Below are 60,948 nucleotides of genomic sequence, written 5' to 3' on the forward strand. Positions count from 1 at the left end.
TCACAAAGTAATGAGTATCCTACTATGTGTTAACAGTTGTCCTGTAATTTGTAGATCCTCTTACCTGCAATCCTATAGAACTCCTCTTTGATGTCACAGAGTCTTCTGTGGCCAGGGAAGGAGATGAAGACATCTGCTAATGCTTTGATAGCCAGACACACACTCCTTATTGCGGCAAATTGTGGCCTTGTTCAGCTGTTCTGCATCCCCCACTGAGTACAGGAAGGCTCCACTAGCAAAAAAGCGCAAGGCCACACAAACCATTTGCTCCACACTCAGTGCATGGCTCCGTGCAGTGCGGTGCTTAATCCTGGGACCCAGTAGTCTGCATAGATACCTGATGCCATCTGCAGAAAACCTGTATCTTTCATATAGATGGTCATCAGGGAAGGCCAGTGGGTCCAACCGGTCCCTGAAGACCCTTTCTCGCCTGAAGGCTCTCCTCAGCACAAGTGCTTCTTCATCCACCACATCTCGCACGAATGGGCATGCCATTGTCAGAGCAGAAAGGAACACACAATTTTGGGCCTTCATATAGGCTAGTGGCCACACCTGGTGCTGGGGGGGTGGGCAAAAGAGGGCGATGCCTTATAACGATGACTTGGTTGTACTGATTGCTGGGAAAATTAAAAAAAACTTAGAAAGATGCCACCGTCCTGTGTGCTCACAATAAGAGCTCATATGTCATGGCTCACTTGACTTTACGAGAATATACCTAATTTTTATTTTGAGCTGTGTCATCTTCTTGGAGCTGGGGGAGGAAAGAAAAATAATGATTAATACATTTGTGTTACAGTTAGCATACAGTGTACATTGAAGGCATATCTCACCTCCCTCTCAAGTTTTTTTATTTCAAGGTCCAGTTTCCTAATTGTCCTCTTTTTTATTTCGAACTCCAGTGCAAGATTTTCCATCTTTTTCTTCTTGTACTGAATGTCTATGTCTGCCAGTTCTATTTGGCACCGGAGGTGGTTGCCATACAACTTTCTGATAGCTTGTGAGCTCTGTGAACACAATACAATTAGCGCAGCTGGAATTTGGCAGGATGTGGTGTCCTTTTATTAATACGCACTATGTTGCCAGGCTGGTTTTCCCACTGTATAGCATCTGGGTCCTGTAAAAGAAATTAGATTTTTTGATTTTGATGACTCCTCACCATTGTAGAGTAAATAGTACTTTCACAGTCTTAACATGATACCTCATGCCTTCTGGAATCCAGAGAGATGGTCTCCTCCTCATCATCGTCTCCATCATGTGCTGTTGCTGCTGCACTGGGGCCTTCACCCTATCAGATTTAATCGGATTCATATTGAAGCTAGTAGACAAGACATGCCAGGCCTACAGTATGCCTTTGATGGAGTACTCACTGGATCTGGTCTGGTGCTTGTGCTGGTGGCTCTAACAGGAACACAGTGCTGCCAGACACTGCAAGGCAATAGGTAAACCAAAGTCAGACAGTCCAAATTGATTCAATATGAATGTGGTTGTATCCCATGTAGAGATGGAAGGACATACCTTGAATGAAGCGGGTGGCATCTTGGGAGGAACCTATGCTCGTCTCTTTCCCCCCAGGGATCCCCTCTAAGACGGGCCTGCCTTTATTTAGCTCCAAGGCCATGTCCTCTGCTGGGGTAAGGTCAGCCTTTGGTGACCCACCACCCGTGCCTTGTCTGTGGGTATTCTTTTTCACTGCTAAAACAGTACAGACAATGTGTGAGCAGGCACCTTCTGGGTACAATATATGCTTGTGCTTTGTTAAATATTAGTCAGGGACCATACCATTCTGCAGAATGTTCTTGTATTTGATTTTGACCTGCTGCCATGTCCGTTTTGGCCCGTTCATGTTTAATCTACACACACACACACACACACACACACACACACACACACACACACCACATTTAATGGAGTCACACTGCAAAAAATTACTTGGTATTTTTGTCTTGTTTTCAGTAAAAATATCAAAATTTATCATAGCTTTATACAGTGTGATGGAGTTACTTTACACAATTTCACTCATATCTGCAGTGCATTTCAATAAAAAAAATTACCGTTTCATAATTACAGTACAACTGCATTTTTGGAGATGTGAATTAAATATTTGAATTGTAATTGTGATGTTTCAGCGGAGCGGTGAGTGTGTAATTGTGCACTACTTACGCATTCAGGCGGTCTGCAATACTTTGCCACGCTTTTTCTCTTTGCTTTATCACTGTGGCGGTGTTGCCTTTCTTCTTAATTATATCTTTTACCTCCTCGTATGCCTCCATGAGGATTTGTGCTTCCGACGGGGAAAAGTACGCGGCTCTAGTTGCCATGGTAAATCAGTTAATCTGTGATCTGTGGCGGGGTCTATTTGAGTGAGCCGTGAGCGCGCACCTATCCAGGATTGGTTTCACCTGGCTTAATGAATCCGTGTCTGCTCATCCTGGCTTGGTCTTTGTGCAACCAATTAAGCCTGGACGCACATGTTTTGGCTTCATTGAGCTCAGCTGAGTCATTTATCCCGGATGTCTTAATTCTACTTTTGTGCAACAGGCCCCTGGTCTTTTACCAAATTGGGCTATTTTTGTGTACCACCCTTACCTTGTCACAACACGACTGATTGGCTCAAATGCATTAAGAAGGAAAGAAATTCCACAAATGAACTTTTAACAAGGTGACTAATTCATGAAGCTGGTTGAGAGAATGCCAATAGTGTGCAAAGCTGTCATCAAGGCAAAGGGTGGCTGCTTTGAAGAATCTCAAATATAAAATATTTGTTTAACTTTTTTGGTTACTACATGATTCAATATATGCTATTTAATAGTTTTCATGTCTTCACTATTATTCTACATAGTAGAAAATTGGAAAAATAAAGAAAAACCCTTGAATGAGTAGGTGTGTCCAAACTTTTGACTGGTACTGAATCGAATCAAAATTATGGAGTTGATTGATTGTATGATAGAGCTTTTGTGCATATACATTTTATTAATTCAACATGTCGATGACGACACTTTATTAATCAATATAATATATATATATATATATATATATATATATATATATATATATGTGCTACAGTAAACAATCGATGGCATTGTCGCAATGTTATTGTCGCTTCTCCTTTAAAGGAGCAATCAGTAGTTTATACATCCGTTTTTATTTATGATATGTACCCATTGAGTCTTGACTGACTCATGAGCTTATTTCAACTGTCCTACCAAATCAGAACTCAAAATATAAGTTTTGTTTACTACAAGTTTTATAAACAAAGTAAACGAACACTATAAATCCTCAAAACATGATTAAAACTGTAATTTTGAAATCATGGCTGTTCGGTCCTTGCATCCATAGCTTTGTTTATGAATTTGAGAGTGGTACATTTCTCCAGCGCCATCACTCGTCTTTTTACAAGAACAGTGGCGATTGATACGTTTTGTAATTGTTTCTACTCCTGATTGCCGCTTTAATCTAAATATGATGACATCATGATCAAGGAAGGGAGCTGGGTGGCGAGGAAGGCAACGCCATTTTCGCACAGCGTTAGTCCTACTAAATTAGTCTCTAGTGATGTTAGACCTAGCTGGGTAGTTAAATGAAATTAAAAGTAGCTCGTGTATTTAGCTAACTTGAAAGAGCATGTAACACAGGCGAATATATGTCCTTTTTGTTTCGCAATCTCTTGATTTACTTTGGTATGTAGTCACCGATGATGCAGCGATAAGCAATCAAATTCGCGGCGTGACAGCTATGTTAAGGTTAGCTAGCTAAACTGCATTGGTTTAGGTATCTCCGGTCAGTAAGGAAGACAAGGGCAAGATATTAAATAGTTCGCTGGGTTAGCTGAGCTAAGTTTATAAACCGTTCATAATTTGGTATTTGAGGTATATAACATTTCAGTTTTGAATCAGATTGAAGTCGGACTAACACTTTACTTTGGGGCAACGGATGTTCAATAGAACGGTAAGATTGACTGGCTGGGATTGTCTGTCAGTGGCAGCTAATGTTGACAACCAGCTAACGTTAGCTAGTTAGATACCGAACAGGCTGGTACCGATATCATTGCATCTAGTTAAAGCAATCTTTTTTTCAATTAACAGAAGTAAATTAATCTGAGAAATTATAACATGTTGCGTACAGCATGTGGCTAGCTAGCTACAGTACACTTGTTATTGATTTATCCTGAGATTAGGTTGTTAGGAGTATTCAGGAAGTTTATGCTAGCTAACTACAGTAATTTATCTGTTATAAACAGAAACCACGCACCAAAACTGCAGCTGGCAAGGTTTGAGCACACTTAACAGGTACAACCGATTACTCCATTTATAGAATACGAATAGTTCATTAGATAACCGAGAAGGGGACCTTAATGAAAACAACAGTTCAGTTGGCCAAGTATCTGTGTCTACAGTAGCTAGATATATGTTCTCCTCAACCTCTGAGCTACTGTTTTTTTCTGTGACTGCTTGCCAAGCGTTGATGGTTGTCATTGAAATTCAGGAGGGCTGTTCTGTAGGAGGACTCTTGTGCCCTCTGAAAGTGTGTCTGTGTTGATCAGGAGTATGTAGACGCTGTGGTGACTAGGGATACTGATCCCAGTGTATTTGGGTTGGCAGCTGGGGGTTTGAATGTCAGGTGGCTGTGAATGTGAATTCTACTAGGCTGCGTGGAACTGAGGAACTTGCCACTATCATGGAGTCTCAGAGCTGGCAGATGTTTTGTGTATTTTATTTCATCATTTTTGGATGAATAGTACAGCTGAAGTAATACTATACACACACACACACACACTCACTGTACCTACCCCACCCCATCAGTACCCACCATTAATTTCTTGCTTCTCAAGCAGCATTGGATTTTGAAGCTGATTATGTCCTGGCCTGAGTGTCAGTGTGAGGAGGACAGGGCCAGTGCAGTCAAATGGCCTTGTTAGATTCTGTCCTCAGTGTGAAGATGCCCCAGGGCAATGTAACCATGCAAATCCCTTAGACTGGAGCCCAAGGGAAGCTGCCATCTAAAAATTGTGGATGCTGCATAGAACAATGACACACACACACACACTGAAGGCCCTGCCTGTTGTTTTAGACACTGTTGTGGTCAGTGTGGGGTGGCTGGTTGGGTGGGAATGTTTCTCTCAGTATCCTTGCTCCCTATGAGTAGTCTTACATAATCTCTTCATTTTAATGCAAGAATGTTCGCCAGTACAAGCACTGTGTATGTACCTCTTTTTCACTGTTTGGTTTTTGCTTTCTCTGCTATAGTGGAGGTGTTATAAAACCTAGCTGTCAAGCAGGGAAATGGTTCCAATTGTTTTTCCATCATTACTATTTCCCATAGTGGATTCTAGAAACACTTAAAATAAGGACTGTTTTTCGTGTAGGCTTACCCTGGCGTAATGTTTTGATAACCATATAAAACTCTCTTGGACAAGGGGACTTTTACCAATATATTCAGATCTATTTACTCTCAGATTTGAAAATATTAATTAGCATCTAAGTAGGTATCATGCAAAACTACAAATCCCAGCAAGCTCCTGCACATCCTGCACATCTTCACACCATTGCTAACAGGTATTGTGTCAATTTAAACTTGCACAAGACAGTTCACATAATTGTTATTTTTTTAAGAAATGTAGCCAATTTATTTATTACTACATTTAGCTAACATGAGTTTAATCCAGAGATTTGGCAGTCTTGTCCAGGTCATGGCATTTGTAGTTCTTTATTATAGCCACATTAGAAGCTAATTAGCATTTAATTTTTGGGGTGTAAATACATGCACATATATTGATAAATGTCACCGGCCCATCAACGCGGCTATTTGTAGAGAATTTTAGAGGCCTCCATCTTGGCGATATTGAGACATTTTTGCATTTTAAGCATATTTTCTGCCATTCTATACATTTTTCAATGGAGTTGATTTTTCTGTTGCCGTTTTAAAGCAAATTTCCTGCAGTTCTATGCATTTTTCTATGCCTCATATGGTGTTATTTTGCTTAAACATATACAGTGCCAATCAGATGTTTTATTAAGTTATTGACAGTTGAAGTCGGAAGTTTACATATGTTGGAGTCATTAAAACTTGTTTTTCAACCACAACAAATTTCTTGTTGACAAACTACAGTTTGGCAAGTTGGTTATGACATCTACTTTGTGCATGACACAAGTCATTTTTCCAAAATGGTTTACAGACAGATTATTTCACTTATAATTCACTGCATCACAATTCCAGTGGGTCAGAAGTTAACATACACTAAGTTGACTGTGCCTTTAAACAGCTTGGAAAATTCCAGAAAAATGTCATTGCTTTAGAAGCTTCTGAGAGGCTAATTGACATAATTTGAGTCATTTGGAGGTGTACCTGTGGATGTATTTCAAGGCCTAACTTCAAACTCTGCCTCTTTGCTTGACATCATGGGAAAATTAAAAGAAATCAGCCAAGACCTCAGAGAAAATTGTAGATCTCCACAAGTCTGGTTCATCCTTGGGAGCAATTCCCAAACGCCTGAAGGTACCACGTTCATCTGTACAAACAATAGTATGCAAGTATAAACACCATTGGACCATACATCCGTCATACCGCTCAGGAAGGAGACTCGTCCTGTGTCCTAGAGATGAACGTACTTTGGTGCAAAAAGTGCAAATCAATCCCAGAACAACAGCAAAGGACCTTTTTGAAGATGCTGGAGTAAACAAACGGGTACAAAAGCATCTACAGTGGGGCAAAAAAGTATTTAGTCAGCCACCAATTGTGCAAGTTCTTCCACTTAAAAAGATGAGAGAGGCCTATAATTTTCATCATACACTTCAACTATGACAGACAAAATTGATTTTTTTTTTCTCCAGAAAATTACATTGTAGGATTTTTAATGAATTTATTTTTAAATGATGGTGGAAAATAAGTATTTGGTCACCTACAAACAAGCAAGATTTCTGGCTCTCACAGACCTGTAACTTCTTCTTTAAGAGGCTCCTCTGTCCTCCACTCGTTACCTGTATTAATGGCACCTGTTTGAACTTGTTATCAGTATAAAAGACACCTGTCCACAACCTCAAACAGTCACACTCCAAACTCCACTATGGCCAAGACCAAAGAGCTGTCAAAGGACACCAAAAACAAAATTGTAGACCTGCACCAGGCTGGGAAGACTGAATCTGCAATAGGTAAGCAGCTTGGTTTGAAGAAATCAACTGTGGGAGCAATTATTAGGAAATGGAAGACATACAAGACCACTGATAATCTCCCTCAATCTGGGGCTCCACGCAAGATCTCACCCAGTGGGGTCAAAATGATCACAAAAACGGTGAGCAAAAATCCCAGAACCACACGGGGGGACCTAGTGAATGACCCGCAGAGAGCTGGGACCAAAGTAACAAAGTCTACCATCAGTAACACACTACGCCGCCAGGGACTCAAATCCTGCAGTGCCAGACGTGTCCCCCTGCTTAAGCCAGTACATGGCCAGGCCCATCTGAAGTTTGCTAGAGAGCATTTGGATGATCCAGAAGAAGATTGGGAGAATGTCATATGGTCAGATGAAACCAAAATATTACTTTTTGGTAACTCAACTTGTCGTGTTTGGAGGACAAAGAATGCTGAGTTGCATCCAAAGAACACCATACCTACTGTGAAGCATGGGGGTGGAAACATCATGCTTTGGGGCTGTTTTTCTGCAAAGGGACCAGGACGACTGATCCGTGTAAAGGAAAGAATGAATGGGGCCATTCATCGTGAGATTTTGAGTGAAAACCTCCTTCCATCAGCAAGGCCATTGAAGATGAAACGTGGCTGGGTCTTTTCAGCATGACAATGATCCCAAACACACCGCCCGGGCAACGAAGGAGTGGCTTCGTAAGAAGCATTTCAAGGTCCTGGAGTGGCCTAGCCAGTCTCCAGATCTCAACCCCATAGAAAATCTTTGGAGGGAGTTGAAAGTTCATGTTGCCCAGCAACAGCCCCAAAACATCACTGCTCTAGAGGAGATCTGCATGGAGGAATGGGCCAAAACACCAGCAACCGTGTGTGAAAACCTTGTGAAGACTTACAGAAAACATTTGACCTCTGTCATTGCCAACATAGGGTATATAACAAAGTATTGAGAGAAACTTTTGTTATTGACCAAATACTTATTTTCCACCATCATTTGCAAATAAATTCATAAAAAATCCTACAGTGTCATTTTCTGGATTTTTTTTTCTTCTCATTTTGTCTGTCATAGTTGAAGTGATGAAAATTACAGGCCTCTCTCATAATTTTCAGTGGGAGAACTTACACAATTGGTGGCTGACTAAATACTTTTTTGCCCCACTGTATATAGAAACCCAGTCTACCCCAAACAGCAGCATGACCAAGTGGACTGGGGACAACCACGAGTTATGAGAGAGAGAAAGAAGACTGGCCCTAGCCCCCCGGCACATATACTATTGCAGCATAGATACTGGGGGGGGCCGGGAGACACTGTGGATGATACCCTCTGACAAGGCCAACCAGGCACGATATAACCATACCCACTTTGCCAAAGCACAGCCCCCATACCACTAGAGTGATCTCAACAGACCACCAACTTGCTACCCTGAGATGAAGAGTTCCTCCACCGCACGAGCCCAAGGGGGCGCCAAACCCGTACAGGAAGATCACGTCAGTCACTCAACCCACTCAAGGGACGCACCCCTCCTATGGATGGGATGGAAGAGCACCAGTAAGCCAGTGACTCAGCCTCCGTAATGGGGTTACAGGCAGTGAATCCCAGTGGAGAGACAGCAATGGCGGTTTGTCGCTCCAGAGCCTTTCCGTTTACCTTCTCACCCCTGGGCCAGATCACTCTCAATCATAGGACCTACTGAAGAGATGGATAGGCAGACCATTCCATAGAAATGGAGCTCTGTAGGAGAAAGCCCTTCCTTTAGCTGTTTGCTTAGAAATGCAAGGGACAATGAGACCTCCGTCTTCTGACCGTACCGTACTTGTAGGTATGTACAGCAGGACCAAATCGGAGAGATGGGTAGGAGCAAGCCCATGTAATGCTTTGTAGGTTAGCAATAAGATCTTAATCATCACTAGCCTTAACAGGATGCCAGTGTAGAGAGGTTAGCACTGGAGTAATATGATCAAGTTTTGGGGTTCTAGTCAAGATTCTAGCAGCCGTGTTTAGCACTAACTGAAGTTTTTTAGTGCCTGATCTGGGTAGCCGGAGAGTAGAGCATTGTAGTAGTCTAATCTAGAAGTGACAAAAGCATGGATTAGCTTTTCTGCATAATTTTTGGACAAAGCTAATTATTTTTGCAATGTTACCAAGATGGAAAAAAGCTGTCCTTGAAATATTCTTGATATGTTCGTCAAAAGAGAAATCAGGGTCCAGAATAACGCCTAGGTCCTTCAGTTTTATTTGAGATGACTGTACAACCATCACGATTAATTGTTAGATCCAACATCAGATCTCTTTGTTTCTTGGGACCTATAACTAGCATCCCTCATAGCAGTGAAAGTTGACATTGTGTTTCCAAATGACATCACCAAGAGGTAGAATATATTGTGAAAACAATAGTGGTCCTAAAACGGAACCTTGAGGAACACCGAAACGTACAACTTACAAACAAACCATCTACAGAGAGGGAGTCTGGAAGGGCATCTAGGAATCTTTGGGTTGTCCGAGAATTTAAAGGCCCATTTTTGATAATCCTTGGTTGGGGTTTAAGCTGTCGTAAATGTTAGCAACACCTCTGCCTTTGCGGGATGCACAGGGCATATAGTTACTAGTGTAAACAGGAGGGGAGGCCTCATTTAACACAGTAAGTTCATCAGGCTTGAGCCATGTTTCAGTCAGGCCCATCACTTCAATATTATGATTAGTTAATTGATTATGACTGCTTTGGAAGTGAGGAATCTAACATTAAGTAGCCCTATTTTGAGATGTGAGATTGCTAAGGCAAACACCGCCATGTTTAGTTTTGCTCAACCTAGATCGAGGCACAGACACAATGGGGATAGCTGTGGTGGTTTGATTAAATTAAATTGTCGCCAGCAGCACATTTAGTCACTACCGCGCTAGATAGGCTGTTTACATGTTATCCAGCTATGCTGTCCCAGACAAGTTTTTGAGATCGGAGACTAAATCCCCATGTCGTTGACTACTTGTGTGGGGTGCGCTGCCATCACTGACGCTTGTTTAATGTGAGCAGGTCAAAGACTCAATCTAAGGGCTAGCGATCTCGTCTTTGAACAGTCCCAGACGTCCCAATATTTTCAAACATGTTGATTTTATCTGCAGAAAATCTACAATGCTATTGTAATGTGAGATGTACAACACGTTTTGAGAATGGTGATCAGCAATAGCAAAAGAGAGCTCACCAGAGAAGAGGCCAGTGAGATGATGCCGTTGTTTCGCATCACACAGTATGTGTAGACTCTCGAGCAGGAGCAATGACTACTACGAGTATGCATTTTAACTTGCCTTCAACCAAAGCCAGTGTCAAATTTTTACATCTCTGGAGTTCATAAGCAACATGTTGGTTAAAATGTTGGCTAGATATTTCAGCTCTGTATGGAAAGTGTGAATGTCTGACTGAACGTTTTGTCTGTTTTGAGCCACAGCTCATAGCTGCGTTAAATCAAATCACAATGTCTTCGAAACAGCATGGTATCGAGAATCATCACGACCAACTGAAGAATCTTGTAATGTGTGACCACTGTTACACACGATGTGCCACATTGCTTAGTGTACTCACCACTACGTTGGCAACACACACTCAAAATCCTAACGTCCCTGAGTTTTGTAAGTCATGTGGTGTCCACCTAGCTTAAAAGGGTCAGAGTGAGGTGTTTTCTCATTTGTGTCTGAAAGTAGCTAGCAAGCTAGCCAACTTTAGCTAGTTAGCTTGGGTGCATGACTGCCATTGTAAGGAACGCTCGTATCAACCCTACCTCTCGTCGAGAGCATCCAGTGTCAATAGTGCAGTGTGTGCTCTGAACTCTCGGAATTTACGAACAGCGTACTCTGACACACTTGAGGCAATTTACGAACGCACCCTTAGTTGCCAATCAAATGTATTTGGTATTGATCAAATGGGCGTGCAGGCAGGAGAGTTCCCATTCAGTTGTGAAAATGTGGGTTGGGACAAGCATGCATTGGCAGGCAAAGCAGCAGAAGGACAAGCAGGCTACTATTCCCCATCGTTAATCAGTGCAATTTTGACGACCAACTATCTGAAAATGTTTGAAAGGGTTTATCTAATTCCCTTGTTAGATTTGAGCTAATCTTGCTCTTGCTAGCATTTGTTGTTGATCTTGTTGTTGATGTGCGTAACTGAGGGGGGAGAGCCTACCTTTTTTCATGGTTGTTTGATCCATAGGACTGTAAAGTTCCCAAATGTAAGAGGACTGTGGTATTTACACTACCGTTCAAAAGTTTGGGGTCACTTCGAAATGTCCTTGTTTTTGAAAGAAAAGCTTATTTTTTTGTCGATTTAAAATAACATCAAATTGATCAGAAATACAGTGTAGACATTGTTAATGTTGTAAATGACTACTGTAGCTAGAAACGGCTGATTTTTAATGGAATATTTACATAGGCGTACAGAGTAGAGGTCCACCGAGTTGGATTTTTGAACACAGATACCGATTTATTGGAGTACCAAAAAAAGCCAATTCCGATTTAATCGGCGGATTAATATTTTTATTTCATTTTTTTTATATGTATTTGTAATAACAATTACAACAATACTGAATGAACCCTTTTGTTTTAGCTTAATATAATACATAAATAAAATCTATTTAGTCTCAAATAAATAATGAAACCTGTTCAATTTGGTTTAAATAATGCAAAAACACAGTGTTGGAGAAGTAAAAGTGCAATATGTGCCATGTAAAATAGCTCAAGTTTAAGTTCCTTGCTCAGAACATGAGAACATATGAAAGCTGGTGGTTCAATATTCCAACTTCTTCAATATTCACAGTTAAGAAGTTTTAGGTTGTAGTTATAGGAATTATGACGCGTCGACTATTTCTCTCTACCATTTGTATTTCATATACCTTTGACTATTGGATGTTCTTATAGTCACTTTAGTATTTCCAGCCTTATCGCGGGACTTGATAGGCTTGAAGTCATTAACAGCGCTGTGCTTCAAGCATTGCTAAGAGCTGCTCGCAAACGCTACCTACCACCGCTGTAAGATTGCTCTATCAAATATCAAACCATAGACTTAATTATAATAAACACACAGAAATACGAGCCTTTGATCATTTAATATGGTTATATCTGGAAACTGTCATTTCGAAAATAAAAAGTTTATTCCGTATTTTGTCGAGTCTAAAAGTCTAAATATTGCAGTTACATTGCACAAACTTCAATGTTATGTCATAATTACAGTGCCTTGCGAAAGTATTCGTCCCCCTTGAACTTTGCGACCTTTTGCCACATTTCAGGCTTCAAACATAAAGATATAAAACTGTATTTTTTGTGAAGAATCAACAACAAGTGGGACACAATCATGAAGTGGAACGACATTTATTGGATATTTCAAAACTTTTTTTAACAAATCAAAAACTGAAAAATTGGGCGTGCAAAATTATTCAGCCCCTTTACTTTAAAAAAATACAGTTTTATATCTTTATGTTTGAAGCCTGAAATGTGGCAAAAGGTCGCAAAGTTCAAGGGGGCCGAATACTTTCGCAAGGCACTGTATGTAAAATTCTGGCAAATTAATTACGGTCTTTGTTAGGAAGAAACACAGTTCGCAACGAGCCAGGCGACCCCAAACTGCTGCATATACCCTGACTCTGCTTGCACTGAGCACAAGAGAAGCGACACAATTTCCCTAGTTAATATTGCCTGCTAACATGCATTTATTTTAACTTAATATGCAGGTTAAAAAAAATACTTATTTGTATTGATTTTAAGAAAGGCATTGATGTTTATGGTTAGGTACATTTGTGCTACAATTGTGCTTTTTTCGGGAATGCGCTTTTGTTAAGTCTTCACCTGTTTGGCAAAGTTGAATTAGGCTGTGATTCGATGATAAATTAACAGGCACCACATTGATTATATGCAACGCAGGACAAGCTAGTTAATCTAGTAATATCATCAACCATGTGTAGTTAACTAGTGATTGTGAAGATTTTTTAAATTTTTATAAGATAAGTTTAATGCTAGCTAGCAACTTACCCTGGCTCATTGCAGCCACACTCGTGTAACAGGTGGTCAGCCTGCCACACAGTTTCTTCATGGATTGCTATGTAATCGGCATCCAAAAAGGCCGATTACCAATTGTTGTGAGAACTTGAAATCGCCCCTAATTAATCGGCCATGCCGATTAGTACAGAGGCCCATTATCAGCAACCATCACTCCTGTGTTCTAATGGCAAGTTGTGTTAGCTAATCCAAGTTTATAATTTTAAAAGGCTAATTGATCGTGGGAAAACCCTTTTGCAATTATGTTAGCACAGCTGAAAACTGTTGTGCTTATTAAAGAAGCAATAAAACTGACCTTATTTAGACTAGTTGTGTATCTGGAGCATCAGCATTTGTGGGTTCGATTAGAGGCGCAAAATGGCCAGAAACAAAGACCTTTCTTCTGAAACTCGTCAGTCTATTCTTGTTCTGAGAAATGAAGGCTATTCCATGCGAGAAATTGCCAAGAAACTGAAGATCTTGTACAATGCTGTGTACTACTCCCTTCACAGAACAGAGCAAACTGGCTCTATCCAGAATAGGAGTGTGAGGCCCCAGTGCACAACTGAGCAAGAGGACAAGTACATTAGAGTTTCTAGATTGAGAAACAGACGCCTCGCAAGTCCTCAACTGGCAGCTTCATTAAATAGTACCTGCAATACACCAGTCTCAACGTCAACAGTGAAAAGACCACTCCGGGATGCTGGCCTTCTAGGCAGAGTTCCTCTGTCCAGTGTCTGTTCTTTTGCCCGTCTTAATTTTTTATCTTTATTGGCCAGTCTGAGATTTTTTTTTTTTTTTTACTCTGCCTAGAAGGCCAGTATCCCGGAGTCGTCTCATCACTGTTGACGTACTATTAAATGTTCCCAAAGTTTAAAGATGATGGATCCTCCAATTCTGGTTTATCGATCCCACCACTCGCCATCTACATAGTTCCCGGCTGCGCCTCACAAAAGGATAGTTTGAATTCCGCCACTTAAGATTCGAATTTTGATGACAACATGCACATAGGCTGTAGTTGTTTTAACGGAAAAGCCTATGTTTTTTTCAGCTCATTTACGAGGCAGTGGCATACAACGCAGCGTAGGCATAGCCTATAGGCCTAGTGTTTATATATTTTTTTATTTATTCATTCGGGTTTCTGATGTGTGAATCAGGCGTAAGGTTGCTGGTTCGAATCCTAGCCGACTAGGTAAAAAAATCTGTCTAGGCCCGTGAGCAAGGTACTTAACCCTAATTGCATTTGGCGCGTATGCATAATGACTAAAATGCACAATGTAAATCAATGTATGTGGTAATAGTCTTTGAGTTGGACCTTTACGTCTATTTATTGAGCGTTCTAAAAGTTTATTCGCCAGGTAGGAGAATGATTTGGGAGGGGCCTGGAATTGCCAGTGACAGCGCATTTCTGAAACATTGTGGTCCAGAATGCTCCACTCCTCCCTCTGTCCAAGGTTATTTACGTCATCAATACCTCAGCTTGGCTCTGTGTTTGAACAGGCAGAAGTCAGAGCAGAAGGTCTTCAAATACATTGCCCACACTCTTCTTTCTTTTTCGACTTACCAAGCATCAAGGTCTGTCTTCAGCACAAAAGCCCTGCCTGTATGTGTGTCATTGGTTGATAAGCACGCTTTGTTCAACAAAACGAGTGATTTCCCCGATGCAGACACACGGAGGAGCATATTGATTGAGATGGGCTAGACTAAAGTGGATGTTGGAAAGGCTGTCTGATGATAAAATGTAATACCCCGCCCAGCCGCGAGGACAGAAGATATATATATATATATATATATATATATATATATATATATATATATATATATATATATATATATATATATATATATATATATATATATATATATATATATATATATATATATATATATATATAAATAATATGTTTTTTTTAATGTACCCCTTTTTCTCCCCAATTTCGTGGTATCCAATTGTTTTTTAGTAGCTACTATCATGTCTCATCGCTACAACTCCCGTACGGGCTCGGGAGAGACGGAGGTTGAAAGCCATGCGTCCTCCGATACACAACCCAACCAAGCCGCACTGCTTCTTAACACAGCGCCATCCAACCCGGAAGCTAGCCGCACCAATGTGTCGGAGGAAACACAGTGCACCTGGCAACCTTGGTTAGCGCGCACTGTGCCCGGACCGCCACAGGAGTCGCTGGTGCGCGATGAGACAAGGATTTCCCTACCGGCCAAACCTCCCTAACCCTGACGACGCTAGGCCAATTGTGCGTCGCCCCACGGACCTCCCAGTCACGGCCGGTTACGACAGAGCCTGGGCGCGAACCCAGAGTCTCTGGTGGCACAGCTGGCTCTGCAGTGCAGTATAACTTCTGTCCAGGGCCTCCCGGGTGGCGCAGTGGTCAAGGAACCACTGCGCCACCCGGGAGGCCCTGGACAGAAGTTATTTTAAGCAAAAGTGTCTTGAGTCTCTAACACAATGGATACAGGTCAAATGTAAACAAATATAGTGTAGGGCTAATGCATTTAGCGACACTGAATTAAAGGGACAGCATATTTATTATGTACTTAGGCCAGGGTATCTGTACTTCTGACAACTAAATCCAGTCCTCTTCTTTGTGTCTGGTACAGGATGCGTGAGAACATGTCCACCATGGTGTGTTTGAAGGAGGAGGAAGACCCTGGGGAGAAGCTGTCACAGGATGAGATCATCTCCAGGACCAAGCAGGTGATCCAGGGCCTGGAGGCTCTGAAGCAGGAGCACAACTCTATCTTGGAGGGCTTGCTGGGCACGCTGCGCTGCCTGAAGCAGGAAAACCAGGGTGTCCTGGTGGAGGAGAAGTCCCTCATGATCCGCAAGTCCCTGGAGATGCTGGAGCTGGGCCTGAGCGAGGCACAGGTCAGTACACTGTTTGTCTGCTACACACCTCTGGACGTGGGGGAGCTGGAGATAGAGCCCTCTGGGATCTGATCGAATTAACCTGCAAATTAGACAGCTAGATGGAGAACCCACAGCCATCTACTACTTCAATGGTCTGAGTGTCAGTAAACTAGTCTGAAACAGAGGATTATCCATTAATTTACCTCCAGTGTTCTCACTGTTCTTCCTCGACCCCTTGCCTCACCACTACACCTGTTCCCCTGTTGTGTTTGTCCCAGGTGATGATGGCGCTGTCGGGCCACCTGAGCTCTGTGGAGTCGGAGAAGCAGAAGCTGCGGGCACAGGTTCGTCGGCTGTGCCAGGAGAACCAGTGGTTGAGGGACGAATTGGCGGGCACCCAGCAGAAGCTGCAGAAGAGTGAGCAGAGCGTGGCTCAGCTGGAGGAGGAGAAGAAACACCTGGAGTTCATGAACCAGCTCAAGAAGTACGACGAGGATCTGTCGCCATCGGTGAGTTAAGCCACACCATACACAACATGCCCACGCGCAAGCAGGCTGATGTAAACACACACACACCCCACTGCTTTTCATCTGCCTGGTTTACTCTAAATGAAAATAACAATCATCTGCCCTCTCTGTTTTCCTCTGTTAGGAGGAGAAGGACTCTGACTCCAGTAAAGAGAATCTGGATGATCTGTTCCCAGACGACCAGGATGACCAACCTCCTGGCAGTGAGTGTCTTCTTCATATCCCCATGTCTCTCCGTTCCACCCCTCCCATTCTCTCTCCTCGTTCCCACTTTCCCTCCCCACTCCCTCAATACATTGACTGGTCCCTCTAACTACTTTCTCATCCTGTTGGTCTGAAAGGCCTGATCGCTTTGAGCTTTACAGTGCTATTAGACTGAGCTGGTTGAATGTTGAAGCAGGCCAAATGGAAATGGACCCAGTTAGCCAGATCACACAGGCATCAGGTTGGGTTCACTCTAGCAACCAGCATTTATAGGAGAGGATCTGAGGCACAGAGACAGACAACCACTCCCCATTTAAGCAGATCATTATGGACAAAATTAAACAAAAGTGATCCTACGTACATTACCATATCGTATAATGATCCCACACAGAACCACATCCAACAAATGAAGTAAGACATATCAGTACATATCTACATTAGTGCACTTTAAATCTTTGCAATTTGGTACATCTCCAGGAATTGCTCCACCGCATAGAGAGCTAATGAGATGCAGATAGGGCTGTGGAGGAGGGAGGGAGATGGGAGCAGGATCTCTAGTCCTTTGTTGTGTTTGTATTGGGGATATTATTACTTTATTTGAATCTGTGTTTCTGAGGGGGGAGAGAGAGGGAAAGAGAGGATCAAAGGGAAGAGTGGGTAGTGCCAGGAAGCTCTCCAGAGAGCGGGGGAGGAACACATCATCAAATGATCCTGAGTATGCTCACATTAATCCAGCTGCCACATGAAGCAGAGCTGACTGAGATAGCCTTCTGTGTCTGTATGACATGATCCTGGGCTGGTACTGTTATAGTGAAGTGGGATAGACTCCTCTACTGTCCAGACTGCTACCTCCTTGATAGGCTCTTAGGTCCCTATCAGTGCAGTGCTGGAGTTGGTACAATGGGCCCTGGCTAAAGGTGGATTGTATGTATTTACATAGTTGCTGTGTGTGCATTGCTTTTTCAAGTGGATATCTTTGGTTTGGCCATGCATGTCGATAGGATTCGTCACTCTAGTGCGAGTCGACTGAACACCTGGGATCAGTTTTTTCCGGCGAGACATTTTTGATACTTCCTGTGTAGGGCCAGGATGATATCAGTATCTAAATATTTTTCCCGTGGCAAAAATGAAAACACGTAGCAGACCAAACTTTTTTGTCCTTTAAAAACCTGCAGTATGTAAAATATTGGGTTCTTTAGCTTGGAAAGTAAATGTGACTCTAGATGACAACATAATGTTTGTTTCCAACATCACGGCTGTTTTCCTAAAGAAGTGAAATCCACTGCGTTTTGTTTCCTTGTGGTGATTCTAACTAGTATCGCCATACTGGTATCTTACCGGACCTTTTCCTGTGTGGTGGAGAGTGTTCTTACTGCAGAGGACAACTCCTTCTTCAGCCCACTGTCCCTCCTTCAGAGGTGATACAGAGCTGTGGGTGTCTAATGAGACTTCCAGTGTCTGTTTCTCCAGTCCAACATTAATAGTGTGTGTTTGAGTGAATAGTCCATGTGAGTAATTGATATGTTAACCCCTCACCCCCCTGCTCTGTGTCTCCAGTCCAGCAGCCCCACGGTAGTGCAGCAGCAGCAGCAGCCCAGCAGGGAGGCTATGAGATCCCGGCCCGCCTCAGGACCCTTCACAACCTGGTGATCCAGTACGCCTCCCAGGGCCGCTACGAGGTGGCCGTGCCCCTCTGCAAACAGGCCCTGGAGGACCTGGAGAAGACCTCCGGACACAACCACCCAGACGTGGCCACCATGCTCAACATCCTGGCCCTGGTCTACAGGTCAGCTTGGAGGAGGGGCTCTGGGGTGGGGATGGTTGGTATTCGGTGTGAATCAATTGTAGTCATTATAATACACTGGTAATTGACCTCATTGTCAGAGAAACAACGTTAACATGCTCCATGGCTTCTCTCTCTCTTTCTCGCTCTCCTCTTTCAGGGACCAGAATAAATACAAAGAGGCAGCCAACCTGCTGAACGACGCCCTGGCCATCAGGGAGAAGACTCTGGGCAGGGACCATCCAGCGGTGAGTGATGTTTCTCATCAATCTCTGTGTCTCAGCAGTATGTCTGTAACCAGCCAGGCAGGCAGGTCCACTAACTGTGTCGACCCCAACAGGCTTGTGTCTCTTGACTCTCCCTGGACATCCAGTTCCCTCAGTGCAGACTCAGAGCAACAGAGGTTAGGCTCCCTATCCCCTTTCAGCCTCCATGTGGGCACCAGACCACTCCAGTTAAAGGTCACTGTGTGCCCCTCTGTGGTCTGGTGGGCTGAGTGATGTGCACATTGTGGAGATTCATCCTACTGATTTGGGATATAATTACAGAGCAGTAATCACCTCCTGTTTCCCCTGTTTGTCTTCCTCTCGTCGGTCGGTCACACCTCTAATTCACCAAATCAATTGCACTCTGCTGCCATGGTTGAGTCTTGCGGTCACTCACTACTACACACGGGCACAGATGATTGAGGCTGTCTCAAGCATGATCTTTTTATATTACTGTGTGTGTGTGTGTCTGTCTCAGGTGGCTGCTACACTCAACAACCTGGCTGTGCTCTATGGGAAACGGGGGAAGTACAAGGAAGCGGAGCCCCTTTGCAAGCGGGCTCTGGAGATCCGGGAGAAGGTGGGTCAGAGGGCATATGTCACCACAAGGCATTGTGGGTATGGAGTGCTAATACTGCAGAATGATCTGGATTCCTGCTCCTCTCCAAGTAAATCATGCTCAAGTTTCAAAGGACTTTTCAGTTCTTTGGAAAGTTTTCTTCTTTGTCAAACATTTAAAAAATGTTTTACTTATCTTCTGTGTATGTTCCCGCCTGTAATCACCCCCTCCTCTCCCAAGCCTCCCTATAGTTTTGTGTTGTTCAGAGGAACTGTGACTTTGGAGAGAGTTGAGTCCTGGAAGGGGTTCATGATATTTGACTGTGCCGAATTGGATTTTTATAAAGGAGAAGCTCAGCAGTCCTAGAGATGCAAAGTGCTGTCTCTCTATTTATCCATTTCCCTTTCTGTTTCGCGTTCTCTCTTTCTCGCCCTGAGCCTTTTCCCCTCATGCTCCCTCTGTGCTAAGATTGACATGTCGACTCCTGTGCTGGAGAGCACAGAGCTTAAGGACAGCTGAGACATTTTTATTTATATTATCCACTTCAACTCTGATAAAGCTCTCTCTCAACGTTAGAGATTTGCCACCCAGCTTTCGCAACAGAGGAAGGAAGACAGCTTTGCTGATGCAGGAGGAATTTTCCTGGCAGTTCTTTCTTTTTATAGCTTTTGCTTTTCCCACTGTATGAGCTGCCCGAGTCCTTGGTTTATCCCTATGGGTGAAGACTAGAAGGAGGAGGTGGACAGAGGGTCTCTCTCTACAGAGTACCCCAGTAACAGGCACTAACCCTGGCTCGAGTTCAAAGGCATCACTCTCCTCAATAAAACTCAATCAATATATCACCCAGACCTTGCTGTCTTGTATTCCCTGTTTAAATCCTATACTTTTAATGATGTTTACAGTAAACTCTTCAAATTTACCTAGAAACTTCACAGGAGAGAGGAGGAGTGAGATTTGTACACATCCAGCAGCACAGGTTGCTTTGAAAACCTCTTACTATTGATCATTCAGACAGAAACCATCAATCAGAGAGACTCTAGTCTACCTCATCAGTAAGCCTCTGTCAGTCACTGCATAGAAGGGAGGGAAGGGCACTCTTTCCCTGCTAATGAGCAGTGTGTCTCACTCCTAACTCCCAGGCTCTCTCTGTGTCTCTCTGAGTCAGACAGAGAGACAGCGTTAGCCCTCTGCTCCATTCTCTGTCCTCACCCAACCCATTTGTGATGCCTCTCCTCCAGCTCTGCTCTGACTTCACCCTCTTATTCTCTTATGATATTTAGCCTAGCCAGTAAACAAAGGACAGAAGTGAGATTGTTCTTCAATCCAAAGTAATGGGGATGGCGTCCAGTGTTTTCCATAAGCACCGGCGGTCGGCTAATCAGCCAGTTACAGACCCATTTTCAGCCAGCTACATTTTCCACTTCTTCATTTGAACTAGGCTACTTTTCATTTAAAAGTTTGAATTCACTAGTCCGTCGAGCCCTCTCCCGCTAAAATGAACTATATGCATCTTCTAGCGATCTATTGATGGGACAGGCGCCTGTCGTTCACAAAGCGAGCAATGACAGGGAAACGCAGCAGAGAGGAAGAGGCGAAGCGAGAGGTTTCAATCGCGCCAAAATATATCCGGAATAAGCCCGGTACGTTTCTATGGGCTTATGGTGGACCTAAGCTTGTCGCCTGCCTTTCCGCCTTTGGGACAATGACTCCCATTGTTAGGGTGGAGACATGAGTATCTTGTCATTATATCCAGATCTCTGGTTGCAGTCAAATTCCTTTACATGGAGGAGGGAGAGGAAGCGTGAAGCTTGTGAATATGCAGGTCCCATGTAATGTACAGTGCGTTCAGAAAGTATTCAGACCCCTTTTCACATTTTGTTACATTAGCCTAAAATTCATTAAATATTGGATTAAATAGTCCCCCCCCCCCCCCCCCATCAATCTAAACACAATACCTCATAATGACAAAGCAAAAACAGGTTTTTAGAATAGTTTTTTACATTTTAATACATTTGAAAACAATCACAGTTACATAAGTATTCAGACCCTTTATTCAGTACTTTGTTGAAGCACATTTGCCAGTTATTACAGCCTTGAGTCTGCTTGGGTATGACGCTACAAGCTTGGCACACCTGTATTTGGGGAGTTTCTTCCATTCTTCTCTGCAGATCCTCAAGCTCTGTTAGGTTGAATGGGGAGCGTCGCTGCTCAGCTATTTTTAGGTCTCTCCAGAGATGTTTAATCAGGTTCAAGTCCGGGCTCTGGCTGGGCCACTCAGGGACATTCAGAGACTTGTCCCGAAGCCACCCCTTTGTTGTCTCGGCTGTGTGCTTAGGGTTGAGTGTCCTGTTGGAAGGTGAACCTTCGTTCCAGTCTGAGGTACTGAGCGCTCTGGAGCAGGTTTTCATCAAGGAATGCTCTGTACTTTGAGCCTTTCTTTTTTTCTCTTTGATCCTGACCAGAGTCCTAGTCCCTGCCTCTGAAAAACATCCCCACAGCATGATCTTGCCACCACCATGCTTCACCGAAGGGAGGGTGCCAGGTTTATGCCAGACGTGACTCTTGGCATTCAGGCCAAATAGTTCAATCTTGGTTTCATCAGACCAGAGCATCTTGTTTCTCATGGTCAGAGTCCTTTAGGTTCCTTTTGGCAAACTCCAAGTGGGTTGACATTTGCCTTTTACTGAAGAGTGGCCTCTGTCTGGCCAATACCGTAAAGGCCTGATTGGTAGAGTGCTACAGAGATGGTTGTCCATCTCCTCAGAGGATCCCTGGCGCTCTAGGAAGAGTCTTGGTGGTTCCAAACTTCTTCCATTTAAGAATGATGGAGGCCACTGTGTTCTTGGGGACCTTCAATGCTGCCGAAATATTTTGGTACCCTTCCCCATATCTGTGCCTCGACACATTCCTGTCTCGAAGCTCTACGGACAATTCTTCTACCTCATGGCTTGGTTTTTGCTCTGATATGCACTGTCAACTGTGGGACCTTTATATAGATAGGTGTGTGCCTTTCCAAATCATGTCCAATCAATTGAATTTACAACAGATGGACTCCAATCAAGTTGTAGAAACATCTCAAGGATGATCAATGGAAACAGGATGTACCTGAGCTTAATTTCAAGTTTCATAGCAAGGTTCTGAATACTTATGTAAATGAGGCATCTGTTTATTTTTTTATACATTTGCAAAAATATCTAAACCTGTTTTTGCATTGTGTGTAGGTTGAGGAGTTTCTTTTTTTAAAATTAAAACAAAAAAATCAATTTTAGAATAAGGCTATAACGTAATAAAATGTGGAAAAACGGAAACCTGGAAAACTATATCATTTAATTTGTTTTCAAAATATTGCGGGCTGTTTACTTCATTTTTCTGTTTTAATAAAATACAGTACCAGTCAAACGTTTAGGCTCCTACTCATTCAATCATTTTTTATTTTTTACTATTGTCTACATTGAAGAATCATAGTGAAGACATCAAACTATGAAATATCACATTGAATCATGTAGTAACCAAAGAAGTGTTAAACAAATCAAAATACATTTTAGATTTTAGATTCTTCAAAGTAGCTTTGCACACTCTTGGCCCTCTCTCAACCAGGTTCATGAGCAATGCTTTTCCAACAGTCTTGATGGAGTTGCACATATGCTGAGCACTTGTTCGCTGCTTTGCCTTCACTCTGCGGTCCAACTCATCCCAAACCATCTCAATTGGATTGAGGTCGGGTGATTGTGGAGGCCAGGTCATCTGCACTCCATTGCCTTTTACTGAAAAGGCCTGGGGCGGCAGGGTAGCCTAGTGGTTAGAGCGTTGGACTAGTAACCGGAAGGTTGTGAGTTCAAACCCCCGAGCTGGCAAGGTACAAAATCTGTCGTTCTGCCCCTGAACAGGCAGTTAACCCACTGTTCCCAGGCCGTCATTGAAAATAAGAATGTGTTCTTAACTGACTTTCCTGGTTAAATAAAGGTAAAATAAAAAAAAATAAATCACTCTCCTCCTTGGTCAAATAGCCCTTACACAGCCTGGAGGTGTGTTTTGGGTCCTTTGTCCTGTTGAAAAACAAATTAATGTCCCACTAAGCGCAAACCAGATGGGATGGCGTATCACTGCAGAATGCTGTGGTAGCCATGATGGTTAAGTGTTTCTTGAATTTTAAATAAATCACTGATGGTGTCACCAGCAAAGCACCATCACACCACCACCTCCATGCTTCACTGTGGGAACCACGCATGCGGAGATCATACGTTCACCTACTCTGCGTCTCACAAAGACACAAAGATCTAATTTGGACTCATCAGACCAAAGGACAGATTTCTAACGTCCATTGCTCGTGTTTCTTGGCCCAAGAAGGTCTCTTCTTATTGGTGTCCTTTAGCAGTGGTTTCTTTGTAGCATCTCGACCATGAAGGCCTGATTTCACACAGTCTCCTCTGAACAGTTGATATCGTCTGAACATTTATTTTGGCTGCATTCTGAGGCTGGTAGCTAATGAACTTATCCTCTGCAGCAGAGGTAATTCTGGGTCTTCCTTTCCTGTGGCGGTCTTCCTAAGAGCCAGTTTCATCATAGTGCCTGATTTATTTTTGCAACTGCACTTGAAGAAACTTTCAAAGTTCTTGAAATTTTCCAGATTGACTGACCTTCATGTCTTAAAATAATGGACTGTTTCTCTTTCCTTATTTGAGCTGTTCTTGCCATAATATGGACTTAGCCCTATTTGGTAAAATACCATCTTCTGTATAACACCCCTACCTTGTCACAACACAAGAAAGAAATTTCACAAATTAACTTAACATTTTTTTTTCATTTAACCTTCAACTAGGCAAGTCAGTTAAGAACAAATTCTTAATTACAATGACGGCCTACCGGGGAGAGGCAGAACAACAGATTTTTACCTTGTCAGCTTCGATCCAGAAACCTTTTGGTTACTGGCCCAACGCTTTAACCACTAGGCTACCTGCCACCCCAAAGGTACACCTGTTAATTGAAATGCATTCCAGGTGACTACCTCATGAGGCTGGTTGAGAGAATTGTGCTGTCATCAATGCAAAGGGTGACTATTTTTATTTGTTTAACATTTTTTTGGTTATTACATGATTCCATATGTGTTATTTCATAGTTTTTATGTCTTCACTATTATTCTACAATGTAGAAAGTTATAAAAAATTAAGAAAAACCCTTGAATGAGTAGGTGTGTCCAAACCTGGTACTGTACATAATATGAAGAACAAACATTGTGGCAATTCATATCTTGCATTAAAACTGTAAATAAGCCTTTAATCTCAAGAGAAGACTGTTAAAGGTTTAATGTTGTCTTACTTAAAAATAGTCCTGGTCATATAGACTTAGATTATATAATATTCCAGTAGTTAAAATGTTAGTCATGTATTTCTACACAATGCCACAACACATTTTTTCCGATATGAGAGGTAAACAATTTTGCTTTGTATTTCAGATGGAAAATGGAATCTGAAATACACTATCCCTTTCTTTCCAAAACACTTGAGCGTTCCGTCTCTGATCAACTTTCTCCTTATCTCTCTCTGAACTATCTTTTTGACCATAACCGGTCAAGTTTCAAGACGGGTCAATCAACCAAGGCTGCTCTCTTCTGTGTCACGGAGACTCTCCGCACTGCCAAGGTTGACACACTCTCCTCTCTTCTCATCCTCCTAGATCTATCTCCTGCATTTGACACCGTGAAACATCAGATCCTCCACTCAACCCTCTCAGGGCTGGACGTCTCAGGCTCTCCACACTGCCAAATCTGACTCTCTCTGTTCTCATCCTCCTAGATCTATCCGCTGTCTTCGACACTGAACCATTAGATCCTCCTCTCCACCCTCTCAGGGCTGGGCGTCTCAGGTACTGCACACTCTTGGATTGCATCCTACCTGGCCCTCCTACAAGGGGATGTGGATCTGTGTCTGCGCCACATACTCTCACTACTGGTGTCCCACAGGGCTCGGTTCTAGCAGTGACTCGCTCCTGCAGGTTCATGATCTACAACATCCGCAGAGTACAACCCTACCTCACACAGGAAGTGGTGCAGGTCCTACTCCAGGCAATTGTCCTCTCCCGTCTGGACTACTGCAACTCGCTGTTGGCTGGGCTCCCCTCTTGTGCCATCAAACCCTTGCAACTTATCCAGAATGCTAAAGCCGGCCTGGTTTTCAAACTTTCCAAGTTCTGTCACCCCGCTCCTCCGCACACGCCACTGTCTTCCAGTTGAAGCTCGCATCCACAACAAGACCATGGTGCTTACCTATGGAACACAAGAGGAACTGCCCCTCCCTACCTTCCTACATCCCAATGCGAGCACTTCGTTCTGCCACCTAAAAAAATATATATATATATAATAATTTCTATGTCTGTGATATGTGGTTGTCCCTTATCTAGTTATCTTAAGATGAATGCACTAACTTTAAAACGCTCTGGATGAGAGCGTCTGCTAAACGACTAAAATGGGGCGGCAGAGTAGCCTAGTGGTTAGTGTTGGACTAGTAACTTAAAGGTTGCAAGTTCAAATCTCCGAGCTGACAAGGTACAAATCTGTCGTTCTGCCCACTGTTCATTGAAAATAAGAATTTGTTCTTAAACTGACTTGCCTAGTTAAATAAAGGTTTAAAAAAAAATGGAAGGAAAAATCAAGGCATTAGAATTTTGGGATGGAATTAAAGCATTTGAATGTACCAGAGGCCACCAAAATAGAGCTCCTTCTGCAAAAAAAGGAATTTACCCAGTGGGGAAAGAAAAAAACGGCCCAGGGATGCCTGGCTGGCTACTTTTTCTATTTGGCTACTCTATGTACTTGTGGAAAACACCGGCCGTCTCTTTTTGTTGTGATAAACTCCTTTCTTGCCCCCTTTGAGAAGCTGACCCATTATTGCTTTATTGCCCACTGTTTTGTTATATTTACATGGCCTCCCCATCTCACCTCCTGTCCAGGTTCTGGGTAAGGACCACCCAGACGTTGCTAAGCAGCTGAACAACCTTGCCCTGCTTTGTCAGAACCAGGGCAAGTATGAGGAGGTGGAGTACTACTACCAGCGGGCCCTGGAGATCTACCAGACCAAACTGGGCCCTGACGACCCCAATGTGGCCAAGACCAAAAACAATCTGGTAAGAGGGTCACATAGGGGTTAAGAGATCACTGGCTTCGAAAAATGACTGCACATTTTCTAATGAGTTATGAGAAGATTTTCTTACTTTTTGAAGATCATATTCTTACATTCTCTCTCTTCCTCTCTAAGGCATCCTGTTACCTGAAGCAGGGGAAGTTCAAGCAGGCTGAAACTCTGTACAAAGAGATCCTTACCCGCGCACATGAGAGGGAGTTTGGCTCTGTAGACGGTAAGACACTCTCTCACAAAGCATATGTTTTGCTATCTTTGTGGGGCCATTAAATTGATTTCCATTCAAAATAATATTTCTCTAAAACCTAACTCCTAAACCTAACCCCCAAACCTAAAATAGCCTTTGTCCTTGTGGGGACCTGGGAAATGTCCCCACGAGTGAGAATTTTCCTTGTTTTACTATATTTGTGGTGATTTCTGGTACCCACGGACACACACACACACACACACAATCTATTGTTTGATGGGCGCCCGAGTGGTTCAGTGGTCTAAGGCACTGCATCTCAGTGCAAGAGGCAACACGAATCCAGGCTGCATCACTCCCGGCCGTGATTGGGAGTCCCGTAGGGCGGTGCACAGAGTTGTCCCAGTTTGGCCAGGGTAGGCCGTTATTGTAAATAAGAATTTGTTCTTAACTGACTCGCCTAGTTAACCTTTCTGGGATTGTTCGGGACGTCAGCGTCCCACCTCGCCAACAGCCAGTGAAATTGCAGTGCGCCAAATTCAAAACAACAGAAATCTCCTAATTAAAATTACTCAACTATACAAGTATTTTACACCATTTTAAAGATATACTTCTCGTTAGTCCAACCACAGTGTCCAATTTCAAAAATATTTTTGGCAAAAGCAGAACATATCATTATGTTAGGTCAGCAACTAGTCACAGAAAGCATTTTCCAACCAAAGAGAGGTGTCAAAAAAAGCTGAAATATAGATAAAATGAATCACTAACCTTTGACGATATTCATCAGATGACACTCCCAGGACTCAAGGTTACACAATACATGTATGTTTTGTTCGATCAAGTTTATATTTATATCCAAAAACCTCAGTTTACATTGGCGCCATGTTCAGAAATGCCTCAAACATCCAGAGAAATCAAATAACAGAAATACTCATAAACTTTGATGAAAGATACATGTTTTACATAGAATTAAAGATAAACTTGTTCTTAATGCAACCGCTGTGTTAGATTTCAAAAAAGCTTTATGGCAAAAGCACAATATTCAATAATCTGAGAACAGGTTCAGCCACAAAAGCAAGCCATACAGTTACCCGCCAAATTGTGGAGTCAACAAAAGTCATAAATAGCATTATAAATCTTCACTTACCTTTGCTGATCTTCGTCGGAATGCACTCCCAGGATTCCCACTTCCACAAATGTTTGTTTTGTTCGATGACGTCCATATTTATGTCCAAATACCTCCGCTTTGTTTGCGCGTTTAGTTCACTATTCCAAAGGCACAATGCGCGAGCGCAAAATCCACACGAAAAGTCAAGAGTTCCATTACAGTTTGTAGAAACATGTCAAACGATGTTTACAATCAATCGTTAGGGTCTTTTTATAATAAATCTTCAATAATATTTCAACCGGACAATAGCGTATTCATTACAGAGGAAAAAGAAGGAATGGCGCGCCCTCGTGACCGCGCAGTAATCAACCTATTGGCATCGGCCTAGTTCACTTGTTGAAACAGCTCTTATTCGACACCCTTCCACAATAGAAGCCTCAAACAACTTTCTAAAGACTGTTGACATCTGCTGGAAGCCTTGGGAAGTGCAATCTGACCCCATAAACACAGCATATTGGATAGGCAAACACTTAAATGAAACTACAAACCTCAGATTTCCCACTTCCTGGTTGGATTTGTCTCAGGTTTTCGCCTGCCATATGTGTTTTGTTATACTCACAGACATCATTCAAACAGTTTTAGAAACTTCAGTGTTTTCTATCCAATACTACTAATAATATGCATATATTAGCTTCTGGGACAGAGTAGCAGGCAGTTTACTCTGGGCACCTTATTCATCCAAGCTACTCAATACTGCCCCCCTGTCACCAAGAAGTTAAATAATAAATACATGTAAAAGTTCATGCTTTCAGGCTGCTGTCATCATTTTAGTGGAAATGCGCTTCTGAAAACAACAGTGACCTTTCAGTTGAATGTTCTAATACTTTGAGCACCCTGCTGCCTGGGTGACTGCCTGAATGTCTGTCAATATCTTTTTGGACCTGCATGTGTCTGATTGTTGTTTTTGGTCTCTGGCTCTGCAGATGAGAACAAACCCATTTGGATGCATGCTGAGGAGAGAGAGGAACAGAACAAGGTGAGAGTGTGTGTTTGTGAGGGGGATGATAGAGGGTCCACTTTCACTAATGGCCATGGCATGGCATGTGTCACTACTGACTTATGGCTGAACTTTCACAACTGACAGGGAAAAGTGTTTCAGTCACGGTATGAAAGGGTCATCAATTTAGACTGAAATTGTGATGAACTGTAATCTCTCAATTTCCCACCTCTCTCTCTAAGCACTTATGTATATTAGGTTACGTTAACATGTCTCAGATCGGTTAATTTACTCTAGATCTAATTTTACGGTTCCGTATAATTTGTCCAGAATTAGCTGGAATATTTAGGCAATTTCTTTGTGACCAACAGTTTTGCTATTAATGTGTTGCACCTCGGTCGCGTCGTTGCCATTGTTATCAATGTTATACAGATGCTGCAGCCATATTGATGCTCAAAAGTAGAAAGGGGGCTAATGAATTTGAACCAGGGCAAATGACTGTCGTCTAAATGACACTCTAGGGGCTTGGGAATACGATGGCATTGATAAAGTAGGCACATATTTAGTAGGAAACAACTTTATCATTATGTTGGCAAATGTACTTTTAGACAGATGCCAATGTTGTCATTAGCTAGCAAAGTTTGCCAGAAAAAAGCTAGCAATGCTAACAGTAGAGGAGACCTCCAGATTTTTGTTACCTATCTTAGCTAACGAACATAAACTCACTAACTTTTGTACATCGCCTTGGTCCGTACAATTGCCCTTATTTTAGCGCCTCAAAAACGTAATACTTCCAGATCAACGGTAATGTCAATACCATTGTAAAGCACAATTTCTCCCCTTTCCAACAGAATAAATAACATGACCTAAACGCTGCCCGTTCCTGAATTTTATTTTACCTTTATTTAACTAGGCAAGTCAGTTAAGAACAAATTCTTATTTTCAATGACGGCCTAGAAACAGTGGGTTAACTGCCTGTTTGGGGGCAGAACGACAGATTTGTACCTAGTCCAACGCTCTAACCACTAGGCTACCCTGCCGCCCCAATTCAAGACTGCAATGAGCCCCGTCGGGTCATTTTAAAAATGGCGGGTGGGGAAGCGAAACTAATGCGTGTTAGTGAAAAGGAAAGGAAAATTGCTTTTTTTCAATCTGTCCAACGTATCACCTTATTGCCTCTAAAATGTAAATAAAACACTATGAGGAGTTTATATAATGTGTCATTACACACCTATGTGAAGGTTTGTGTCAAATTTGAATGGGGTTTTTAGGGCGGTGCTAAAGTGATCTTAGAAGTAAGATCGCATGCAGTGATGCAACAAATGACTAGGTATCCCCCCCTTACCCCCGTCACTGTCCATTTCTTGTTTTTAAATGATGAGAGAAGTGCTACACCTGGTGGAGAGAGATTGTAAGACAGAAATAGTTGCTTTATGCGTGCTCTACGTTACGACACGTCACAATGTAACGGAGGGTCAGTTTTTTTTTCAACGTTTCTCCAATACTATAGAGCCATTACCAACCATGTCGATCAACGCTTGAATAGAAACCTAGTTCACACCCCCGATTTTGAAGTCAACACAGTCGTTACAGTCACATTAGTTTTCTTTGTAACCTCATTTGAATGTTGCTGTTGCGCACATTTGTACGGAATGGGGTGAGTTTACGTTAGCTAATGTTATACTGCATCTAAAGTCAATCTGGCGACATCAAAATGATGACAAAGGGTTGTCCTACTAATTATTTATCTTCTTTAGAAATGTCATTGTGTTTTCATGCCACAGCAAGGCACTTTAGACCAAATAATTATCGCCCAATGAGGATGCATTGAGTAGAATGCTCACAAACGTGCAACCCATGAATAGGGGTGGGTGTTTGTCTTTAGCGTTTGAATTCCTTAAATCCTGACAACTGATGGATGTGGTGGTTCTTCTCTTCTCTAGGGAAAGCAGCAGGACGGCTCCCTGTTCGGAGAGTATGGAGGCTGGTACAAGGCCTGTAAAGTAGACAGGTCTGTGTTGAGTCTGGAAACTCATGGACTGTTCTGTATGTGATTACATCATTAGTTCATGATGTGTTTATAATGTCTGCCCCCAGCCCCACAGTAACCACCACCCTGAAGAATCTGGGCGCCCTCTACAGGCGGCAGGGTAAATTTGAGGCGGCAGAGACACTGGAGGAGGCAGCCAAGCGCTCCAGAAAACAGGTGTGACCACTGTCCTCTTCTGACACTCACATGCTTGAATAAGATTTGCCAGGCCAGGGTCATATGAAACTCAAGGTGAACGCACTGTTGGAGTATCATTGGTCCAGCAGCTTAACTGAAATTAGCAGGTCTTGCCTTTCAACTATTGTAAACAAATCCATAACAAAATCCAACACATGATGTTGATCACTGTAGATGGCTCATGAAAATGCTCCAGATTTTTTTATTTTGCTGTCTTTATCATCTTTGTACGTGTTTATTTGGTTCATAATGTGTCTGTATGTGTTTGTTAATGTGTGTGTCTCCTGTCAATGTGGCCAGGGTCTGGACACAGTGCACAAGCAGCGTGTGGCGGATGTTCTGAGCGAGCCGGAGGAGCAGGAGAAGCAGCGGAGCCGTGAGAGTCTGACCTCTGACACCACGGTCAAGTACGAGAGCGGCCCGGACGGGGGCGAGGAAGTGAGTATGAGCGTGGAGTGGAACGGGGTAAGTACAGTACACAGCCCAGGCCACACGGTGTAGGGAGGGGGTACAGACACACACCCCTTAGAGAAAAAGTTATTTGTTACCTATTCTTAAAGTGCATATCCTCTTCAACTTGTAAATTATTTGATGAGGGCTGAGTTGCCAGTGGTATCATTGATGGAAACTCTCCTAGATTATCTGACTCCCTATTGTTGATGTGAAAGCTAGTTATAATGCTGATTGAATGTGATAATAATCACCTCAGCTCTACATTAATGCTTCTAGTCTACACCGATGCTTTATAGTCCTCAACTAACGGAGTGAACACTCCAGCTGCTTACGGAAAACGTATTTCTTCCCAGACCTCTGTGCCAGCAATATGTTTTTTATGCTTCTTTTATGCTTGCAGCAGCAGTATTTTGCTCACAACTAACACATCCTCTCCATACAGTAGCTATTCCCTCTGTCTTTATCTGATTACTGCAGTAAAGTCCACTTGGTCACAGTGTATGTTTGCGAACTACACAACATTCACTGCTGTAGTCTGCTATTCAGAACTTTCCTGCTCCTGTAGCAACAGTAACCGTAGTGTACCCAAGATAACCCAAGATAACCGTACCCAAGATAATCAATCAGCATCTCCTTCTGGGAGTCCCTTGCCTGCCTGGTCTGCACCTCAAGCCTCCGGGGTGACTGGGCTCAGACACATTCTTAAACTGTGTTCTCTACTGTACTGCACACCTATTGGACTGGGTCTGTCAGACACTCACACTATCCAGTTAGTATGTTAACCTGTGTGTTAAACCACACCTCTAATGTTGCCATGGTGACTTATTCATGTTCTCATCACTACTGATGCATGTGGGCTCTGTACTGTACATCTTCAGAGTCCCTCTGACACTTTCGTCGTGTGTGTTTGGGTGTGGGATGTCATTATTGTACTGTCTGTACTTACCTGTGTGTGTGTGTGCATACTCAAGCACCTACAGTATGTGTTTGTGACCTGTACAGCTGTATCCTCTGTCAGAGGCATAATACATACTGGATGGACAGACTTATACATGCATGTTGATTGTGATACAGTTCTCCTGCTGTCTTTTCCTCTGCATCCAGTGGCAGCTTGTTACCAGGTAGAGGTGGGGCAGCATCCCGCCCTGGGCCTGTCCCATTACTCTGAGTGATTCTAATTGTCTACTGTCTGCATCCCCTTGTCTGTGCATTCTGTGGTGGGCTAACTTGTCTCCTGTCTGGGTAAAACCTGTGCTATTGTGTGTGCAACTATGATATAACTGTGTGAAGACGGACTGTTCTCCAGACACAGTATCTCTCCTCTTTTCCATTTTTTTCCAGTGATTTGATTTGCCTATGGTTGAGCCTCAGGCCTTCTGAACTTGGCTGTGGAAAATGGCCGATGGCTTTGTACAGGGAATTTACTAGATTTTTTTTTTTTTTATAGAAACCAAACAAGGTTAGAATACACAAGCTGGTTGGAGTTGAAGAATCTAAATGGTTTTTATTTTGGGGAAATAGTCATGTTGGCTGTTTTGTGGATATATTTTTTTAATATACTGAATTGAGTAAAAGTCTGTTATATTCATTAAGTAAAGTTCTATTCATTTGCTTTAAAAATGACATAACTACCAGAATACTGGCCAGCTCATACTGGTTAGCTCACACTGGTTAACTCGTACTGGCCAGCTCGCACTGGCCAGCTCGCACTGGTTAGCTCGTACTGGTTAGCTCGTACTGGTTAGCTCGTACTGGTTAGCTCGTACTGGTTAGCTCGTACTGGTTAGCTCGTACTGGTTAGCTCGTACTGGTTAGCTCGTACTGGTTAGCTCGTACTGGTTAGCTCGTACTGGTTAGCTCGTACTGGTTAGCTCGTACTGGTTAGCTCGTACTGGTTAGCTCGTACTGGCCAGCTCATACTGGCCAGCTCATACTGGCCAGCTCATACTGGTTAACTCCGTGTTTTATATATTATGAGAGATGCTTTGACTGGCCATTAAGGCTCTGAGGTCAAAGACTGGGAACAGCAGTTAAAACCCCAGATCCATGCTACCTTTGCTTCAGTTGGATGCACTCAGCCTATATTTGAGGGGGATGGATGTTTATGATCAGTTGCTGTATTAAGGCTTCTTTAATTCATTCATTCATGATTTTTCACTCTTACTTTTACCTGGGTCTATTTTTGTATTTTTATTTTGTTGCTTTAAGATTCCTTTCTCCTGTTATGCTCCTTAGTTGTTGCAACTGTTGAGTGTTGATTCCTTCTGCAGTAGTAAAGCACATCCACAACTCTATGTGGAGAAATAATGTCTCTGAGGAGGAAACCCTTTGGCTTACTGCTTCTGTCTGTCTGACTTCCTCTCGTTTCCTTTTACCAACTCCACATTTTTCTCTCCCCATCTCACTTTATTCTACCTCTTCATCTCTATTTTTCAATACCCTCTGTCTCTTTCATTCTGTCTACCTCTCTCTCTCCATCCCTGTCTGACTGGCAGGCATAACTCCAGATGCCTTGTTGTGGTTCTAAAAACTTGTCTTCTGCATGATGGACGCCTGCTCGCCTGCCACCCCTCCAGCTTTGCAGTTGTCCTCTCTTCAGACTCTGGTCGCCTGCTCTCCTCTGGGCTGTCTGTCTGGTTACTCTACAGGGACACATTGGGCCAAGCTGACCCCAGCTCTATCCAATGGGACAGGGATTCTGGGCTCTGTCCCAGAACCATTCCAAGCCTCTCCTGCCATTACCTTATCTTACTCTTTACTGTACTTAAATACTCTGTCTCCTCGCTCTCTCGCTTGAGGAGTTTCTAACTATCTCTGTGTGGTGGTGTTGAGTGTTTAGCATTTACTAGTACTGACCGATGCATACCGGACTGCGCTTGCTCGTAGTGATTTAACTAACATACTGTAAATACTATGAGCTGGTGGCATGATAATCATACTGTATGCTCTCTCAGTGCACCATGGTGCCACCAGGCTACTGTCGGATTTCTTTAGTGTTAGATCCCGTGCTCCATATGCTCCTATTGATGTCTAACTTAAGTGTTGTGATGTCATGATCACAAGGGGGCATCAGAAGACATGGCAGCTCTTGGATATTACTGTATATACATAGACAAATGGGGAATGGGTGGGAGGGTAAAGGACAGAGGAGTGGGACAAGCCTTGCTCTGCAGTGCGGAATCTGCTCTACTAATCTACTCTGTCGTGTCTGTCTGTGCATCAGATCTTACACTGTCTTTCTTAACTTCTAATAAAACTTAACTCTTTGCTCACCCAGATCTTTGCCTGTAGCCTCTTTGTTTGTTCCCTCTCGAAGATAAGGCAGGCAAAGCAACATGTCTGCCTTGGGATAAGAGTATATTATTGAAGGAATTGAATTGCTGTGCTCTGTTGACCCAAGAGAACTATTGTGAAAGCATGACCTCATACGAGGTGTTTGGAGGGCTTCTCTGATTTCTTTATAGCATCATTTCTGAATAGCACACTGAGGTTGACATTTGGTCTGAATAGAGAGTCTAATCAGATGCACATGACAAGCACACTCTCATATGCACAGTCCATCACACATGCAGACACATGTCTATGAAAATAATTTACTGAACCAGATCTCTGTGTGTGCGTGAGAGTGTAACCCTCTGGCCTCTCTCATCAGGACGGTTCTGGTTCTCTGAAGCGGAGCGGCTCCTTCAGTAAACTCCGTGCCTCTATTCGCCGCAGCAGCGAGAAACTGGTCCGCAAGCTGAAGGGCGGTGGCTCACGGGAGAACGAGCCCAAAAACCCTGGGTAACTATCCACCTCACCTTTGAACCCTTGACCCCTAATGCACAGAGGGCCCCATGGGTGAGGCCCTTCCTCTCCACCTCGCTCCACTGGATTGGTGTGCTGCCACTAGATCTGCCTAGAAAAGACTGAGCCACTCCTCTGCTGGAGGGATCTCTACTCTGCTGTGGGTTAACTCTGGGTATCTCTGAGTCCTGTTTGGCACAAGTCATGAATCACTGGGGGTTGCACTAACACATTCAAGCGGCTGATACTTGTGCACTTTCACTGGCATACACTATGAATGCCACATATTGTGACTGGTACTGACTCTCACTGGCACAATATCACTCTAGAAGCAGGGTAGTATTACAGACTATGTTGCCTGTGTGGATATGTCCAGTGTAGGAAGTGCTTCGAGCTGACTGGCAGAGAGAGTTGGGCAGAGTACTAGGACACAAAGGGCCTCAGTCAGCAGCTTCTCTATTTAATGTCCTTATAATTTGTATAAATAAGTCACATCTGTTGCTCTGCCTAGTTTATTCTGTTGTACAGAGTACTCTCAATCAGCTGTGATGGACAATCTGGAGACTAAAGAGAATGGCTGAGCGCTTTAGATAACCACACTACTACTACTCATTGTCTGCTTTTGAAATGTCTACATTTCTGCCGATGAAATGTGTATTTTATTTATTTTCTTGCCATATTGTCTTGTTTTTTTTCTCACAATTTTGAAACTAAATTTTAAGAAGGTGCAAATATTAGTGTTAATTTTCAATAGTTTCTTGGTGAATTTTTTGTCATAACTTATTTTTTTCTGCATGGGCATCTTTTATTTTAATATTCTAATATTCTGTGCTGTGCTGTGTTGTGCTTTTATCGACAAATAAACTTTTCCAAGCAAATGGCTACAGCATGCCTCATCTGTTTGCTGGAATTCTGTATTCTTTGACTCATTTTCCTCTTTTTGCTTCTAACTCTTCGATGTTGAATTAACCCCATTATGATGACTTCTCTCTAATCCAGGAGACAGTAGAGAACTCTGTATTGATCAATGCAAAACAATATTCTTCCCCTTGCAACAGGTACAAATGAATTTGGCTCAAAATACTCCCTTTAATCAATTGCTTTGTCACACTCATGAACTTTTGTTAAGTATATTTTTATTTTATTTTTTTATTTTACCTTTATTTAACCAGGTAGGCAAGTTGAGAACAAGTTCTCATTTACAATTGCGACCTGGCCAAGATAAAGCAAAGCAGTTCGACAGATAAAACGACACAGAGTTACACATGGAGTAAAAACAAACATACAGTCAATAATGCAGTATAAACAAGTCTATATACAATGTGAGCAAATGAGGTGAGAAGGGAGGTAAAGGCAAAAAAGGCCATGATGGCAAAGTAAGTACAATATAGCAAGTAAAATACTGGAATGGTAGTTTTGCAATGGAAGAATGTGCAAAGTAGAAATAAAAAATAATGGGGTGCAAAGCAGCTAAATAAATAAATAAAAATTAAATACAGTTGGGAAAGAGGTAGTTGTTTGGGCTAAATTATAGGTGGGCTATGTACAGGTGCAGTAATCTGTGAGCTGCTCTGACAGTTGGTGCTTAAAGCTAGTGAGGGAGATAAGTGTTTCCAGTTTCAGAGATTTTTGTAGTTCGTTCCAGTCATTGGCAGCAGAGAACTGGAAGGAGAGGCGGCCAAAGAAAGAATTGGTTTTGGGGGTGACTAGAGAGATATACCTGCTGGAGCGTGTGCTACAGGTGGGAGATGCTATGGTGACCAGCGAGCTGAGATAAGGGGGGACTTTACCTAGCAGGGTCTTGTAGATGACATGGAGCCAGTGGGTTTGGCGACGAGTATGAAGCGAGGGCCAGCCAACGAGAGCGTACAGGTCGCAATGGTGGGTAGTATATGGGGCTTTGGTGATAAAACGGATTGCACTGTGATAGACTGCATCCAATTTGTTGAGTAGGGTATTGGAGGCTATTTTGTAAATGACATCGCCAAAGTCGAGGATTGGTAGGATGGTCAGTTTTACAAGGGTATGTTTGGCAGCATGAGTGAAGGATGCTTTGTTGCGAAATAGGAAGCCAATTCTAGATTTAACTTTGGATTGGAGATGTTTGATATGGGTCTGGAAGGAGAGTTTACAGTCTAACCAGACACCTAAGTATTTGTAGTTGTCCACGTATTCTAAGTCAGAGCCGTCCAGAGTAGTGATGTTGGACAGGCGGGTAGGTGCAGGTAGCGATCGGTTGAAGAACATGCATTTAGTTTTACTTGTATTTAAGAGCAATTGGAGGCCACGGAAGGAGAGTTGTATGGCATTGAAGCTTGCCTGGAGGGTTGTTAACACAGTGTCCAAAGAAGGGCCGGAAGTATACAGAATGGTGTCGTCTGCGTAGAGGTGGATCAGGGACTCACCAGCAGCAAGAGCGACCTCATTGATGTATACAGAGAAGAGAGTCGGTCCAAGAATTGAACCCTGTGGCACCCCCATAGAGACTGCCAGAGGTCCGGACAGCAGACCCTCCGATTTGACACACTGAACTCTATCAGAGAAGTAGTTGGTGAACCAGGCGAGGCAATCATTTGAGAAACCAAGGCTGTCGAGTCTGCCGATGAGGATGTGGTGATTGACAGAGTCGAAAGCCTTGGCCAGATCAATGAATACGGCTGCACAGTAATGTTTCTTATCGATGGCGGTTAAGATATCGTTTAGGACCTTGAGCGTGGCTGAGGTGCACCCATGACCAGCTCTGAAACCGGATTGCATAGCAGAGAAGGTATGGTGAGATTCGAAATGGTCGGTAATCTGTTTGTTGACTTGGCTTTCGAAGACCTTAGAAAGGCACGGTAGGATAGATATAGGTCTGTAGCAGTTTGGGTCAAGAGTGTCCCCCCCTTTGAAGAGGGCGTGCTGTTGTCCGGGGTAGGAGTAGCCAGGTGGAAAGCATGGCCAGCCGTAGAAAAATGCTTATTGAAATTCTCAATTATGGTGGATTTATCAGTGGTGACAGTGTTTCCCATCTTCAGTGCAGTGGGCAGCTGGGAGGAGGTGTTCTTATTCTCCATGGACTTTACAGTGTCCCAGAACTTTTTTGAGTTAGTGTTGCAGGAAGCAAATTTCTGCTTGAAAAAGCTAGCCTTGGCTTTTCTAACTGCCTGTGTATAATGATTTCTAGCTTCCCTGAACAGCTGCATATCACGGGGGCTGTTCGATGCTAATGCAGAACGCCATAGGATGTTTTTGTGTTGGTTAAGGGCAGTCAGGTCTGGGGAGAACCAAGGGCTATATCTGTTCCTGGTTCTAAATTTCTTAAATGGGGCATGTTTATTTAAGATGGTTAGGAAGGCATTTAAAAAAAATATCCAGGCATCCTCTACTGACGGGATGAGATCAATATCCTTCCAGGATACCCCGGCCAGGTCGATTAGAAAGGCCTGCTCGCAGAAGTGTTTCAGGGAGCGTTTTACAGTGATGAGTGGAGGTCGTTTGACCGCTGACCCATTACGGATGCAGGCAATGAGGCAGTGATCGCTGAGATCTTGGTTGAAGACAGCAGAGGTGTATTTAGAGGGGAAGTTGGTTAGGATGATATCTATGAGGGTGCCCGTGTTTAAGGTTTTGGGGAGGTACCTGGTAGGTTCATTGATTATTTGTGTGAGATTGAGGGCATCAAGTTTAGATTGTAGGATGGCTGGGGTGTTAAGCATGTTCCAGTTTAGGTCGCCTAGCAGCACGAACTCTGAAGATAGATGGGGGGCAATCAGTTCACATATGGTGTCCAGAGCACAGCTGGGGGCAGAGGGTGGTCTATAGCAGGCGGCAACGGTGAGAGACTTGTTTTTAGAGAGGTGGATTTTTAAAAGTAGAAGTTCAAATTGTTTGGGTACAGACCTGGATAGTAGGACAGAACTCTGCAGGCTATCTTTGCAGTAGATTGTATGTCCTTCAACCCACATGTTATAGGGTAAAGAAAAGCCAAAAAATGGCATTCTACTGAACTACTGATTTGGATATTTTGTAAAAAAGTCTGCTGTGCTTTCCAGTGCATTCGGCTTCAAAGATTCTACTTACAAATGTACAGGTGTGGTATCACCAATTTAACCAGGGTTAGAGAGTATGATTTAGCTCATGCTTTATGTATATGTGTGGGGGCATTGTCTGGGGAAACTAACGTGTGTGTGTGTGGGTCCCATTATAGTTATTAACCCACATACCATCTCCATTGGCCACATGTCCTTCTCCTCACCCCTGACCATCGACCCCCTCACGGACATCTCCTTGCATGTCACTGTTCTGGATGCAGCATGAAGCGAGCCAGTTCACTAGGTGTTCTAAACGTGGTGGACAATGCTGCCGGAGACCTCTACCAAGTAAGGAGCTCAACTGTCTCTCCCCCTCTCCACCTTTCACATCACCCAATCTTGCCCCATTGTTTTCTGGGTCTCTCCTCGCTCATCTTCCCCTTCGTTTGTTTATCTACCTCATTTTCTTACACTACTCTCTGAGACCTCACTTTATGAAACTCAAATTCCCAATGGTCCTCTTGGTTGTGATCTGTGATCAAACTGGCCCTTGCCCCTCTTCACCTGGGCAGTCATCTCAGAAATTGGTCACTAATGAAATGGCGAACATGTGTGTGGTAACATCAGTGGTTCACAGACTAACATGTTTTTCATGGTGTTCGCTCTCATTTATAACCCCTTAGTCACAACTTGCAACAATGAATGATGTCCAAGGTAGATGTGGGAAATAACACCTTTTGACAGTTGATTTCTGTGGCTGTATGATGAGTGAGGAAATGAGATCAAAGATGAACCAGGGATAATAGTTTGCAACCAGATGATCAACAGCAACCTTTTTTAAAAGTTTTACTCCTGTTAATAACTGACTTGTATCAATTGTTCAGAAAGATTCATCTGAATGGTTTGATTTGAGAATATGCATCACTTGACAATAGGACCTTTCTACATGGTGATATACTGGTTCTGCCAACCCACCATACGATAAGGGTGTGACTCCAGAACACAGTGCCGGTCTGTGCACCACTCATCACTGTCACCGAGCTCCAGATTTTGACATCTCATTTATATTATGTACCACATTCCCCAAATACTCAATAGCGATACTCAACAGTGCCTTCAGAAAGTATTCACGCCCCTTGACTTTTTCCATGTTATGTATTGTTATAACATTGACCAAAAATCTTAATTTAATCACTGGCCTAAATATAATATCCCCTAATGTCAAAGTGCAATTATGTTTATTTTTTATTTGTACTAATTCATTAAAAATGAAAAGCTGAAATGTATTGAGTCAAGTATTCAACCCCTTTGTTAAGGTAAACCGAAATATGTTCAGGAGTAAAAATGTGCTTAACAAGTTGCATGAACTCACTCTGTGTGCAATAGTGTTAACATGATTTTAAATGACTAACTCATCTCTGTACCCCACACATACAATGATCTGTAAGGCCCCTCAGTCGAGCAGTGAATTTCAAAAACCGATAAAGCCACAAAGACCAGGGAGGTTTTCCAATGTCTCGCAAAGGCCACCTATTGGTAGATTGGTAAAAAATACAATAAAAACGGATGCTGAATATCACTTTGAGCATGGTGAAGTTATTAATTACACTTTTGTGTGCCAATACACCAGTTACTACAAAGATACAGGCTTCCTTCCTAACACGGTTGCCGGAGAGGAAGGAAACCGCTCAGGGATCTCACCATGAGGCCAATGGTGACTTTAAAACAGTTGGATGGCTATAATAGGAAAAAACTGAAGATGGATCAACATTGTAGTTACTCCTCAATACTAACCTAAATGACAGAGTGAAAAGGAAGCCTGTACATCAAAGTATTCCAAAACATGCATCCTGTTTGCAACAAGGCACTACAATAATACTGCAAAGATTTTAGCAAAGCAATTCACTTTTTGTCCTGAATACAAAGTGTTATGTTTGGGGCAAATCAAATACATCACATTACTGAGTTATCACCATATTTTCAAGCATATTGGTGACTGCATCATGTTATGGATAGGCTTGTAATCGTTAAGGACTGGGGAGTTTTTCAGGATAAAAAATAAACGGAATGGAGCTAAGCACAAGCAAAATCCTAGAGGAAAACCTGGTTCAGTCTGCTTTCCACCAGACACTGGGAGATGAATTCACCGTTCAGCAGGACAATAATCTAAAACACAAGGCCAAATCAACGCTTTCTTACGAAGAAGACTGTAAATGTCCCTGAGTGGCCGAGTTTTACTTAAATCTGTTTAAATCTATGGCAAGAATTGAAAATGGTTGTCTAGCAATGATCCACAACCAATTTGACAGAGGTTGAAGAATTTTTTAAAGAATAATGTGCAAATATTGTATAATCTAGGTGTGCAAAGCTCTTAGACTTACCCAGAAAGACTCCGCTGTAATCGCTACCAAAGGTGATTCTAACATGTATTGACTCAGGGGTGTGAATAATTGTGTATATGAGAGATTTCTGTATTTAATTTTCAATAAATTTGCAGAAATTCTAAAAACATGTTTTTACTTTGCCATCATGGGGTATTGTATGTAGATGGTTGAGGAAAAAAAACAAATAAATCGGTTTTGAATCAGGCTGTAACACCTCAATGTCAAGGGGTATAAATACGTTTTCAAGGCACTGAATCTATATATATTGAATCTGTTCCTCGGCCGTCATTGAAAATAAGAATTTGTTCTTAACGGACTTGCCTAGTTAAATCAAATGTAAATATTCCATATTCAAGAAAAACAAGACATTTTCTTCATGGAAATGTGAAGGATGTTTTATCTGTGATGTTGGACCCTCTATATGAATAGTTTTTGTTGTTGTATTTCTTCAACCTATTCTGAATCCTATTCCCTCTGTTGCCTTCTCTAGGAGCAAAATAATCATCTGACAAACAGTCGTGACCTGAGTGCCAGCCACAATGACCTGGCACATTGAAGGTTAGAACTGAGTGGAGAGGTGAAAGGTCGTGGGATCAGTCTCCTGACCCCCCCTCCCACCCCCAATCTTCAGATCCTGCCTCCGCCTATGAGCTGTCCCCCTCCAATATAATCCTGTACATAGCTGACTAACTGCTACACCCCCCCCCCCCAGGTTAAAACAAACAAACCCTTCCTAAACTACACACAACCGTCCATCTGCTCACTACAGCTAGCTACAGCACGTAGGTTTAACAATCTCATTGCACTTTGATCTAGTCGCTGGTTTTCATAGAGGGTGTTTTTATTGAAATGTTTTCTCTTAATATCTAAATATATTTTTGCAACATGAGATTAGTTATAATGAAGGACAAGTGTATAATGCTAAGTCAAGTGTGAGTGGATGTAAGTGTGCACCTATATTTTTGTGATTGAATGCTCATGAGAGAGAACATTCATTTTTATTTTCTGTGTGGTTGCTTTTTTCTACCTTTCCTCCACAGATCTAAAGAATAACTTAGATAATTTGGTTATCACTTTAATGGAATAGGTTAGCAGTTCAGGAGGTCGCAATAGAGTATCTCATTCCCCCTTTACGTCCAAATTGATGTCCTGTGTGTTTTTATTGAAGTGATAGCTGTGCTTATATGAAGTTTAATGTTTACATTTGGGTTGTGTAAATTGTTTTATTGTATTTCCTACGCTGCTCTGGGGGAATCTTTTGTTTCTTGGCATCAGAGTTCTAGAAACTGATAGTTCTGCCTCTTTTTATAGTGATATTACCTACTGCAATTGAAGAAACTGCTCCATGTATATGAAGTTATGAGGCAGGAGCGTTGTGTTGGCACATGAAGTATATCTTGTCGATTTCTCAGGATTGTCACAGAACAGAAGATCACTAGCCAGGCTAGTTTTGATATTATACACTGACTGCACAAGATATTTAACACCAACCTGTCACAGTCAAATGCAATTTCCAGTAATAGGTGAATAACATTGTTACAATCTAGAGAAGAAACATTGTTTAACAATTTGTACCAGTCTGTTTCTGGATGTTGAATGATGAATTAAGAGTAAGACTGTGTATAAAGAGTGAAATTCATCTTAAAGGATTTGTACTTTATGAATATCCAACCAAAAAGTGAACATTTTTAATAGATCTATTGCAGGTCTGTCACCACCACATTTGCATCGTTTTACTTTGTTCTCAAAACTTTAAAATGAGTGGTTTTTCATTTCTGGAGCATGCTTTATTTTGGTTCACAGACATCACCCTACTGACCCTTGACATGGGTGTGGACTGCTTGTTTGGTGGACTGTGTTAATGTGGGCTGTTGATGGGGATGTGTGATATCGTTCTCTTATGTAAGGAAGGTGACTAACATTTGACTTTAGAAAGCATAGGACCAGGGTCGCCCCCAGTCCCTCACCAGGAACAGCACTAGTTAGGGATAAAGGGAAAACACCAGTTAGACTGTCCAAGGAACAGGACTTATTTTAATGATGAACAAGCTAACTGTCATGAGCAGAGTGTACCACAGTATAGTGAGTAGTTTGCTTAGTAAATACCAGAAATTGTTTGAGCATTTCAAGCAGAGGTCTGTGGTATAGTTAACTTTATACTGCAGTTTGTAAAAAATATATATATTTATTTAGTGGCTCAGTAACGGGCATAGGCTTTTCTATGCAGAATGCAGTTGGTAATTTGAAAAACTTTTACATGTGTAACACACAACGAAGCATGTGATTAAAACTTGTGCAAACTTTTAGCCTTACCTTGTTATGTGTATATATAACATCATACTCTTAAAACATTGTGGTAACATTGTGCTTGTCAGGATAGAATATACAAATGCAAGGAACGTTGATTTAAGCACAAACCTGTAAGCTAAATATGTGTTGGATGCTCCCATATGACTGTTGATCAGTTTGTCTGTCAATCATCAACCTGCTTTATTTGTGTTTTCTCCATTATGTGTTCGCTCAGAGTTACTGGTAAGGTACTACAGTGTCCAATTGATTAGAAAGGCACATCAATTCATAGGGCTAGACATTGAATTATTGAAGACAAAATGTATGCTTTTATTTCAGAAGCATTAATTCAAGTATACTGTGTTGAGAGAAAATAGGACCCTATTTCTGAAATGTAATCACCCCCTGCCCCTGTGTTTATGACCATATTTTTACAAACTTAAATGATCATGAAATCCCTCAAATGCCTGGGCAGATATTATTTGTTCTTCAAAGCATTGATCCTGACGTATTTTGCTTTACTGGCAAAACAGTAACGATAATGAATCCTACTCTTAAACTCAAAGACCGTTGTGGTTAATTATTTGAAATTAGTAATCCTATGAGCAGTGGTACTCTTGAGTCACTGTTGAGGTGATGCACATATTCCTATGGAGAAGGGCAACAAGCCCTGAACTAATGGTCAAATTCGTTTTGCATGGCCAGGTGCCCCCGGTTGATCCTTTTAGACCATTCCATTGGTTCTTAAGGGAAATCTCAACCCACCTGGTGCAACAGGCCATGCAAAATGAACTCCACCAGTGAAACACTGTTGGGAAATCTTCATGATGACATTACCATATTGTTAGTGGGTCTTAACAGTCAATGCACCAGCCTCTCTACTGTCCATCTGTTCCTTTGTTTTTGAAAGTGCAATTTTTGTTTGTTTGGGGTTGGCCTGGAGTGTGTATGTGTGGGGATGTCCTGAGCTGCACTGACGATAGGATCAAACTCCCAGCCTCTCTCCTTTAGGGCTGCCTGCTGTGCTGGCTGGATCAGCCCATAAACAGTGGTGAAGTGTTTGCCCTTCAAAAATATATTGTATGGTATGAATAAAATAATACAAATGTTTTTCTTAGTCCCTCTATAATTTTTGGGTCTGATAAAGGAGCATTGGATCATGGAGCAGTGCATGACAGGGGAGATAGACATACAGGATAATGATCATTCCCTCAGCGCCCCTACTGAATTTTATTAAGTAGACTATACATACTGTATCTGTAATCCATCAATTAATAAACTTTCAAAAACTGATCTTGTTTAGTGAATCTAAAATCTTAAATGAGTCTTGAACATTTTTTTTAAAGATTAGAAATCATATAGGTGGAGCAATTATTGTTTGTTGCCATGTCATATCAAAACAATGTGTAGTGTTATCCATTGCAAATCAATGTTATTATTCCTACTTTTTCCTAAATGTAAGCAAGTTTCCATCCAACCTTTTTATGCGAGTAAGTGTCGGATAAAACATGTAATGACAGGCCGAATGGAAACAAATGTTTCGATAAACTTTTAAAATGTCGACAAAACTAAATTCGCTAGATAGACAATGTGGATCTTTTTTGTGTCGGTATATTGAATTATGTGGGAAATATCGGTGGAAACGCTTTTATGCGTAAATATTGATATAATAACCATATTTTTAGTAAACATTGCGTCACGCGATGACATGTTGTGTGGTCCTCCCACTACGACACGTCGGGAAAGAATGCAGTTATTAGGCTACAGATTAAATAAATGATAATGAATTTAACAGGAGATCGCGCTCTTGGTTAGAGCGCACGTGCTAATACCAGAGTGGGCACACTTGCTATATGGTGAGAAAACCATCAGCTGAGTTGAAAATGCGATGGAAACCCATTTAACTTTTTTTATTTTTTATTCGGTACATGAGAACTTAACATCAAAATGTATGTTTATGTAGTATGTCATCAATCACAGCCTTTTAATTGCAACAATTCAATTTGATGCAAACATCTCTGGTGGGGAAATGCGCATATCGTTTTTATTCGGATTTTTTAATATTCGCAATTTCGCATGGAAATATGTTGCTAATTAGATGGAAACCTAAACTGTGTTTGAATACTCATACTAACCACACTATTTGTTACGTAAATTGAGTATATAGTTTGCTTATTGGTCATAGTATAGATATAGTTATTATGGTAAAGATTCTAACATCTTTGTTGTTGGTAGAGTATTTCATTGTATTAAAATATAGTTACATTTATTTTTGTAAGGTAAGAAAATGTGGTGTTTTGTTTGTAAATGTACATTTTTTAATATGAAATTTGGCCAAAATAATTCAATTATTTTCATAACATCGTTTCAACCTATTTCTATCGTAGGTAAATAATCCAAGCAGTACATCTCTCCATAATAGTGTAAAATCTTTATAAATGTGTTCAATTATAAATCTACTGATGTCTTGCCAATAATTCCTTACATGAATACAATGACCAAAAAGATGCAACACCATTTCTGGGTGGGCATTACAAAAGGTACAATTTGAATGTATGTTTTTCTTAAAACTTCTTCATATAGTGGTTGGCAGGATAATATTTAGGAATAATTTTAAAAGACACTTCCTTAATTTTGTTAATAAGTAGGTATGTGTGTGGCAACATCCCAACTTTTTTTTCCAACAGATATCAATAAAAACCGTTCCAGTAAGGCATGACATAAGGTATAGATAGATACAACATCCTGCTGAAACAAGGCTTGAATTGCTCTATTGTTGTTGAATGGACCTAAAGAAAAACACTTTTCTACTGATGAGACAACAGGATTAATTGTAGGTATGTTCTAAGGGTCAGGTCTTAACACGTTCCTGAATAATAAAGCAACACACGAGGGAATGGTATGTAAAACAATTGCACAATATTTAGGTGTAAAGTGATAAGAATTCCTTATAATAAATCAAATAAGTTGGCTCACCAATAGGATATTATTTCTGAACCAATATTCTAAAAACAAAGAAGTGTCTAGATTATTCCATATATCATGTGTGTGGAGAAAAACATATGCTTATAATTGAAGATCCATAACAAGAAACCCTGCCGATTAAAAGCCAAAATACGAAGTATAAAAGAGACTATTTCCGTGCTTTTAGGGCCGATAATGCAATTATTTCAGGAAATGGGCGTGGCTTCACAGCTTTATAGAAAAAGGCGGAAAATATGCAGCTGAAGTCCAACGAAAGCGGATACAAATTCATTGCTTGAACTATTTATGACAAATGTTAATTAAGCAATGTAATAAAGTCAGGACTTTTCAAATAAGTTACCTTACACGTTATGTTGTCTGACAATTTGTTAGCGACGCTATCCTTACGAACCACATACCTTATCATTACAGAAGTATGTACCGGTATGTTAGCTAGCTAACGTTACCTGGCTACTAATACATCAAAATTGCCAGTATATTAACTATATGTTTACTAACTATCCAACGTTTATTTACATTATTATTCCCGTCATTCGTAGCTAAGTGGTAAAGTGCCTTCTGCGTTGTCAATGGACATTTGGGTGGTTTCATAAATTCGCTCTGCTATCTACTCCGATTTCAGAACACTCGTCAATGTACCAGAGCGCAGAACAACTGATGGATTTACAAACGTTCAACACCCGTTGAATATGGCCGGTGTCAGTAAACCTCGGCAAAATGCGTAATTAAGTTGTTGCCAGTAGTAGTTACAGTCACCAACGCTCTGGATAACATGAAAACTGCCAAACCAGCTCTGCCAGGGCGAGTAGAATGGTCAGGGTGAGGTGTTCTCATTTGTGTCTTCTGGAAGTAGCTAACAAGTTAGCCAGTTAGCTTGGGTGCGTGACTGTGGTTTTAAGGTCAGAACGCTGGAATCAACCCTACTCCTCGGCCAGAGCGTCCAGCGAGCGCTCTGGCACTCCAGATTGAATTTAAGAACAGACCCGTCGTAAAATGTCTAGCTAGTAATTTGTTATGCTAACAATCTAGCAAGAGGTTGCATATAAACAGCATCAACATCCGGTAGACAGCAAAGCGCTCAACTGAAAGGATACCATTCGTTTACAGTGTACTAAAATTAACTAATAGTCTTCTTCTGTGAGGTTTAACGGCGGTTGGCATCCAATTTGTTGCATTACCGCCACCTACTAGACCGGAGTACAACTCCCTTATACGTTGCTTGATAAATAAAAATGTACTAAATAAATACCCTACCATCTAACACTACATTCACTAATTTCAAAATTATATCAAATGAACACCACCCTACTCCACCAATTAAATGTATTTATTTCTACCTCATGCCATCATTCTGAAAGGATGGAACATCACCACACCCTTAAATTCTTCTGATGTCGAAGTCTCGCACACCCAAATACCTCTCTGCAGCTGCCACCGCAACCTCCATTTTCTGCGACTTCCGTTTCATCCCTGTAGTACAGCTGATAACCATTGCTATAAATGCTAAAAATCAAATTTTACTGAAACTTATAACACTTTTTGGCCTATCCTTCTGTACGGGTATATATCTGCTACTCTCACCACTCCTACCCCTTAACCCTTCTACCTTCTTCACTGCCTCAGCATATGACAACTTCAGCACTACTCTAACCCTGGAAAACTCAACTTGCCTCTCTCGCACGGCTGAACTAATAGTATGTAGTATATACTATACAGTATGTTAGTATGGGTATTCGATCACAGCTCTAGTTTGTGTAAATGTTTTTCCTAAAATGTAATGGAAAAAATGTGGGTGGGATCAGAAAACCAAAACAACATTGCTTTTCGTTTGCTGCGGTTCATCACATGACATCAGTGATTATACTCCACGCATTTATATTGGACAACGGCTCTGTCCATCAAATACGATATGAATGTTGTTCAGTATGAGCTAAAAAAAGAGGTTCTGGAAAAATGTCTACAGTGCCTGATGGCAAGAAATTGGTCCGAAGCCCAAGTGGACTTCGAATGGTCCCGGAGAATGGAGCGTTTAACAGCCCTTTTTCGTTAGATGAACCCCAGTGGGTCCCGGACAAAGAGGTAAGAGAGAATTAGAATAGGGCAACGCCGCTCGGACTTGATACTGTCTGTACGGGACAGTAGCCAGCTAACGTTACTTATCCCACGATTGAATGCCAAAAGGCGTATGATTATTAGTATAAAAAAATATACGTCTGCTTTTTTTAAACATTGTTTTATAACTGCCTAGCTACTTCATTTGGTATGTGTTGGTTGTAACAATGTTCAGCAGTTTGCTAGCTGTAAATGTGATTCCCTAAAAACACGCCTCTTCCTTCGATACAACTACGTCGCGAAGTGACTTTTTCCTAGGAAAGTTAGCTAGGTTAGGAGAGCATTTTCACTAACCCTTTTCCTAAAGTACTAGGTTAATTCTCCTAACCTGTTACGAAAAAAATACATTCGGGTCGTAGTTGTATCGAAGTGGCCTGTTCAGCTATAAATGCCAAAGCTGCCTGTAGTGTTCTAGCTAGTAACGTTAAGTTAGTTAGACAACATGGAGCCGTCAATACAGTAACTAGTAGGTTAACTACGTTGTCAAGTAGCTAACGTTAGCTGCTTTGCATTAGGTGCCACCAAAATACAGAACCAAAGTTGCCTCAGCCAGTCATTGCTGTTAGAAGTTGTTTTTTTCTCTCCGTCTCTTCGAGATGTTCACATGCATCATGATCTAGCCTGGGCAGCCACCATTGGGCTCGATGTGCACAACCGGATGAAACACTTGTGCCCACCGGCATCCGGTTCATACGTTAAACATTTTTCATTCAGACTCCAAAGGCTTCGATTTCCTCCTTAACTAGATTTAATGAAGAGAAGGCAAAAAAAAGTGGAAAATATGCACACTTTATTGACGTTCACCCATGACTGTGTGGCTATGTACATCTCCTACTCAATCATCAAGTTTGCAGACGACACAACAATGGTAGGTCTGATTACTGATGAGACTACCAACAAGGAGGAGGTGGGGGCCCTGGCGGAGTGGTGTCAGTGGGTTTCATGAGCTGAAGTAAAAGATCCCAGAAATGTTCCAAATGCACAAAAAGCCTATTTCTCTGAAATGTTGTGCACAAATTTGTTTACCACTCTGTTAGTGAGCATTTCCAAGATAATCCATCCACCTGACATGTGTGGCATATCATGAAGCGGATATTACACAGGTGCAGCTTGTGCTGGGGACAATAAAAGGCCACTGAAATGTGCAGTTTTTTCACACAATACCACATGTCTCATGTTTTGGAAGAGCATGCAATTGGCATGCTGGAATGTCCAACATCTCTGTTTCAGCTCATTACATTTTCATTTCTCTACCATAAGCTGCCTCCAATGTAACTTTAGAGAATTTGTCAGTACTTCCAACTGGCCTCACCACCGCAGACCATGTGTAACCATGCCAGCCCAGGACCTCCACAGGCCACAATCAACAGCCTGATCAACTCTATGCGAAGGAGATGTTGTGCTGCATTAGGCAAATAGTAGTCACACTACTGACTGGTTTTCTGATCCACCCCTCTACCTTTCTTTTTTAAGGTATCTGTGACCAACAGATGCATATCTATATTCTGAGTCATGAAATCCATAGATTTTCCTTATATGAACTGTGTTTAATTCAGTAAAATCTTTAAAATTGTTGCATTTTATATTTTTGTTCAGTATACATATTTCCTTTTAAATATTTGGGATTTTCATGTATTGTTAGGGATTACTGCACTTTTGGATCTAGAAGCATAAGCATTTCGTAACACTTGTGAAATATGTGTGCGTGACCAATACATTTTTGGGGGGGGATTTGATTATCCACCACCATGCTAGTGTCTAATGTGTACGAATGCTACTTCTTGATGTTGCGCCCTGCATTCAGCTAGGGGTAAACAACAGACTGATGGCACCTTAATTGGGGAGGAAGGGCTCATGGTAAGGGCTGGAGTGGATTTAATGAAATGCTCCACTCCAGCCATTTCACTGGTCTGATGCAACCTGACTTGCCTAGTTAATGCAACATCAGAAAGTATCATTCCTATAATTCTAGTTATTAATTAGCCACTCTGGTATGGTGGTGGAAAATGTGTTTCATAAAGAAAGTACACTTTAAAAAAATAAATAATAAATAAATCAAGTTGAGGTAATCGAAGCCTTTGCTGCCTTAATGGAGAATGTTTTATGTACAAACTGGTCGCTGGGGGACAGGCTGTGCACATCAAGCCCAGACGATAGTCGAGATCCATAAAGACCACGAGCGGCTACCCAGGCTAATCATGATTATGACATGGGTCCACTTTGGAAAACACTTGAGTGGGGGATGGCCATGAGTGTTAGGCTAACTTTTACTTGGGTCTCTCTTTATGTAGCATCTCTCTTGTTGTCCTATATTTTATATTTAATCCCAGCCCCTGTCCCCGCAAGTGGTCTTTTGCCTTCTGGTAGGCAGTCATTGTAAATAAGAACTTGTTCTTAACTGACTTGCCTAGTTAAACAAAGTATGTGGGTATGTTACTGCAAGCCTTAGGTTTGTGATCATCTTAGTGTAAAGGAGAGGTCTTTTGGTAATCCATTTAAACTGTGAATCAAATTGTTGTGTCCATGTTTGAAATTGAGTGAACCAAAAGTATGTCCTTTTCCTCTTTCAGTGCCCAAGCTGTATGCAGTGTGACAAAAAATATGACTTCCTTACAAGAAAGGTTTGATTTACTATGATCCCATAATATACATAAGTATGTGGACACTCCTTCTTCAAATTAGTGTATTTGGGTAGTTCAGGCATACCTGTTGCTGGCAGGTGTATAAAATCGAGCACAGCCATGCGATCTCCATAGACAAACTTTGGCACTAGAAGGGCCTTACTGAAGAGCTCAGTGACTTTCAAAGTGGCACGGTTCATAGGATTGCCACCTTTCCAACAAGTCAGTTTGTGAAATTTCTGGCCTGCTAGAGCTGCCCCATTCAACTGTAAGTGCTGTTATTGTGAAGTGGAACATCTAGGAGCAACAACTGCTCAGCCGTGAACTGGTAGGCCACATAAGCTCACAGAACGGGACCATCGCGAGCTGAAGCGCTTAGCGCATAAAAATAGTCTGTTCTAGGTTGCAACACTCACTACGGAGTTCCAAACTGCCTCTTGAAGCAACGTTAGCACAATAACTGTTCATCGGGAGCTTCATGAAATGTGTTTGCCAAGCAGCCGTACACAAGCCTAAGGTCACAATACCAAGCGTCGGCTGGAATGGTGTTAAGCTCGCCGCCACTGGAGTCTGGAGCAGTGGAAAGTGTTCTCTGGAGTGATGAAGTCCAAAGAACAAATATGGGTTTGGTGGATGCCAGGAGAACGCTACCTGCCCGACTGCATAGTGCCAACTAAAGTTTGGAGGAGGAATAGTGCTCTAGGGCTGTTTTTCGTAGTTCGGTCTAGGCCCCTTAGTTCCATTGAAAGGAAATCCTAACGCACAGCATACAGTGACATTCTAGACAATTCTGTGCTTCCAATTGTGGCAACAGTTTGGGAAAGGGCCTTTCCTGTTCCAGCATGACAATTCCCTTGTGCACAAAGTGAGGTCCATACAGAAATGGTTTTCTAAGATCGGTGTGGAAGAACTTGACTGGCCTGCACAGAGCCCTGGCCTCAACTCCATCGAACACCTTTGGGATAATGCCGTTGTGGCTGAATGATGCGGGTTCTTGCTTCCAATCTTCCAACATCTAGTTGAAAGTCTTCACAGAAGAATGGAGGCTGTTATAGAAGCAAAGGGGGGACCAACTCCATATTAATGCTCATAATTTTGGAATGAGATGTTTGACAAGCAGGTGTCCACATACTTTTGGTCATGTATTGTATCATAACTTACATTTTTAACCTGACTTTGAGCCAAAATGTTGCCAATAGGATACATAGTTTTGCCTGTTATGACCTTTGCTTCCCTTCCTCTTGTTCTGTTGATGTTTAGCACCACTGTCGCCGGTGTGGCCGGTGTTTCTGTGATAAGTGCTGCAGTAAGAAGGTGGCTCTGCCCAGGATGTGCTTCGTCGACCCAGTCCGGCAGTGTGGTGAGTGTAGCCTGGTCTCCCAGAAGGAAATGGAGTTCTACGACAAACAGCTCAAAGTGCTTATGGGAGGTGAGTTCAAAGGAATGAATCATATATATATATATATATATATACAGTGCCTTGCGAAAGTATTCGTCCCCCTTGAACTTTGCGACCTTTTGCCACATTTCAGGCTTCAAACATAAAGATATAAAACTGTATTTTTTTTGTGAGGAATCAACAACAAGTGGGACACAATCATGAAGTGGAACGACATTTATTGGATATTTCAAACTTTTTTAACAAACCAAAAACTGAAAAATTGGGCGTGCAAAATTATTCAGCCCCCTTAAGTTAATACTTTGTAGCGCCACCTTTTGCTGCGATTACAGCTGTAAGTCGCTTGGGGTATGTCTCTATCAGTTTTGCACATCGAGAGACTGACATTTTTTCCCATTCCTCCTTGCAAAACAGCTCGAGCTCAGTGAGGTTGGATGGAGAGCATTTGTGAACAGCAGTTTTCAGTTCTTTCCACAGATTCTCGATTGGATTCAGGTCTGGACTTTGACTTGGCCATTCTAACACCTGGATATGTTTATTTTTGAACCATTCCATTGTAGATTTTGCTTTATGTTTTGGATCATTGTCTTGTTGGAAGACAAATCTCCGTCCCAGTCTCAGGTCTTTTGCAGACTCCATCAGGTTTTCTTCCAGAATGGTCCTGTATTTGGCTCCATCCATCTTCCCATCAATTTTAACCATCTTCCCTGTCCCTGCTGAAGAAAAGCAGGCCCAAACCATGATGCTGCCACCACCATGTTTGACAGTGGGGATGGTGTGTTCAGGGTGATGAGCTGTGTTGCTTTTACGCCAAACATAACGTTTTGCATTGTTGCCAAAAAGTTCCATTTTGGTTTCATCTGACCAGAGCACCTTCTTCCACATGTTTGGTGTGTCTCCCAGGTGGCTTGTGGCAAACTTTAAATTACACTTTTTATGGATATCTTTAAGAAATGGCTTTTTTCTTGCCACTCTTCCATAAAGGCCAGATTTGTGCAATATACGACTGATTGTTGTCCTATGGACAGAGTCTCCCACCTCAGCTGTAGATCTCTGCAGTTCATCCAGAGTGATCATGGGCCTCTTGGCTGCATCTCTGATCAGTCTTCTCCTTGTATGAGCTGAAAGTTTAGAGGGACGGCCAGGTCTTGGTAGATTTGCAGTGGTCTGATACTCCTTCCATTTCAATATTATCGCTTGCACAGTGCTCCTTGGGATGTTTAAAGCTTGGGAAATCTTTTTGTATTCAAATCCGGCTTTAAACTTCTTCACAACAGTATCTCGGACCTGCCTGGTGTGTTCCTTGTTCTTCATGATGCGCTTTTAACGGACCTCTGAGACTATCACAGTGCAGGTGCATTTATACGGAGACTTGATTACACACAGGTGGATTGTATTTATCATCATTAGTCATTTAGGTCAACATTGGATCATTCAGAGATCCTCACTGAACTTCTGGAGAGAGTTTGCTGCACTGAAAGTAAAGGGGCTGAATAATTTTGCACGCCCAATTTTTCAGTTTTCGATTTGTTAAAAAAGTTTGAAATATCCAATAAATGTCGTTCCACTTCATGATTGTGTCCCACTTGTTGTTGATTCTTCACAAAAAAATACAGTTTTATATCTTTGTTTGAAACCTGAAATGTGGCAAAAGATCGCAAAGTTCAAGGGGGCCGAATACTTTCGCAAGGCACTGTATATCTATACTGCCCCGCTCTACCCCCCCCTCCTGGCTAGTGAAGAGTGTTGGTGCAGACCAGTGTGGTTATAAATAGGCCCGTTCCACTCAGCCAGGCCCATAATTAAAAATCCATTTGCAGCATGGTGAGCTCCAGGGCAAGGAGCATTTGTCTGTCCACGAGAGATTATACTATGTAAACAACCAAATTAAGATAGATTTGAGTTCTGGGTTAACCAAGATTATTCTTTAGTACAACACCAGTGGACTGGGAGGTATCTACAGTTGGATGAATTTATAGAGGGATTTTTGATTGGTATACTTTTTTGATTTGACTCACTGGTTATGACTTCTCTGTCATACTCAGGTGGTTCTTTTATTGTCACTTTGGGCACCTCAAAGACGTCTGAGACCATGATGTGTCGTCTCTCCAACAACCACAGGTATCGTGAGTGTTTTACATTTTACACAAAGGGAAAGTATCTAGAATGGAGTTATTTAGGTTAATGCTGGAAGTACATATACTGTATCTGTGCTTTGATAGAACCACTTTAGAAAATGTAAATTTTCCAGTTGAATGACTTTCAATACATCACTCTCACCTCTCTTGGTCTCTTATCTCCCTCTCCACTCAGGTATCTTTTCTTTGATGGGGAGAGCCATTTTGAGGTGGAACTGTCTCGGATCTCCAGTATGCAGGTGTTGATGGAGGAGTCCACTCCTGAAGGTAAAGCTCTGGATCAGATGTTCTCTGGCTGGATTGCTCTCAGTACAGAGGGCAGTATGACCGTACAGCAGCGATACTGTGCAGCTCCTTGAACACTTATTGATTTAAGAGACATGGATTCCTGTGGGTGGAGGAACTAGCTCCATCTCCTCTTCATGACCGGAAGTATAATCATAAATCCACAGTAAAAATCTGACTGTCTTTTCATTGTATTGATTTGAAAACCCTTAACTGATTTAACAGCATGGTAAGTATACTGAGGTGGTGGTTGTGCCTGACTGTTTCCTCTCTGCTTTAATATTAAAACCCTCTCTCCCTCTCTCCCTGGGCGGCCTGGCCTTTCTCCTTATGACTTTAGAGAATGACATTCACACTTACACAAGTCTGCTGGACAGTCAGTATATCTCTGAAGGTTAGCACTGTTATACTCCCTCGTCCCCCTCTCCCTTATTCCTCCCCATCTTAAATTCACCTGCCTCCAGAGTTTGTGGCCCTGCTTTTGATAAGGATTCCTTTGTTTTCATTGTACATGCATTTTATATCAGTGGTAGAACAAAGGCAACGTCCTTAAAATCTGTGTCCCCTGCATGCTTCCATGGGGGGGGATTGTGTGTAACTAAACACCCAGAGTGAGTCTCATTGCCCCTCTAACTGTGACCAGGCTGGTGTTCATTAGGCAACACCATATCAAAACACTTGATTTGAAAGTTGCCATGTGGCACCTTCCTGTTTCTCTCTGTTTGGGCTGTTTTCTTCCGCTTTGCCTACTGAACACAACCCAGTTCACAGCTCAAGACATCCAAACATATTCCCTCATTCCTATCAACTTCTTCTGTGAACGTCTGATATGTTGTTTATTTTTTCAAGTCTATAGATTTCTTAGTGATTTATGGCACATGCCAGTCGTTAACAAAGAAGCATTTGCATGTTTTCTTTAATCAATGTTTGTTATTGTGTCCTTTTGAGATATGTTGTAAGGTTACTTTTTTTTTTCTTCTCACCAAGGTCATTAGTTTGAACACCAGCCAGGTAGCAGTTTTGGTTTACAAAGTCTGAGCTGAAGCTTTTAGAGTACATCCCAAGATAGTGAGTGTTGTTACTGTACCTTACTTAACAACCTGGTCTTATAGCATTTTGTATTATTCTGTACGAAACTCCGAGACGCTCCATTTAGTATTATATGTTGTGTTTCATATGGTAAATATTTGTGGATGTCCATCACCCATTTCATGTGATATGTTACGAATTATCATTTGTATTATATTTTACAAATTTGCAAAATGTGGAATATGTTACGAATTCTAGCTAGGTGGCGAATGTTAGCTAGGGGTTGGGGTTAAGTTCAGGAGATGGGTTAAAGGGTTAGCCAACATGCTAAAAAGTAGTCAGTAGTTGCTAAAATGCTAAAGTTGTACGTGATGAGATTTGGGTTGGTAGATGTTTGTGTTATATGCTCACCCACCCCGACCAACCACCCTAAGTAACCATCTGTCTTATGTAACCATACATAACATATTTACATTTACTATGTTACTTATGGTCTGAGACCAGGCTGTGCTTAACTGTGTGTTGTGTCCAGGGGGAAACTCTAGGGCCAGTGGCATGTTGCTCCACTACAAACCCACTGGCTCTCAGGACCCTCAGCAGTTACGCATGGAGGCAGCAGACGACAAGAAGACTGCCTCCTCATGGCTGGCTGCCATGCACAAGGTACACCACATTAACAGGCTGGCTTGTGTTTTAAAAGGAAGATTATATTTGATACTACTGGAATTTATGTTGTGATATCCAAGCTTCAGACCTGCCATTACGTACTGTGTATGTGGTTGAATAGTTCTGCCTGTACTATGTCTATTCTCTGACAGGCTGCCAAACTGCTGTATGAAGCTCGGGACCGGTGACTCATTGCTAAGATGCCCAGAGCCTGAGAGTGATGGCACAGACCAAGTGTTTTCTTTCCTACCCTTCCGTCTCACATTCTCTAAATGCTGACAGTGCATTTCAGTAACAATCCATTGAACTATTTGGCCAACCACCCATCTAATGCTGCTATTCTTAATGTTATCATAGACATAAGCCATTTGGCATAACCATTTCCCTTCACGTAATGCTTTTAAGGTCATTTTTTTATGTGATCTGTGACATAGTTCAAGTTAAGTTTCTTTGTTCATGCTGTCTATACTCTACTTTCAGTGCTGGCAGATTTGGATCCTTACCACTTCCTTAGGGATCCACAGATTAGTCACTGATTCTAGTGGTATATACACACACACACACACACACACACACACGTATGTGGACACCCCTTCAAATAAGTGGATTCGGCTATTACGTCCACACCCATTGCTGACAGGTGTATAAAATCGAGCGCACAGCCATACAATCGCCATAGACAAACATTGGCAGTAGAATGGCCTTACTAAAGCCCAGTGACTTTCAACGTGGCACTGTCATAGGATTGCCACCTTTCCAACAAGTCAGTTCGTCAAATTTCTGCCCTGCTAGAGCGGCCCCAGTCAACTGTAAGTGCTGTTGTGAAACGTCTAGGAGCAACAGCGGCTCAGCCACAAAGTGGTAGGCCACACAAGCTCACAGAACTGGACCGATGAGTGCTGAAGCACATAAAAATCATCTGTCCTCTGTTGCAACATTCACTATCGAGTTCCAAACTGCCTCTGGAAGCAAGGTCAGCACAACAACTGTTCATCGGAAGCTTCATGAAATGGTTGTCCGAACAGATCACCATGCGCAATGCCAAGCGTTGGCTGGAGTGGTGTAAAGCTTGCTACCATTGAACTCTGGAGCAGTGGAAAGCGTTGTCTGGAATGATGAATCGCGCTTCACCATCTGGCAGTCCGTTGGACGAATCTGGGTTTGGTAAATGCCAGGAGAACTCTACCTTCCCCAATGCATAGTGTCAACTGTGAAGTTTGGTTGAGGAGGAATAATGGTCTGGGGCTGTTTTTCATGGTTCTGGCTAGGCCCCTTAGTTCCAGTGAAGGGAAATCTTAACGCGACAGCATACAAGGACATTCTAGACTATTCTGTGCTTCCGACTTTGTGGCAACAGTTTGGAGAAGGCCCTTTCCTGTTTCAGCATGACAATGCCCTCATGCACAAAGCGAGGTCCATACAGAAATGGTTTGTTGAGATCGGTGTGGAAGAACTTGACTGACCTGCAGAGAGCCCTGACCTCAACCCCATCGAACACCTTTGGGATGAATTGGAACGCCAACTGCGAGCCAGGCCAAATCGCCGAACATCAGTGCCTGACATCGCTAATGCTTGTGGCTAAATGGAAGCGAGTTCCCCCAGCAATGTTCCAACATCTAGTTGAAAGCCTTCCCAGAAGAGTAGAGGCTGTTATAGAAGCAAAGGGGGGACCAACTCTATATTAATGCCTGATTTTGGAATGAGATGTTCGACTAGCAGGTTTCCACATAAGTGTGTGTGTGTGTGTGTGTGTACACACAGTTGATTAAATTCTTTAAATGTAGTCCCATACATAGAATTTTTGTATAAACTATTTTGTTAAATATTCCTATTTTAACACAATGCGGTGTATGTACTTTTTACAGCTAAAATATTTAGTATAGTTTTTGTAGCACTTGTATAACAAAAAGTTTATTCCTACACTACAAGATGACTTAAACATTTTGTTTTCATGTTGGGTTGCTTTACTTTTTATAAATGAATTGCACAGCCACAACACCAACAATCTAACCCTTAACCTAAGGGTACAATATGCTGTTTAATGTAACACTTTTACTCTTCTGATTTGTTGGCTTATATCCAACGTATTATGCTTCACATACCAAATAAAATACTTAAGACAGGTTTTCATTTTTGACCAAATATTATTTGTATTATCAAACCAGAGAATTGTGGACATTTAGCTGGAATCTAGAAGGTTGCTGATATTCCTTTTTATTATTATTATTTTTATCAGGACTGCTCCCAAGTAGGCTGCACTCTAATCAATTGTATTAATATGGTAACAGGCATGTTGACATGGTGTTTGCGATGCATTGTGTCAAGAAAAATGCATACTATGGCTATTCACTTTGAGGACCTTTAATAGTCCTTGCTTAGTTCACAAGAATGTTGTCTAATGCCCGATGTCCACCAAATGCATATTTGTTTTTCCGGAAGTCTTGCCCGCATTTACCGTACTTAACACACATGTACTTTGCTTTTCACAGACTCCAACTAGCTAGCTTTTATCTAGTTGTACTTCCGTTTGTACAACCGCACTGTAAAGCCACGATCGAGTTGAAAATATTAAACGCATGCGGTACACAACTCACCGCAGCCTAGTGTGGTACCCCCCCAACGTAGCATTGGGGACTGCTCCGTTGACAATTAATCACTTCTGCCGGAACTCAGTAATGCATCTTATGCCTCATGTCCACTATCTGAATTCACTCAATTTTGTATATATCCTTGCCCTACGGTTCAGGCTTATTTTAATGCCCCGATGCTGGACATGTAAACTGTTTCTGCATGATGCATCAGTATTTGTGATGGCCAGACTCAATTATTTCTGTTATCTACATTCAGTATTCACTCAGGTTGAAATTGGTAGTTTTGCACTAGATGGCATTGTCAAATTGACACATTTAGCAGCTATGGTAAGTACCACTGCTCTTTGTGGTCTCCTTTTTACCATCACTGTCCTAATAGTAATCCTATTACAATATCTAATAATATGTGTCAAGAAATGTCCATTATTTTAACTCATTAAATTGTAACTCTATTCTCATAAATTGTATTTACAAGTCATGACAATGATTGTTGCATTATTAAATGAAAGGTCAATAATAATTTTTACCCTAGGATGCATAGTAAACATGGCGTCCCAAGAATGCATAGGCTGGGTCAAAATGACCCCCTACTGTAATATCTGTTTTATTTATATGGCTCTGAAATATTATACATTTTGTGAGACATTATTTTGAGTTTTTGACCTTTTTCAAGAATTATTTTGTTTGAAATGTTTTTAGTCTCAATGGTTTGATACACATTTCAATCAAATTTATTGGTCACATACATGGTTAGCAGATGTAATGCGAGTGTAGTGAAATACTACATTCGCACGAATGATAACATAAATTCATAACGGCTATTAAAAATAATAGCATTTTTCTTACAATCAATATTACAGAGTTTCACATTAAACCTTTGTGTGAACAACAAAATAAATCCACCTTAAGCATGTTTTATAATAAAAAATTCAAAAATGAAAATCCAAAGTTCATCATCAATATAAATGACAACGCTAACAATTGAGTTTGCCAAAACGCACCTAAAGGACTCTCACGACCATGAGAAACAAGATTCTCTGGTCTGATGAGACCAAGATTGAACTCCTTGGTCTGAATGCCAAGTGTCAGGTCCGTAGGAAAGCTGCTCATCCACTGTGACACAGTCGCTGGGGATGAACCTTTCTCTACAGTTTGCTAGGAAAAGGTCCCACAAATACCAGAAGGCTGCTAGGTGG

At 41.9% G+C, this 60,948-nt stretch overlaps 2 protein-coding genes across 18 annotated transcripts; both read left to right on the forward strand.

The window, feature by feature from the left end:
- Positions 1–3,463: 3,463 nt before the first annotated feature.
- LOC109904124 (kinesin light chain 1) lies at positions 3,464–45,036 on the forward strand. Of its 15 annotated transcripts, none has more exons than XM_020501280.2 (16): positions 5,430–5,552; positions 15,764–16,031; positions 16,292–16,522; positions 16,665–16,743; positions 18,302–18,530; positions 18,688–18,775; positions 19,272–19,373; positions 26,298–26,471; positions 26,603–26,702; positions 28,761–28,813; positions 30,718–30,785; positions 30,872–30,980; positions 31,302–31,466; positions 35,107–35,237; positions 39,535–39,601; positions 42,128–45,036. In XM_020501280.2, exons 1-16 carry the CDS (start codon positions 5,488–5,490, stop codon positions 42,191–42,193), a joined length of 1,995 nt encoding a protein of 664 aa, XP_020356869.1. In that variant the 5' UTR covers positions 5,430–5,487; the 3' UTR covers positions 42,194–45,036. The 15 variants fall into 15 exon arrangements, 14 of the variants coding, with proteins under 14 accessions (XP_020356867.1, XP_031643957.1, XP_031643954.1 ...); XR_002257131.2 differs by having other exon boundaries at positions 5,433–5,552; positions 39,430–39,601; XM_020501278.2 differs by lacking the exons at positions 5,430–5,552; positions 42,128–45,036 and adding an exon at positions 3,464–3,524 and having other exon boundaries at positions 39,535–40,829.
- Positions 45,037–45,837: 801 nt separating this feature from the next.
- On the forward strand, positions 45,838–59,287 carry LOC109904122 (zinc finger FYVE domain-containing protein 21-like). 3 transcript variants are annotated; one of them, XM_020501272.2, is made up of 8 exons: positions 45,838–48,990; positions 51,594–51,644; positions 52,905–53,073; positions 55,089–55,164; positions 55,357–55,448; positions 55,807–55,860; positions 57,028–57,158; positions 57,314–59,287. In XM_020501272.2, exons 1-8 carry the CDS (start codon positions 48,865–48,867, stop codon positions 57,347–57,349), a joined length of 735 nt encoding a protein of 244 aa, XP_020356861.1. In that variant the 5' UTR covers positions 45,838–48,864; the 3' UTR covers positions 57,350–59,287. The 3 variants fall into 3 exon arrangements, with proteins under 3 accessions (XP_020356861.1, XP_020356862.1, XP_020356863.1); XM_020501273.2 differs by lacking the exon at positions 51,594–51,644; XM_020501274.2 differs by lacking the exon at positions 55,807–55,860 and having other exon boundaries at positions 48,761–48,990.
- The last annotated feature ends 1,661 nt before the right edge of the window (positions 59,288–60,948 follow it).

The sequence above is a fragment of the Oncorhynchus kisutch genome, linkage group LG14, assembly GCF_002021735.2.
Source record: "Oncorhynchus kisutch isolate 150728-3 linkage group LG14, Okis_V2, whole genome shotgun sequence".
Classification (NCBI taxonomy): Eukaryota; Metazoa; Chordata; class Actinopteri; order Salmoniformes; family Salmonidae; genus Oncorhynchus; species Oncorhynchus kisutch.

Coding starts and splice junctions, on each gene's coding strand:
- LOC109904124 (XM_020501275.2), top strand. CDS start 5,488: ATGCAAAACTACAAATCCCAGCAAGCTCCTGCACATCCTGCACATCTT. Junction 30,786..30,871: donor AAGGCCTGTAAAGTAGACAG/GTCTGTGTTGAG, acceptor GTCTGCCCCCAG/CCCCACAGTAACCACCACCC. Junction 35,238..39,534: donor AACGAGCCCAAAAACCCTGG/GTAACTATCCAC, acceptor TTCTGGATGCAG/CATGAAGCGAGCCAGTTCAC.
- LOC109904122 (XM_020501272.2), top strand. CDS start 48,865: ATGTCTACAGTGCCTGATGGCAAGAAATTGGTCCGAAGCCCAAGTGGA. Junction 55,165..55,356: donor CGTCTCTCCAACAACCACAG/GTATCGTGAGTG, acceptor CTCTCCACTCAG/GTATCTTTTCTTTGATGGGG. Junction 55,861..57,027: donor CAGTCAGTATATCTCTGAAG/GTTAGCACTGTT, acceptor TGTTGTGTCCAG/GGGGAAACTCTAGGGCCAGT.